The sequence below is a fragment of the Chionomys nivalis genome, chromosome 7 (genome assembly GCF_950005125.1).
Source record: "Chionomys nivalis chromosome 7, mChiNiv1.1, whole genome shotgun sequence".
Taxonomy (NCBI): domain Eukaryota; kingdom Metazoa; phylum Chordata; class Mammalia; order Rodentia; family Cricetidae; genus Chionomys; species Chionomys nivalis.
The window spans coordinates 84,330,009-84,402,097 of NC_080092.1; the positions used below are offsets into that span (position 1 = coordinate 84,330,009).

At 41.8% G+C, this 72,089-nt stretch overlaps 1 protein-coding gene and 1 pseudogene across 2 annotated transcripts; one reads left to right on the forward strand and one right to left on the reverse strand.

Annotated features, from left to right (window-relative positions):
• Positions 1-4,504: 4,504 nt before the first annotated feature.
• Positions 4,505-41,767, forward strand: LOC130876802 (leucine-rich repeat-containing protein 37A2-like). 2 transcript variants are annotated; one of them, XM_057773420.1, is made up of 14 exons: positions 4,505-5,212; positions 6,646-6,717; positions 7,961-8,032; positions 10,592-10,663; positions 11,710-11,790; positions 25,293-25,364; positions 27,994-28,068; positions 30,794-30,912; positions 33,180-34,912; positions 35,908-36,012; positions 40,455-40,504; positions 41,302-41,335; positions 41,411-41,556; positions 41,639-41,767. In XM_057773420.1, exons 1-14 carry the CDS (start codon positions 4,521-4,523, stop codon positions 41,733-41,735), a joined length of 3,420 nt encoding a protein of 1,139 aa, XP_057629403.1. In that variant the 5' UTR covers positions 4,505-4,520; the 3' UTR covers positions 41,736-41,767. The 2 variants fall into 2 exon arrangements, with proteins under 2 accessions (XP_057629403.1, XP_057629404.1); XM_057773421.1 differs by lacking the exon at positions 25,293-25,364.
• Positions 41,768-69,243: 27,476 nt separating this feature from the next.
• LOC130876804 (reprimo-like protein) lies at positions 69,244-69,967 on the reverse strand (annotated as a pseudogene).
• Between the last annotated feature and the right edge of the window lie 2,122 nt (positions 69,968-72,089).

Here is a 72,089-nt window from a genome sequence, read left to right on the forward strand (position 1 = left end):
CTCAGACTCCAGGTCCTCTTGTGCAAGCTGCACATTATCCTAGCCTGGAACAGCATCCAGATGAACTTTCTGAATCTCCTGCAGAGATTGAATCATCTGAAAGTGGCCTGGAATCCCAAATTCAGCTTCCAGAGGAAGCTGAGGAAGAGGAGGAGGAAGCTTCTCTAATTCAGCAGGATGTCCCATCACAGCATCCAGGCCCTCTTCTGGAGGATGAGTCTTCTCCTATAGAACTAGAGCAGCCAGCTCAACCTTCTGAGCCTCTTGAGGAGGTAGGATCAGGTCCTGGAAGCCAGCCAGAAGTCTTAATTACACCTACAGAACTCCCTGAAGAAGCCATGCCTCCAACTGAGCAAGCACCTCCCCTTCAAGTTGTTGAGAACGTCGTTGAAACTCCATCAATTCACCAAGTGACATTCCAGCCAACTCAGAGTGAAGAGCACCATTATCACTTGCCACATGTTGTATTTAGGCCTGTGGATGTGGCACTTACCATAACTTCAGAACCTACCAAGGAGATGGAATCTTCTCTGACACAGCAGGAGTCCCCAGTGCATCCTCTAGAGTACCCTGGAGAGGAGGAACCTTTTTTCAGTGAGCAGGAACAGCCAGCTGAACCTTCTGAACTGGAAATTCCAACTCATTCCTCAGAACATGCTCTAACCCAACAAGAACAAGCAACTCTGTCTTCAGAATATCATGAAGTGACTGTTTCACCCTCAACTCACCATCAGACTCACCATTCAAGTTTATCCTCTCTAAGTGTTCAACCTCCGGATATGCAGTTAACCATAACACAAGAACCCACAACAGAGGTGGGACCTCCTCCAGTGCATCATGAGGCTATAGTTAAACCAAATACAGTCCCAGAAAAGGATGTAGGCACTTCTACAACCCAGTATACCAATCCAGCTGTAACTCCAGAGCCTTCTGAAGGGATCGAACCCTTATCAAATCAACAGGAGTCTCCAGTTCAATCTCCAGAACCTGTTCAGTATGAAAACCCTTCTCTAAACCAGCACGGTGGCACAGATGAGAATCCAGAGCTCCCAGAGGAGCTTGAACCTTCTTCAGCCCAGCAGGAGACCCCAGTGCAGACTCAAGAGCTCCCTCATGAAACAGTAGTTCAACCTCCAGCACACCAGGAGGCAGCAGGTTCTGACCTGGTTCCTAGTCAAGTTCATCTTCCAGCACCACACAGTGTCCCAGCTAAGCCTCCAGAGTTGATTAATGGGGTTGGAACTTCAAGCCAACAAGGGTCTGAACCTTCGAAAGACCAGCAAGAAGTTATAACTCAGCCTCCAACCCTCCTTGAAAACCAACAGCATTCTTCAGTTCATCCAGATGTCCCCACCCAGCCTGAAGAGCTTCCTGGGGAAGTTTCTTCAGGGCAGCAGGAGAACATATCTCCACCCATAAAGCACCCTTTGGGTACAGAATTGTCACCATATCAGCAAGAACTCCCAAATAAACCTCAAGAACCACCTAAAGATTTTTTTCTTCCTCCACTGGGAGATACCCTGTACTTTTCACCTGAAGATCTAGAAGCAATATTCAGATATGAGCATTCAATATTGCATAAAACCACAGTTAAACATCCAAACCAAGCACGAACCAGAGCTCCAGAGTCCTCTTTGAAAGTTTACTCCCTTCAGGAGCAGGAGGAGGACCTACTTCAGCCTATAGGTCCCACTGAACAAGTTGAATTTTTACAAGTCCAAACTGAATCCCCTTCCCATATACCAGAATATCCTGAAACTGAATTTTCTCGGCAAGGGGCCATAGCTCCGAAAGCAGACCGCCACAAAGGGGTATATTCTTTTCCAACTCAGCAGGAAGGCCCATATCTACCTCCAGATTCTACTATGGGTGCAGAACCTTCTCCAGCTCAGCATATGACCCGCTCTCAACCTGCAGACCTCTCTGAGAATGTGGAACCATCTCCAGTGCTACAGCCCACCAATACACAGGTTTCAGAACCCCCTAAGGAGACAGAGCTTTCTGCAGCCCAGCAAGTAGTCCCACACCAGCTTCCAGAGTTAATGAACAATATTGTAACGTACCCTCCAGCATATCAGATGACAGTCTCAGCACCAGGTCAGATTCAAGCTGAATATTCAGCATCACCCGTTATCTCATTTCGGCCTTTGGACCTGGAACTCACCATAACTTCACAATATACTCCAGAAGCAGATCACACTACAGTACCAAAGAAGAGTACACCTCCACCAACACATCCTCAGGTGACATTTCCACATCAGACTCAGCAACCTTTGGATATGGAACTTACCATAACTCATCAATCGACTCCTGAGGAACTTCCTCAAATTCTGCCAGACACCACAATTCAGATTTCACAACCACCTAGAGTGATTATAGTTCCCGTCCCAATATATCAGGTGGTGACAGTTTCAACACCACATCAGGATCACATTGAGTATCCAACAGCACCTGTTGTCTCCTTTCAGCCTTTGGACCTAGAACTCACCATAAATTCAGAGCCTACTAGAGAGACTCAGCCTCCTACAACCACAAAGATGAATACAGTTCCTCCTCCCAAGCCACCCCACGTTCAACCTTTGGATCTGGATCTTACCATAACTCATCAATCTACTGCTCAAGTAGAACTTCTTCAAACTATATCAGAGAGCACAATTCATCTTACAGAACCAACTACAGAAGTTGTAACTTCAGCCCTAGTATATCAGGAGGTGACAGTTCCAACACCACGTCAGGATCAAACTGAGTATCCAACAGCACCTGTTGTCTCCTTTCAGCCTTTGGACCTGGAACTCACTATAAGTTCAGAGCATACTAGAGAGAGTCCGCCATCTACCACCACAAAGATGAGTACAATTCCTCCTCCTAAGCCCCCAACAGTTCAACCTTTGGATCTGGAACTTACCATAACTTCACAGTTTACTACTGAGGGAGAACATTCTCAAATTGTGTCAGAGATTACAACCCAGATTACAGAACCACCTAAAAAGGTTGTAGTTCCAGTACCAATATATCAACAGATGGCAATTCCAACCCCAAGTCAGGATCAAGATGAGTATTCAATAATGCCTGTTATCTCCTTTCAGCCTTTGGATCTGGAACTTACCGTAACTCCACAACCTACTCCTGAGGGAGAACTTCCTCAAGCTATGCCAGAGACCACAACTCATCTTACAGAACCACCTAGAGAGGTTGTAGTTCCAGTCCCAATATATCAGGAGGTAACATTTCCAACGCTACATCAGGGTCAACCTGAATATCCAACAATGCCTGTTGTCTCCTTTCAGCCTTTGGACTTGGAACTCACTATAAGTTCAGAGCCTACAAGAGAGAGTCTGCCACCTACAGCCACAAAGATGAGTATAGTTCCTCCTCCTAAGCCCCCAACAGTTCAACCTTTGAATCTGGAATTTACCATAACTCCACAACCTACTCCTGAGGGAGAACTTCCTCAAATTTTGCCAGACACCACAATTCAGATTTCACAACCACCTAGAGTGATTATAGTTCCCGTCCCAATATATCAGGAGGTGACACTTCCAACACCACGTCAGGATCACATTGAGTATCCAACAGCACCTGTTGTTTCCTTTCAGCCTTTGGACCTAGAACTCACCATAACTCATCAACCTACTGCTCAAGTAGAGCTTCCTCAAATTATGCAAGAGACCATAACTCAACCCTCTGATCCACCTAAAGAGATACGGGCTCAAGCCTCTGTATTTCAAGAACTGACATTTCCAACACCTTCTCAGCTTCACCCTCAGCATCTGCACCCAACTGAAGTTACAGTTCAAACTTTGGATCAGGAACTCGCCATAACTTCACACTCTACTACTGAGGGAGAACTTACTCAAACTACACAGGAGACCACAACTCAGCCCCCAGATACAGCTACAAAGGTTGTCCCTACAGCACCACCAAGTCCGGAAACAACTGAGCATCCACCAACACCTGCTGCCTCATCTCAGCCTTTAGACCTAGAACCCACTGTGAATTCAGAACCTACTAAAGTGACTGAATATTTTACAACCACACAGGAAACTACAGTTTCTCCTCCACAGTACCATAAAATGACACTTCCAGAACAAGATACTTCCAAAGCTGTGGTTACAGTTAAGTCTTTGGATCTGGAACTTACAACTCCAACTTCCCATCTGGATGTTGAACCTTCTTCAAGCACACAGGAAATCCTTCCTGAGCATGAGCAGCCACATGAAGAAGTTGCAGCTCAAGCACCAGTGTTTTATGAAATCCCAGCAATTCAGGATCACACTCAGCAGCCGACTCTTTCTGATGTCACTGCTCAACATACAGAAGTAGACCATACCCTGTCTGCAATATCCACTGTAGAGACTGGACTTATTGTAGCCCCATATAATATTACAGCTTCTCCTCCAAAACACCAAGAGATCACCCTTGTACCTGAAGACCAGGTTCAGGATCAGCATGTAAACCCAACTCAAGCCACAGTTCATCCTTCACACCCAGAGTTTTCCATAACTCCACAACCTGCTACAATGGTTAAACGTTCGGCACCAGTTCAGCCTACAGAGTCATCTAAGGAAATGGTAGCTCAATCTTCAGTGCATTTTGAAGTGACAGCTCTAGTTCATGATCAATCTCAGTATCCAAGCTCAGAGGCTCCCCAAAAGGCTACAGGTTCTACAGTCCCAACAACTACATCCTCTCCTGCAGCACACAGTGACGTCACGCTTTCACCTCCAAACCAGGTTCAGACTCAGCAGCCAAATCCTACTCAGGTCACAACCCAGTCTTCACACACAGAATCTTCCACAGCTCCACAACCTGCTACAGTGGTGAGCCATTCTCCACCTGTTACTGAGATCCCATCTCAGCATCCAAATGCAGACACCATAGAGCCTGAAGTCCCAACAGCTACAGCTTCTTCATCATATCCTAAGATGATACTTCCATCTCCAGAACAGTTTCAGACTCAGCAAATCCCAAGTGAAGTCACACTCCAACCCATGGATGTGGAGTATACCATAACTCCATATGCTGCAATTTTTAACACAGAAAGAAAGCTAATTATTAAAATGAAACAAAATGCCTCCATAAGCACCAACCTATGTGACTTCTGCCTGTGTGAAAATGGCACACTATTGTGTGTTCATCTCAGCCCAATGCGGAGACTCCACCAAGTGCCTGTGCCAAGGCCCAGCACCTACAGAGGCACTTTAACTATTTTGTAAGAATAACCTTTTCTTATTTCTGTTTTACATTTTACTTAACATGCAGTCTTTTCTTCAAAGCCTTGCTGGACCTTCCTTGTCACCCCAACCAACACTGGCTGACTTTCTGCTTTTACTTTTGCTTATGAATTCTTCTTCGTCCTCATCCTCCGTCTTTCTAAGATGCTCCCTTCTCCAGTTAGCCCCTTTGTATCATTGCTCAACTTTGGCTCTTCCATTTTCACACCAGCCTCTCTATAATTCATCTCCTTAGTAAGCATGCAATGAAGAGATCAAAGGAGATTCAGACTCCTGGGGCTTGACCGCAGGTCTTTCACATGGTAGTTCTGCAACTCTAGGAAGAGTGCTTAGCTGTGACGTAATTCCCTCCCCTGTGAAATGTGGAGTATGAGGCTACTATTTCATAGGATTGTTGTGACGGTTAGTTGATTACCTGGAATACTTATCTTAGTCTTAACATACATGAATGTTGGCTATTAATACTATGCAATCTCTGTTCTGTTCAGAGCTCATCTTTGTTCTAGGACGTATAACCTTTTGTGCACAACTTGAGGTTAAGAACTGTGAGAGCCACATATGTATGGTGTTATCTCTAGAACATAAAAAATGATACATCAGGAAAAGGGGAGCATTAAACCTTCACCTGTGGCTCAAAGTATGCTTATTATTGAATAGAGAAAAACCAGAGAGTACAACCTAGGCAAAGGCATGGCTATGAGAATAATGGGGATTTAGTCAGATTAAAAATAGGTAAACATACTATCAACTATAAGATTTAGAAAGTAACACAGGGAGACATAGAAAGCCGGGCGGTGGTGGCGTACGCCTTTAATCCCAGCACTCGGGAGGCAGAGGCAGGGGGATCTCTGTGAGTTTGAGACCAGCCTGGTCTACAAGAGCTAGTTCCAGGACAGACTCCAAAACCACAGAGAAACCCTGTCTCGAAAAAGCCAAATAATAATAATAATAATAATAATAATAATAATAATAATACAGGATAATTTTTTTTATAAAGACAAACTAGTAGTATAATCTGACCTGGAGTTTCCTAGGTTTATGGGCATTTTCCACCATTCTCATATCTTAGATCATTTTAGAATATATATATATATATGCCTCCAAGCCCTCCACCATGGTGGCCTATGAGGAAGAGAAGACAGGATTTAGTGACGAGTTAAATTTAGAGCTGGGCTGTATGATATACAACAGAGAAGGAAGTGGAAAGCACACCCACAGATTAGAAGTTCGAGTTCCGAGGAGACATCTCACTGCTTGCACCAGGAGCCCTCGGGAACTGACAGATCTGGGAATTAGATGATTGGTGGTTTTCTTCGTTCTGCATTGAACACCTCCCTGAGGGTGCGATGATTTTACTGCTTCTGTTTAGTCTTTTCCTATTTACTCAAGTATATGAACTGTTTCTTCACAGGAATTTCCAAGGAAATTCTATTTCTTACATTGACAAAAATGTATGGAAGGCATACCGTTGGACTGAGAAACTGTGAGTATATTTTCTACAAATATGAATACAAAAATAACAGCAGCAACAAAACACTACACTGTAAGATCCTCCTTGGTCCAGATTTTGAGGTAAAAACCTCTGAGAAAAGGTATTTCCTCTTCACAACCAAAATCAACCTATACCGACTGAATTTCTCAGGTAAATTTTGTGGGGACTAAGGTGTAGTTCAGGGGGAGAATAGTTGCCTAGCATGCATGAGACCATAGGTTGAAACACTATCAATTCAGTCAAAACTTATTTTACGTTTCATTTGGTGTTTCCATGAGCACACAAAGCCAGGGCATGCACGTGGAAGTCAGAGGACAGCTTATAAAACTTGATCTTCTTCTGCCTAGAGATTGGATCAAGTTTCAGTCTTGGCAACAAGTCCCCTTCCCCTTGGGATTATTTTGCTGCCCAGATTTTAAAAGTAAATTTTCTGAACTTTGTTTGAAAAGAGTGACAATTAAGTTTGTCTCCCATATAGAAATCATCTACGATAACATGTTTTGGTTGTGTTTTTTTAGACAGTCTAGGGAAGTAACCTCAACTGACCTGAAACTCACTAAGTAGATCAGGCTGGCCTTACGCTCAAAGAAATCTGTCTGCTTTTCCTTCTTAAGTGCTGGATTAAAGATGTGCAACCACACCTGGCCTACAATTGCATTCTTAATGGATATAAATTAAATATCAGGTATAGAGAGACCTTCCTTGTGCTCTAATTTTTCACCTCTGAGGTAATGGATTTGTTTTATTTTGCTTGAGGGACAGAGACCATAAGCAAAAGCACCTGGGAGAGGAGAGTTTATGTCCCCTTACAGTTGTAATTCTTCATGAAGGGAAGTCAGGGCAGGGACTTCATGAAGTTTCATACATAGTTACTCTATGTATCTCCAATCATACATAATATGTCATAGTATGTACACATTAGTGAAATTTTAATATTAGCCCATTGATGTTTAGAGAATATCTGGTTTTTCTGATATATGTATGGCTGAAATAAGCATCCTATATACTTCTTTCTGAACATGCATAAGTTTCTGTAAAGTAGATACCTAGAAATTGAACCTCCAGGGTGGAGACCATTGGCTAGGTGAAATTTTAGTTGCCCTAAAAACAAATGGTGCCAACTTATGCTTGGGGCAATAGCATAAGATGGCATTTATTTCTCCATCCCATGTCACCACTGGATGTTCTCCATCTGTTTGACAACTTTTGATCTAGATAACCTTTAATCTTTCAGAATTCTCAGTGAAAACCTCCTGACTGAATTACGCAAGGACTCATTTGAAGGCCTGCTATCACTCCAGGTTTTGTAAGTTAGTTAAACATATCTACTTGTCAGTTATGTGTTATCTATGGATGAACAAGGGATTTGAATTAGATAGATCTTCATCTGTCTAATGGGTTTGATAGTGCTTGCCTAAAATTCCAGTACTGTGGAGGTAGAAAGCAGGAGGATTGCTGAAAGTTGAAGATCTGAATGGTCTACATAGTGGGTTTCATACCAATTCCAGGACTGCTTGGCAAGACCCTGGCTCTAAAGACAAAAACTTAATAAAACAAAATCTGCAATTAGTCAGTCTGGGTGGGGGTGTCAGCCCATCTCTAACATGAAAATGCCTTCTTGCATTTTAAATTTCTTATTTATATGAACAAGCTTCAGATAGAAGCACTTCATTTGCAGGGGGGAAACGTTAGTAAGGGCTGAGCAGTTACTGGAACTCCCACAACCCTTGTTTTGTAAGACATATGCTAGTATTTGGATCTAGTCGGCCACACCTCCATCAAGTCTGATCCATGCTCTCGTTTACTGCAGCCCATGAGTTAGGAGTGGTTTGACACCTTTAGAGGACTTGTGCCAGTGCCCTTTTTGTTGAGGGGATGGGGTGCCTGATGAGAACAGCTGAAAGGAGGCAAGATTTATTTGGGCCCTTCCACTCAGAGGTTTTTGGCTCCTGGTGGCTGGTTCCATTGTTTCTGGGCCTGTGGTGAGGTGGAGCATGGTAATGGAAGACTGAGGTAGGGCAAAGCTTCAGACAGGGTGAAAGAAGTTGTTCCCGGTAACAAGACACGCCCCCATCCACCTGCTTCTCCCTTTAGAAATTCCCGGTAAGAAGACACACCCCCATTCATCTGTCTCCTGTTAGAAATTTCCAGTAACAAGACACGTCCCCAGTTACCTGTCTCCCGTTAGGCCCCACCTCCTCGTGGCACATTCAGAAGGAACTCAGCAGTGAGTTAAGCCGTGGACGACCTTAGTGCCTACTGACTAAGAGACCCCTAACTGAGAACCAAACCTTCAGTATATGATCCTTTTCTTATCTTTCAGGTTGGCGGTGGGGGAAAAGGGTACTTCATATCCAAACAACTAACAGGGCTAAAAAAGAAAAAAAAATAAGATAACCAATAAAGAATTACAATAGAGACTATGTGTGGCCTTCAAACTCTAAAATATTTGCTAATATAACCTTCACAACAATGATTACATGGTAGGATAGATGGAATTAATGCTAACTTCAAGCTGTCCCATCAAAGAGAAGAAAGAGCCATTTACATTAACTCGAAGTCATTGACCCAGAGTGCTTTGGGTTTTTTGTTTTGATTTTTGTTAGTTTTTTGTTTGTTTGTTTGGGTTTTTGTTTTTCAAGACAGGGTTTTTCTGTGTAACCCTGGTTGTCCTAGAACTCAATCTGTAGACCAGGCTGGCCTTGAACTCACGGAGATCTACTTGTCTCTGCCTCCCAAGTGCTGAGACTAAAGGCATGGGCCACCACCTCCAGGCAACCCAGAATATTTTAACAGTTTGTGGGTTTTGGGGGTTTGTTTTTATTCTTTTTGAAGCATGGCCTAATATAAGCATAGACTGTCTTCAAATTCTCTAAAAAGTCAAGGTTGACCTTGAACACCTGATTTTTTTGACTCTACCTCACAAGTGCTAGGATTACTGGCATCCACCACCACACAGGTTATGCAGTCTTGGGGCCCAACTGTACTATGTCCCTTATTTTTTTTTGAACCTGGGTCTCCCTGTATAGCCTAGGCTGACCTTGAACTTACCCCAATCTTCCTACTTTAGTCTTACAACCCAAATGCTGGAATTATAGGCATGTGCCTACCATACCCAACATGTTCTTACATTTAATCCAAATTAAATTTAACATTGCCATATTAAGTAATTAGCTAAACACACAAATTACATAAATGATATCATCAACATGATAAACCTATTAGGAGAATAGGTTACTATTAAGACTTTCAATGTAAGCATTTTTATGCCCATGTCAGAAATAGATTATTAGAAATGATGCTTAAAAAGTATTCCTAATTAGTCCCAGGACAACCAGAACTATACAGTGAAACCCACTAACAAAACAATAAAAATTTCAGCAATCTTGTTACCAAGGAAGAAATACTTCACAATAATTCTGCTTCTTTAGGAATAAGAATGTAGGTGGTGGTGCACGCCTTTAATCCCAGCACTCAGGAGGCAGAGGCAGGCAGGTCTCTGTGAGTTCGAGGCCAGCCTGGTCTAGAAGAGCTAGTTCCAGGACAGGAACCAAAAACTACGGAGAAACCCTGTCTCGAAAATTAAAAAAAAAAAAAAAAGCCATATAATCTCTCAAAATGACTAACTCAAAAATATCTATCAGGATCCATAGTTTTATTTTATATATATATGAATATCATAAAGGGTGAGACTCTTAGGAGATGGATAGACAAAGGAAGTGGCTCTAAAATATTCAAATTCAAAAGTTTAGAGTTTAGACAAAAACAATGTATTTTAAACTCTAATCCTACTAGCCATCCTATTATAGTCATATTAGAAACCTAATAGCTAAGCAAAGCATTATTTCCCTTTTATGTTTCCTAGGGATTTATCCTGCAATAAAATACGCTATATTGAAAGAAGGACATTTGAGTCGTTACCTTTTTTGAAGTATATGTAAGTTACAAATTTAACCCTTTCATATTTGAATTTTAATCACCTTTGTGATGTTTTGATATCTGACTTGCAACTTCACTAGTAGGCAATAAGCTAGACTCAAAAAAAGACAAATATTGCATTTTTATTTGTTTATTTGTTTTGGTGATAGGACAAGCCTGTTAAGCAAGTTTCTGCCAATGACCTGCATTCCTAGATTTTGTGTGTGTGTGCTAAAAACAGAAGCAGCACTATGCAGGGTGAGAAGGGAGTCAGAAGGATGAAGAACAAAGAGGATAATGGGATAAAGAAAGCTAAAACATCAAGTTTTTCTCAAAGATGGGCGATCAATCTAAAGTGTGTGTGTGTGTGTGTGTGTGTGTGTGTGAGAGAGAGAGAGAGAGAGAGAGAGAGAGAGAGAGAGAGAGAGAGAGAAGACAGGAAAGTAAGGCTGATGTAGGAGGGAGAGAGGACACCAGCAGAGTGGAGTGGAGAGTAGGGGAACAGAAAAGAGCAAAGTAGAATGAGAGACAGTTATGTACATAAAATTGTCAAGATGAAATCCATTATTTAGTACAATAACTAAAACTTTACTGCAAGTGAAAAGTCATAAAAATTCTATGCCAAATCCTTTTAGTCTGTAATAAGGACGAATATGAGAATTCTGCTGAGTCAGAGTGCATAGTGACAGCGCCAGTTCTCTTTCAGTGCAAAGGTTCAGCCATGGCAATGATGGGTAAGATACTGCCGTCAAGTGCCAGACACCATGGCTGTTCCTCAATATCCCCCAGCATATAGGACAAAACTGCATGTCAGGGGTGCTAAAAACCCTCCCTTAGAGAAGTAGAAATCACTGACAAAAATGCTGAACATTTACTGTACTAACGTATTCCATATGTAATTATGAAAGAATAAATTATAAGCCAGTATCATCCTCAGATTTCTTTAGCAAATGGAGGAAGTATTGAATTTATGTTTAATTACATATAAATTAGAATCACCACAAATGCAAATGTTCTAAAGAGTATTTTTCATTGACTTATGTCTCTTTTTTTGAATTATTTTAGGAACCTTGGGTGCAATTTACTCACTGAACTGAGCTATGGAACATTTCAAGCATGGCATGGAATGCAGTTTTTACAGAAGTTGTAAGTGAAGTAGAATGTAAATACTTATTTGTGTGTTAAAAACCATGCAGATTCCCCAACTGTGAACCCTGTGTGAACTGTGGGTAGTTTGTCCCATTCATTCTTTTCCAATGAGGAAACTGAGGCACAGGAGGGCAGGAGACTTGTGTAAATTACAGGACACGATGAGCTTTCCTCATCCTGACCTTCAGCACGGGCACCACAAGTAACACCACGCGAGTAACACCGATAGGTATCGTCATGGCGCCCTCGTGCTGTGGCTCTGATGTGTGATGTTGTTTTTGGAAACCCTCTTGTGAGTTTCACTCTGATTCCCTCTCCCATGCACAGTTCCCAGCTGCTTGAATGGATGCCACATAGAGGTGCAAAGAGCAAAGATTAACACCAACTCCTCCAGAGAGCAAAAGGTAGAGGTGCTTTCCCAGAAATGGAAAGCTGAAAATTTACCCGAGGACTTCTCCCCTCCTTATCCAGAACATTATTTCTCAGGACGCATATGCCTCTGAAGTCATGCATTATCTGTGGGTAAGAGGCACCTTGGAAGCCTGGATAAGAGGGCATCTGCATCTGCATTAAGCTATATGGTTGAAAATATCCATAAAGAAAATATGCTGCTCTATCCTGGCTCTATAGAATACTTTTCTTCCTCAAGAAGAAAGTGAATTTTATTAGCTTTTATCTAAAAATCCGTGTTTGTCAGGCATTGTGGCATATGCTTAAATACCAGCAGTTGCACTCAGGAAACAGAGGCAGGAGGATCGTAAGTTGGAAGGAGTCTTGGACTAACAGTAGACTCGTGTCAAAAACAAAACAAAGCAAAAAATCCCACTTTGTGTGACGTTCAGTGACCAGGAGGGAATTATAAACTCAAGAGGGATTTTCTGCTCTGGATCTGAGTTTGGGCGGCTGTAACCTGTCTGGTAGGTCAGAAACCCAGATTCACAGTTGGTTCCCATGGGAGGACGGGTTTGTGGTGTGCTGGGGCTGGATGAACTGTTCTGTAGATGTTCCTTGTAGCAGTCTCCCCTCTCCAGAGCAAATTTGCTGACTCCTAACTTGGGGGAAAGGGACCAGATGGTCTGGCGGGTTAGAAAGACTCATTCAGGTGCATGGACTTGTTATCTCTAGTTTGTGTTCATCTTGGCAGAAGGAGTTTGCTTCCTTGTGATGAGATGAGCAGAGCTAACTAGTATTGGACATTGATATTCACATCATGTTATCTGAACGGAACAATGGTACCTCTCAGAATTCAGTCACCATAACAGATTGGCTCAGTGAGGCAAGCATAGTGTGTGCTTGTAAGCCCAGCTACTCAGATGCTGAGGAGGGAGGATGTCTTGAGTCCAGGAGTTCAAGACTGACCTGGGCAGGATAGTGAGAACTCATTAAAAAAAAAAAAAACCTTGACAATTGTTGGCAGAGGCTGCTTATTCATTTCCTGGCTGCCCAGACCCAAAATAACCACTCAGAAACTGTATTAATAAAAACACTGCTTATGCATATTTCTAGCTAGGTCTTATATCTTAAATTAACCCATTTCTATTAATTTGTATCGTCATGTGATTGTGGTCTACCAGTAAGGTTCCATCCACCATCCAGCATCTGTCTCCTGCCATGGCTACATGGTGTTTCTTTGATTCTGCCTACTGTCTCTTTCTCTGCTTGCCCTATTCTGTGCACCAATAGGCCCAAAGCAGCTTCTTTACTAACCAATGGCATTCACAGCATACAGAAGGGAATCCCACATCATACAAGGGGCACAACCCACCAAGTGTGTGCTGGGAATTTGACTCCTTTGTTCGGATCCAACACTCAACTCTTTGTGATAGATAAGGGAGTTTTCTTCAGGAAATATCCCATAGTAAGACACAAGCTTCTTGCATCTTTCCAAAGGCAAGTTGCCAAGGGAGAAACCAGGAATTCTGTGACATATAGCACACAGTTCCTGCGGTGTTTGTTAAGTTGAACTTCTGTCCCCCCTGCATTACAAAAGTCTGTACAAAGATTCCATCCAAAGTAGTTTTGTCTAGGGCTGAATGAAACCTAAGCCCAAGTGCCAAAATCCTAGCAGCTTCTATATTAATAAACTCTGCATGTTATTTTTATTTCCCATTAGATAATGGTCAGACCTCTCAAGATCTATATTCACCCCTGGTTTCAGGTACCTACTTGGATACAGCCTCCATGTTACTGACAAGCCCTGATGAAACATGTTAGCACTACCTTCAGGGTCAGATGCTCTTGAATCTAAAATCCAGATCAAAGACACACCAAAAGCTCACTAGTTAAGTGCCATTGTTCTATTGACAATAGGAATCATGCCTCTTTCATATGAAAAAAGTTACAGAAAACCAATAGTGGTTGACAGTCTATATGGTAAGTACACCCCCTCGCGACTTTAAAGTGCTTCTCCTTCATTTACCTACATAGGTCCAGACCAGTGGCTTGTTTTCAAACATTCTTTTAGTCACTTCATTGATATTAATAATAAACTCCCTGAAGGATTTCACTAGACAGAAGAGCTACACATTATTCAGCCTGAGCATATTCACGTGGTTGTAGGAAGAAGACCATTTATTGGTTCCCAGCTGCTCAGCCCCAAAATAATCACACAGAAACAATATTATTTAAATCATTGCTTGGCCCATTAGCTCTAGCTTCTTATTGGCTAACTCTTACATGTTAATTTAACCCACCTCCATTAATCTGTGTATCGCCATGTGGCAGTGGCTCACCAGCAAAGTTCTGGCATTTCTGACTCTGGCAGTGGCTCTCTATGTCTTCTCCTAGACTCTGCCTCCTTTCTCCCATTATTCAGTTTAGTTTTCCCTACCTAGCTCTGTTCCCCTGTAGCTCTACTATAGGCCCAAAGAAGTTCCTTTATTAACCAATGACATTCACAGCATACAGAGGGAAATCCCACATCACTGGGTAGTTTGTCTGCAGCCCATCAATGCTGTTCCAATAGCTTAACCCTGAAAGGAAAATTCAAGTTTTATCCCTACTGAAGTGTCTACCCACTCTTAAAAATATCCATGGAGTAAATGGCCATAAATTGGACCCAGTAATACTCTAGTGCTTCTTTCTAGCCCTCTAGTATTGATTTCCTATGGGAAACTATTCATGTCCAAAAGTTTGCTTCTGGGGCTGGAGAGATGGCTTGGTGGTTTAAAACACATGTTGCTCTTGCAGAGGACCTGGGTTTGATTCCCAGTACCCACATCCTAGCTCACAACTGTCTGTAAACTCCAGTTCCAGGGGACCCAATGCACTCTTCTGACTTCTGCCCTACATACATGCAGACATAATACTCATACACATAAACTAGTAAGTCTAGAAAATTGAATATGTTTTTTAAAAAAGTTGCTCCTTTCAGGACACAATCCTCCCTTTGGTTTTCACAGTATCCTGGCAGCTGCTTCTCACATCAAAATACAAAAACATTAAAGATGAAAAGAGCAACTCAAGCCCATCCTTTGGGATGATTTAGGCGAGTTGTTTAATTTGTAACCATGCAGTAGTTTTGAAAGGGTCACATCAAACATTGTGATAGCTTTCCTCGCTCCGTGGCATCCTATTCTTCCCACTGGTGTGGGAAGGCACCCTCTCTTGCAATCCTAGTAATTCTCCCTCTGCCTATAACAAATTTTTGATGCCTACATTCATGAGATCTTTGTTTTGTTCTAGGCACTATATAAAAAACTGAAACAAATGAAGTAGTGCCAAAAGAATTGGGCATGTGATACATATTCAAGCTTGTTACTTTATTTTCACTCTTCCCAAAACTCTTGCAGTGAAACCATTAACAAGCAGGAGGACCACTAAGAGACTGTGTCTTCTGGGCAGCTTCACTCAGCTTGTTGTGCATTGTTTTTTTTTTCTTTTTTTTTTCTTTTTTTTTTTTTTTGTTTTTTCGAGACAGGGTTTCTCTGTGTTTTTGGAGCCTGTCCTGGAACTAGCTCTTGTAGACCAGGCTGGTCTCGAACTCACAGAGATCCGCCTGCCTCTGCCTCCCAAGTGCTGGGATTAAAGGCGTGCGCCACCACCGCCCGGCTGTGCATTGTTTTCTTATCATGAAGTTGACTTCTACTTTTAATCGGATCTGTGGTGGTTTGAAGAAAATGCCCACCAAAGGGAGTGGCACTATTAGGAGGGGTGGCTTTGTTGGAGCAGGTGTGGTCGTGTTAGAGAAAGTGTGTCACTGTGGAGGCGGGCTTTGAGGTCTCATGTCTGCTCAAGCCATGCCCAATGAGATAGTTCACTTCCTGTTGCCTGTAGATCAAGATTTAGAGCCCTCAGCTCCTTCTCCAGCACCATGTCTGCCTGCACGCCACCAACTCCCACCATGATGATCTTGGACTAAACTGAAAAATTGTAAACCACCCAATTAGTTTTCCTTTGTTAGAGCTGTCATGGTCCTGGTGTCTCTTCATAGTGACAGAAACCCTAACTAAGACTGGACCTATGAAGCAGAGAGCTGTGTTTCTTTCTAAGAAATTTGTGGGGGTTGGAGAGATGGCTCAGAGGTTAAGAGCATTGTCACAGTTTGATAATTCATTGTTTTATGGAGGGATGAACTCTGATGTCCTTACTCAACTGTTTTCATTAAGGTCAACATGTTGTCATAGTTTTTAATCTCTAAAGTCTCAGTGACAATGGCTAATTAAATGTTAATCTTGGGACATGATTAGGGAAAAGGAAAACAAGGAAACTATAACTCTTCTAGAAGCATTCACAAATGAGCACAAGGTTTACACAGTTAACTTCTAAGCCAGCCATGGTAATGCTTACATTACTAATCCCAGCACATGGTAGGTAAGGTCAGGAGATCAGAGTTAAAAGGACATCCTGAGCTGTATAATGAGTCCAATATTTAGTACTGTTTAGTCATTCTTATAATTTATATTTCAACTGTTTAACCTTTGCTTGCTTATTTGCATATGCCATGGTGTAAGTGGAATACAACTAGATTCAGTGACTGAAATATGGTTGTCAAGTTGGCAGTAAGTCCCCTACCTGCTAACTGCCATTTGCACCAACTGGCCAGTCCAGAAAATTATGTTTTTAAAAGTTCTCCAGAAAGAACGTAATCAAATGGCATGTGGTGGTGGTGGGGCACACTTTTAATTCCAGTACTTTGGAGGCAGAGAAAGGCAGATCTCTGTAAATTCGAGGTCAGCCTAGTCTACAGTGGGAGTTCCAGGCAGCCAGATCTACACAGAGAAACCCTGCCTTGAAAAACAAAACAAAAAAATATGGTCAAAATATGTTGTATGAGCTAGAGTAGTGGCCATAGCTCACGAATAACACACACCACCTGTTCATGAAGTCCTGGGTTCAATCACCACCACTGTCAAAAATAAATAAAGGGGGAAGGCTATGGTTAGGTGTGGAGATGGCTCAGCAGGTAAAAACTCTTGCTTCACAAGCTGGACGACTTAAGTTTGGATCCTGGAACCCAGCAGAAGGAGAAAACAGACTGACACATGCATAGGCTTGCTCAGTCTGTGCTGATCAAGAGCACAAGTCACAGCATGTGATGGGGGCTGGCTGTGACAGCAGCCTGGCTGCGGCTCCTCCAGCAGTCTTCTGTTTCTCCTCCAAGTCCAGGGAAATTTTCCTATTATTTTTCTTAGTGAACTAACTACAAAGCATTTTATATTTCTAAAATTGACAAATACCTTGAATTATGGGTGACATTAAAAATAGCCTTTCCTTATAGCATGAATAATAAAAACACAGAGAGATATTGGGGTTCAACCTGAAGATTAGAAAAGCAAATCAGCTAGCCACTGGCTCTTAGCTCGACATCAGCATGAAATGGTGGTCCTGCCTCCGGTGTTGTAATAAGAGCAGCGGGGCTGCGTCCCCGGCACCTGGCCGCCCGCATGGCTTATGCCCCAAAATAATTACACAGAAACTGTATTCTTTTAATCACTGCCTTGCCCATTAGTTCCAGTCTCTTATTGGCTAGCTCTTACATATTGATCTAACCCATTTTTAATATTCTGTGTAGCACCATGAGCTGGCTTACCAGGGAAGATCTTAACCTGCGTCTGTCTGGAGTGGGAGAATCATGGCGACTCACTTACTCGGCTTCTTTCTCCCAGCATTCTGTCTGTTTACTCCACCCACCTAAGGGCTGGCCTATAAATGGGTCAAGGCAGTTTCTTTATTAAATGAAAGTAACTCCTCCATCACTCCGGGAATCCTCAGAATGAGCCTGAGCCTGAGACCTGTCTCCTCCCATCTTATATTCCTCTCTAGGGCTGGGATTAAAGGTGTGCACTACTACTGCCCGGCTTCTATGGCTAACTAGTGTAGCTATGGGGATTAAAGGTGTGTGTCACCACTGCCTGGTCTGTAAGGCTGATCAGTGTGGCTGTTTTACTCTTTGATCTTCAGGCAAGCTTTATTTATTAAAATACAAAGGAAATATCACTATGTTACCCCTTTTTGTCTAAAATACAAAGGCTATAATTAATATAAGAAAAACTATATACAGTAAGTACAATGATTGTATGCAATATGTACAGGCAATAAATACATCAACTGTAACAACAGGCGCCTTGTTGGTTCCTGGCCACTTAGCCCCAAAATAATCACACAGAAACTGTATTAATTAAATAATTGCTTGGCCTATTAGCTCTAGCTTCTTATTGGCTAACTCTTACATATTAATTTTTACCCATTTCTATTAATCTGTGTATCACCATATGGCAGTGGCTTTCTGGGTAAAGTTTTGGCATCTGTCTCTGGCAAGGTTCCATGGCTTCTCTCTGACTCCGCCTCCTTTCTTTCAGCATTCAGTTTAGTTTTCCCCACCTAATTAAGTTCTGTCCCATATCAGGTGGCTCTTCTGACATGAAACAGAGATTTTGAATTTCACTTTAAAAAGCATGCTTGGGTTTAGGGAAGGAGAGCCACAGTCCAACTCCAAAGCCAACTTTAATCTTTAATTAGTCTGAGGTAATCAAAAGACTATTTTCATTATATTTCTATAGAGAATAACAGAAATAAATATTTGGGAAGATTCATAAAATTTTATCATGTTGGAAATGTGATATACCAATAGGTCAATTTACTCTTTTTTGAGACATTTTTTTTTCTGGATGATTTGTCTTTGTTTCTTCAGATGTCTCATTTGTCCAGTGGTCTTCAGATTTCTTACTTGGATACCTTTATTTTACTGAAAAGACAGGAACAAAACCCTTCTGCAACTCTAATTTTAGAGAGATTCCCTTTTGGCAAATTCAAGCTGAATAAATGGAAAGCATTTGACAGTTTTATAGGTTGGTTCTGATTAAATGGCCATGCTGTTTGATGAATTATCATCTCTTCTAATTAAGAGATGTCTCTTGTTCAAAGTGAATCTTTATCAATTTTGATCATATCTTTTCTTCTCCTGTTGAAAAAAAGCAAAACTCCTTCCCCAGTGTAACACATGTCCTGGTTTCCATCTTGATGTCAACATCTTTAAAGTATATCAGCTGATTTAATTCTGTAGTTTTTTTCCAGTGTCTCTCTGCAGCTGCTATTCCTTTCTCATTAACATTTGGAAGATTCAAAGTTAATAAAGCATCATTCCATCTATTTCTGGGGTTATTTATCATCCCTTTCTGTTTATTTAACATATCCTTTAGAGTTAGATTTGACCTTTCTATAACTACCATGAGAATAGCATATAGTTTTGATTTTTGGATCAAATCATAAGGGCTTTGGTCCAATTTACTTAAATTTTCTGATTTGCAACCTGCCTTTCCTGATTTATTTGCATCAGCATAGAATGTAGGGGCTCCAGTTATTGGTGTGCCCCATACAGTGTGAGAAAGGATCCAGCTAGTTCTCTTGAAAAGTTGAATTCTCTTACTTTCATGATAGTTGTTGCTAATCTCTCCAAAAAATACTACAAGTTCTTTGCCAGGGTTCACTTTCTTCAAATAATTTGTCAATTTTATTAGTATTAAAAGGTACTATAGTTTTTGCTGGGTCTATTCCTGTTAATGGACGAAGTGTTGTCATGAGGTCTATGTCCTGCCCAGTTCCTGCAATTATTAAGTCCCAAAGAAACATCCAGAGGTCTATATTGATTGTCCCATTAGCTCAGGCTTCTTATTAACTTTTAATAACTTATATTAGCGTATTGTTCTTGTCTGTGTTAGCCACGTGGCTCAGTACCTTATTTGGCAGTCACATCTTGCTTGCTCTGTGGCTGGGTCACAACTACAGAATGCACTTCACTCTCCCCAGAATTCTCATTGCCCCAGTTCTACTTCCAGCCTGGTTGTCCTGCCTATACTTCCTGTCTAACTACTGGCCAATCAGCATTAACTTAAAATATAATTGACAGAATACAGACCATTGTCCCAAAGCACTCCCCTACCCATCTTTTTTTAAAGGAACCAAGAACTCTGAATCTAATACCCTTTGCTTAGCTTTTCTCCTGACCATTAGCCATAACAACTTGTAACCAACATTGTAAACAAATGAAAATATCCATAGTCCATTTTGGGGGGAATGGCTGTAGTTTCCAGGCTACTTCCTGCTGTTTGGGGACACTGATAATCTTATGGGGACCTAAAGAAAATTTAGAATTATCACCAAGTCATGACTGGAGTATCCTGTGAGGCTTGATCATCTCAGGCAGCAGTCTAGAATTTGTTTTTAATGAGAACTCAGACATCTGGGCCATCTGTTCCTACCAGATATTTCTCAGGTGGTCTTCCTTGATCAAACCTGATTTTTCTTAACTCAGAATAAATTCATAGCCTCTCATTTTCTATGGAAACAAAAGCAAAACCTCTTCTCCAAAGTAACATACCTTTTGACTTGAATTTTGAAGTAAAGGTATTTTCAAAATATTTATGTTTTATTAATCCAGCAGCATTTATAAACAAATACCTTCTAGCAGCTATTGCTCCTTCCTCAGCAGTCAAACAATTCAAAGAGAACATAATAATATACAGTATCCAGACTCTCTGTGTATATTTCATCTTTATGTGGCTTTATTTTAACCTCTATTTTTTTATTTTTACTTTTAATTTTTGGCTTTTTGAGACAGGTTCTCTATGTATCTTTCGCTGTTATGGAACTCCCTCTATAGACCAGGCTGTCATTAAACTCACAGAAATCTGCCTTCCTCTGCCTCCCAAGTACTGGGATTAAAGGTGTGTGCCACCACACCTTGAGTTCACAGAGATCTGTCTGACTCTGTCTTCAAAGCATTGAGATTAAAGGTGTGTGTCACCACACCTTGAACTCACAGAGATCTGTCTGACTGTCTCCCAAACATTGAGATTAAAGGTGTGTGTCACCACACCTTGAACTCACAGAGATCTGTCTGACTGTCTCCCAAGCATTGAGATTAAAGGTGTGTGCCACCATGCCTTGAACTCACAGAGGTCTGCCTGCCTCTGTCTTCCAAGTGTTGGGATTAAAGGTATGTGCCACCATTCCAGCTACTCTCTCTTTTTTTTTTATTTTAAGGACTTTAACCTTTTTATTTTCTCTCCCAAGCCTGCATATATTTTTAACACACGTAAAACACTTAGAGGTTCTCTTCATCTTTAAATCTCTTTTTATTGTATATCTCTCTTTTTCTGACCATGTGAGTATTTAACTTGTTAAACAATATGGAAAGGATTAAAGCCGTGGCTTTGATGGCTGGATCCAGCCCATTCCTTAGATTTCTCAGATTCTAGCCTCATGGTGGAGGTACCAGCTGTAGTCATGTTTATTGGCACAACTCTATGACATTTTAAGGTCCCTGCCAGCAAGCAAGCTGCAGCACCCCAACAACAAATGGCACCCACATGGACAACTGAATCCACATAAAGCCTGAGAGAGCTTGGGAAGTAATTCTAGACAGAAAAGAATAGAGTAAAGCATGGCTTATTGATAGCAGCACTTTCTCAGGTGGGCTCTGCTCGCTAGAGGCAAATGTGTCTCATTTAAGAGAAGCTTCCTGACTCAGCTTTAGCTGCAAAACCTTGCAGCTCTTTTAAGAGATCCTGCCACGAAACACTTAAATGGTGTTGATGAAAAGCTGACTGCATGCTCTTTGGTTTTCAGTCTTAGCAGGAAAAAAGCACTGCCATTTTAAAATGTCAGCTTTCTAGGCCATCCTGCCAGTGCAAACTCTGACTCTTTCAGGCAGAAGCTCCAACTACAGAGTATTTGAGTGTGGTTTGTAAGCACACTGTTGCAGCTTGCTTGCTGGCAGGGGCCTTGAAATGCCATAGAGTTGTGGCAATAAACATGGCTCCAGCTGGTACCTCCACCATGAGCCTGGAATCTCAGAAATAAGAAATGGGCTGGATCCAGCCTTCAAAGCCACAGCTTTAATCCTCTCCATATTGCTTAGCAAATTACAGACTCATGTGATCAGAAAAAGAGAGATATATACTGTGAAGATAGATTCAAAAACAAAAAAACCTCTAAATGGTTTACTGTGTTTAAAAATATATGTAGGCTTGAGAGAAAAAAAAGAAAAAAAGTTAGTAGTTGGGTGTGGTGGCATACACCTTTAATCCCAACACTTGGGAGGCAGAGGTAGACAGATCTCTGTGAGTTCAAGGTGTGGTGGCACTTGGGAGACAGAGGCAGGTGTATCTCTGTAAGTTCAGGGACAGCCTGATCTACAGAAGGAGTTCCAGGACCTCCAAAGATACACAGAGAACCTGTCTCAAAAAGCCAAAAATTAAAAATAAAAGAGGTTAAAATAAAGCCACATAAAGATGAAAAATATACAGAAAATCGGGATACTATATATTATTATGTTGTCTTTGAATTGCTTGACAGCTGAGGAAGGAGCAACAGCTACTAGAAGGTATTTGTTTATAAATGCTGCTGGATTAATAAAACATAAATATTTTGAAAATACCTTTACTTCAAAATTCAAGTCAAAAGGTATGTTACTTTGAGGAAGAGGTTTTGCTTTTGTTTCCACAGGAAATGAGAGGCTGTGGATTTATTCTGAGCTGAGAAAAATTAGGTTTGATCAAGGAAGACCACCTGAGAAATATCTGGTAGGAACAGATGGCCCAGATGTCTGAGTTATCATCAAAAACAAATTCAAGACTGCTGCCTGAGATGATCAAGCCTCACAGGATACTCCAGTCATGACTTGGTGATAATTCTAAATTTTCTTTAGGTCCCCATAAGATTATCAGTGCCCCCAAACAGCAGGAAGTAACCTGGAAAACTACATCCACATTCCCAACAAATGGACTATGGAAATTTTCATTTGTTTACAATGTTGGTTACAAGTTGTTATGGCTAATGGTCAAGAAAAAAGCTAAACAAAGGGTATTAGATTCAGAATTCTTGTTCCTTTAAAAAAAAGATGGGGAGGAGTGTTGTGGGACAATGGTTTATATCCTGTCCATTGTAGTTTAATAAAATACTGATTGGCCACTAGCCAGGCAGGAAGTATAGGCAGGACAACCAGACAGGAAGTAGAGGCAGGTCAATGAGAACAGGAGAATTCTGGGAAGAAGGAAGTCCTAGTCTGCAGTTGTGACCCAGCCACAGAAGTAATAAGATGTAACTGCCTCATTGAATAAGGTACTGAGCCATGTGGCTAACATGGACAAGAATAATGGGCTGATATAAGTATGAGTTAATAAGAAGTCTGGGATACTAGGCCAATTGGTTCATAACTAATGTAGACCTTTGTGTGATTTTTTTTGGGGGGAGTTAATGACTGCAGGAACTGGGCAGGACAGAAAACTCATTCAACAACAAAGTCTCAATTTTTCTTTTAGAATTAACTCAGAGACCTTTTCCAAATAAGTTTTTAATTTTTCACTCAGCTTATGTAGTAAAAAAGGTCCATTCTAAAATAATGTCTTCCCTTTGCATTAAAATTCCTGTAGGGGAATGTGTGGAGGGTAGTATGACCAGAATGCATTAAGATTCAGATCCGTGCGAATCTTCTGAATTTCCTTCTGTAATTTCTCTTCACTAAAAGTCAATTCTCTCAGCTTCAGCTGATAATTCCCTGAGACTATTTAAGTCCTTGTCACTATCTAAGGTTTTGTCTAAATTAACATCAGGACCTATTCCAATAGTAGGCCAGAGATTGGAAATGTCTTCTAGCCATCTTTGGAATTCATTAAGAGTCTGCAATCAATCTCTCCTAGTTTGCACCTTTTGAGGTCTCAGTTTTTGTAAACCTATTTTGTAGCCTAAATAATTAATAGAGTCTCCTCTTTGGATTTTTTTAGGATCAATCTGTAATCCCTAAAAGAGCAAAATTTTATTTACTTCTTTAAAAATTCTTTCTAAAGTATCCAATTTGAATCAGACAGTAAAATGTTGTCCATATAATAATAAACTATAGATTCAGGAAATTGACTTACAAAACATTGGCACGGGGGGGGGGGGCTATTTAACATTCTCTGTGGGAGAATCTTCCATTGATATCATTTAGCAGGTTGAGAATTATTATAAGTTGACAATGCGTAGGCAAATTTTTCTCTGTTTTGTGAAGTATACCTTCTTTAAAGGCATTGTGAAGAAACAATCTTTTAAATCAATAGCTGTAAGAGGCCATCCTTTAGGAGATAGAGAAGGCAAAGGAATGCCAGACTATAGAGAGCCCATTGGTTGGATCACCTTATTAACAGCTCTTAGATCTGTTACCATTCTCCATTTTCCAGATTTCTTTTTAACAACAAATACAGGAGAATTCCAAGGGCTGGTTGATTCTTCAATATGCTGAGTATCTAGTTGCTCCTGCACCAGCTGTTCTAAAGCCTGACCACAAGTTTAACATTTGCTTCACAAAAGGTGAATGCATGCCATATGAGACTATTTGCTTCCTTGAATATCCTTAAATTTAACATTGGCACAGGAGTCCAATTAGCTGTAATAGAGCCTGTAAGGTTATTGGATATATTAAGGTTGGTTGTCTGAAAACCTTAGGGTGTTCCTTTCAATTCTTATAATGCAATGCTCACTTTCCTTGCTGCATAGTGGTGGCACACACCTTTAATCCCAGCACTCAGGAGGCAGAGACAGAGGCAGGCAGATCTCTGTGAGTTCAAGGCCAGCCTGGTCTACAGAGCAAGTTCCAGGACAGCCAGGACTGTTGCACAGAGAAACCCTGTCTTGAAAAAAAAAAAACCCAAAACAAAACAAAAGCAAAAAGCTTTTCCTATAGGTTAAGGGCTTTATTACCCTTTTACTTGTTTGTTGGATTTTTTTAACCTAAAAGCTCTTCGGCATCTTTTCCTTTATATCCCTTCTTTCCTCCATTTTACTTTATTTTTTCCTATACTCGTGGATGGTTTCCAAGGGAAGGAAATTCATGGATTCTAAGTATATTATACAATAATAAATATATATAGTAATATATACCTATAAAGGATGTTATAGGTAAAAAAACATCATGATTTTTTAAAAATATAGATGTCTATGCCAAAGAAATTAATACAAACTTTTGAGGTAGTTTCAAGATGATGCATTGTTTGTAACATAAATTCTATCACATTTTTCAGAATCCTCAGCCAGAACCCTCTGACAGTTGTTGAAGATCCCTACCTTTATAAGTTGCCAGCATTAAAATATTTGTGAGTATTGTAGCTGTCTCATGGTTCCTTAGATGAGTTCTAAGGAACTCATCTTTATTTCCATCAGGAGAGCATTTTGTCTTAAAATTTTTTTTAAAATCCCAATTTTAGTTTTAACTGAATGTTTAAAAAAAAACCATTGACTGCCCAGGGAAGGCAGTGACTGCTTTTAATTCCAACACTTGGAAGGCAGACACAGGCAGATCTCTGAGAGTTACAGATCACCCACGTGTGTACATTGGGAGACACTGTGTCTTAAAAGAAAATGAAATAAAAGAAATAAGAGTAGGGCCTGACAAATAGAGGGTTTCCAGCAAGTCTGAGGACCTGAGTTCAAGGACTAGCTCGTGTTATTTGTTCTCTGACCTCCACAAATACATTGTTGATGGAGGAGGGTTATCTGTCTATGTGTTACTTTCATTGGCTAATAAATAAAGAAAACTGCCTGGCCCATTACCTCTAATCTCTTATTGGCTAGCTCTTACTTATTGATTCAACCTATTTCTATTAATGTGTATTGCCATTTGACTGTGGCTTACCGGGACGAGTCTAACCGGCATCCATCTCGGAGAGGAGAGCTATGGTGTCTGACTCACTGCCTTCTTCCCCCAGCATTCTGTTCTGTCTTCCCCGCCTACCTATCTTCTGACCTATCAGGCCAAGCAGTTTTCTTTATTTATTAACCAATGAAAGTAACACATAGACAGATAACCCTCCTCCATCACATTGTGGCACATGTACACACACACACACACACACACACAAATGAAAAAGGTAAAGAAAGGATACAATGGGCAAGACATTCAGCTGAGGAGGAAAGTGTGTTGAAGAACATAGAGATGTATATGTAAACAATGAAGGAATATCTTCTCAGAAAGCACAGTCATAAGTGTATACTATTTTTCTTTCTTTTTATTCTTCTCTTATATATTTCATCCCAACCCCAGCTCTCTTCCCCAGTCTTTCCTCCCCACTTCCTTTCTTCCCCCAGATCCACCCTACCTTTTAAATTAAAAAATATTTCAACTGTGGCTCTTTTCCTTGTGAATGTCTAGGCAACCTGTATATGCAGTGCCCACATGTGCCAGCAGAGGGCGCCAGATGACTGGAGTTACAGACGATTGTGAGCCACATGTGGATGTGGAAATGGAACCCCGATCCTCCTGAAGAGCAAAATTCTTAATGGCTTAAGAGCCCCAGTGTATACTACTTTTACAAAGAGGAGCTATGTTTGATTTCCAGCAACCACACTGGGATGTTCACAATTGCCTGTAACTCCAGCTCCAGGGAATCTGACACCTCTGACGTCTGTGCACATGCACACACACTTTAAAAAAAATCAGTTTTTTTTTTTTTTAGAAGGAAAGGGGTTTGGAGAGATGGCCAAGTGGTTAAGAGGACTTACTACTCTTACAGAAGACCCAGGCTCAGCTCTCAGCACACACCAGGTGGCTCACAACCACCTGGAACTCGGTCCTTCTGGCCTCAACAGGCACCTGAACACATACACATAAATAATAAGTAAATATTTTGTTTTAAAAAATAAAGAAGTGAGAAGGGAGCTCTGTATGGTGGTGTGCCTTTAGATCCAACTCGGGAGGCAGAAGCTGGCAGGTTGCTCAGAATTTGAGGCCAGCCTGGTCTACATAGTGAGTTCAGGCCAGGCAGGGCTAACAAAGAAACCCTGTCTCAAAAATTAAAATAGCCAGCTTCCTGTGTTTTTAATATAGATGTATATACTGACTGACAGGACTTTAAATAAATGGGAATTGGGTGTTTAGAAATTGAGTGAAAAGAAACTTGAGTGACAGCTGCGGTAGCGTGTGTGCAAGATGAAAATGAGAGTCAGACAGTGATGGAGACGGACTCTGTTCTATGGAGTCAGACAGTGATGGAGACGGACTCTGTTCTATGGAGTCAGACAGTGATGGAGACGGACTCTGTTCTATGGAGTCAGACAGTGATGGAGACGGACTCTGTTCTATGGAGTCAGACAGTGATGGAGACGGACTCTGTTCTATGGAGTCAGACAGTGATGGAGACGGACTCTGTTCTATGGAGTCAGACAGTGATGGAGACGGACTCTGTTCTATGGAGTCAGACAGTGATGGAGACGGACTCTGTTCTATGGAGTCAGACAGTGATGGAGACGGACTCTGTTCTATGGAGTCAGACAGTGATGGAGACGGACTCTGTTCTATGGAGTCAGACAGTGATGGAGACAGACTCTGTTCTATGCCAAGATTATTGATTTAAGCAAATATTAAACCTGCTCTTTTTTTCGAAAAGAGCTCTATGAAATAATCTTCTACAGCAATAGATTTTACATTTTGTTATGTTTAACTGTATGTGTGTGTGTGTGTGTGCTAATATGACCACATGTGTGGGAGAGGCCAAAAGAGGGTGGCAGCGGCTCTGGAAATGGAGTTCCATGTGACTCTGAGCTGCCCAACGTGGGTGCTGGAGAATGAATTCAGATCCTCTGCATGAACAGTGCATGCTCTTAACCTCTGAACCATCTCTCCAAGCCCAACAATAAATTCCTAAACCAGATACTTTTATAGGAAAGCCAGAGCATAAGTGACCGCTTGTGATGAAAATGGCTCCTCATGAAATCTCTCTCCTTCAGAGACCTGGGGAAAACACATGTGCCGCTAGCAGCGCTTGAGAACATCCTCATGATGAGCCTGGAGCTGGAGCATCTGTAAGGTTTACTTTCTTAGGATGAGTTTACTTAGGTTTAAAAATGTTAATGTGTATGTGTGTGAACGCATGTGTGTGCAGACATGTGTGTGTGCAGATATACGTGTGTGTGTGCATGCATGTGTGTATGTGTGTGCAGACATATGCGTGTGCAGATGTGTTTGTGCATGAGTGAGTACGTGCGTGTGTGTGTGCAGGCATGAGTGTGAGTATGGAAGTCAGAGGACAGCTTTCTGAGATGGCTCTCTTCTTCTTCTTCTTTTTTTTTTTTTTTTGGTTTTTCGAGACAGGGTTTCTCTGTGGTTTTGGAGCCTGTCCTGGAACTAGCTCTTGTGGACCAGGCTGGTCTCGAACTCACAGAGATCCGCCTGCCTCTGCCTCCCGAGTGCTGGGATTAAAGGCGTGCACCACCACCGCCCGGCTGAGATGACTCTCTTCTTACACTGTGGGTTCCAGGGATCAAAGTTGTTTGCATGACAGGGGACTTTCTGCTGAGCCTTCTTGTCAGCCCTAGCTTTCTTTATAATTTTTTGTATTTGAAATTCTTTTGAGATTTGCCTTATTCTTGAGTCTGAGGTATTGAGATATAATGTTCATGCAATTAATTCAAATGCACAGTTTAGTGAAGCTTTCATAGTTAGTTCCCTAACCACTATTACAGAACTGACACAGACCATTTGTCCCCTCCTAAGGATCCCTCCTGAATGTTTGTACCCTTCCCACTGCCAGCCCCTGTGATGCGCCAATCTTATTTCTAGCCCTATAGCTTTTCTTTCCCCAGAACATCTCATAAATGACATCCCACAGTGGCCTTTTGGCCATCTTCTCTCACTGAGCATGATCTTTAGCGTATCTCACCAGCAGAGGACGAGAGGTACTTATAAGGTAAATAATCTATGGGAATTTGGGGAAGCCCCACTACAGATACCACATGTTACCAGGGAAATTAGGGTTAGGAATGGACTCAAAAGGACCTCAAAGCCAGTTAGAGTAAACAAACAGACAAAGCAAGCTGTGGGCTCAGCTGCTGCCTGGAAGTATCAGACAAACAGGAGGAAAGGGGAGACCACGCCACTCCAACAGCTACGTAGTAAAGGGGAGCAGAGAGCATCATGGAGGGGGAGAAACAGGACCAAAGGACTAGAAAAAGCGCATCAGGCTGTGGCCAGCATCTAGAACGGGATCGAAGAGAAGGAAAGTGAAAATAGGAGCTCTCAGAGTAAGGACTCAGGAGGGCGTGGCGACTCCACAGCAACCGCAGGGAGGCCAGGAATTCTGGGAAGGAGAACAGATTGTCTCATCTAAGAGAAAACCGTTCTCACCTCATTAGCATGGCTTAAGTTGGGTCTCCCTTCTTGTGGAGTGTTCCCTTCAAGGGGTGGCTGACTTGCCCAACTGGAATGATGTCACTAATGTCCCAGATCTGAGCCCCATCCGCTTGACCAGAAGGAAAGGTTTTCCTCAATGGGCCTTCCCTGTACCACGCGTCCCCCTCAATGGGCCTTCACTGCACCATGCATCCCCCTCAATGGGCCTTCACTGCACCATGCGTTCCCCTCAATGGGCCTTCACTGCTGCTGTACCATGCGTCCTCCCCAATGGGCCTTCCCTGTACCACGCGTCCCCCTCAACGGGCCTTCACTGCTGCTGTACCACACGTCCTCCCCAATGGGCCTTCCCTGTACCACGCTTCCTCCTCAATGGGCCTTCACTGCACCACGCGTCTCCCTTGGGCCTTCACTGCACCACGCGTCCCCCTCAAAGGGCCTTCACTGCACCACGCTTCCTCCTCAATGGGCCTTCACTGCTGCCATACCACGTGTCCTCCCAAGCATCTTTCATGTGGATGTGCCTAATGATAAACTTGTCTGAAGCAATTGTTACTTGGTGATCTAAACTGACACATTTATTAACTGGTGTTCTTTTGGAGAATTACCCAGCTTTTGTTTTTGAGTACTGTTATCAATTCATGGATTCTCTTTACAATTACATTTTACTTACTGTGGTCTATGTGTGTGTGTGTGTGTATGTGTATTGTGTGTTGTATACGTGTGTGTGTGCATGTGTCGTATGTGTGTATGTGTGCATATGGTATGTGTGTATGTGGTATGTGTGTATAGTTGTGTGGTATGTTTGTGAGGCGAGTGTGTGTGAGTGTGTGTGTGTGTGTGTGTGTGTGTAATTCTAAGATCAAGCCCAGGACCTTGCACTGATACAGGAGTACCATACCAAAGAGCTGCATTCCCAGCCTTTATTCTTTCAACTGCACATTATGAGGCTTGGTCAATTGTGATCCTTGATGCCATTGAACTACATGGCATAACTTAAAGGAGGAGGTTTTAGGTTTAAGGTGACTTCTAGTATCTTCCACTTAAACAGAAATAAATTATCCCTAGGTTGGAGGCTTGCCCAGGCCATTCTTCCTGAGCGTGACCAACCCAGAGTGAGACTTGAGCTGAGGAGAGAGACGTCTACCATCAGTGTCACACACACACACACACACACGACACACACACACACGACACTTGCTCTTCTGTTGAACACCTCTGTCCTCCTCCATGATTACTTTCAGTATCAGAGAACAACAATTTGCCATTGAGTCCCCACCCAACTGTACATGCCTCAAAAACTCTGTCCTCTGTGACCCTGTGGTGGCCTTGGCCTGCCTTTTCTGTACCTCAGTAAGGCTTTTCCAGTAAACCAATTCTCTGTTTTTCTATTTACAGAATCTTACCTAGACATATGGCCTGCTGCCTCTGCAAATATAAAACTGATATTGAGGTTGTCTGCAAGACAGTCAAACTGCATTGCCATACTGGATGTCTGACAAACACCACACATTGTCGTGAGTCTCTTGCCTGATGTTTAATTTTGACATATAATTTTTAACTGGTAAAGATAATTTCTTTTTAAATTACTTTTTATTTTAATTAAAATTAATTATATCACTTCCCTTCGTGCCTTCCTTTCCCTCCTTCCAACCTCTCCCATACTCCTCCCTCTCAAATTGACTTTTTCTTGATTATTATTGCTATATATACAGATATATAAACACCTAAATCTATAATAGAACTTGCTGAGTTTTTTATGTTGCTTGTGTGTATATGATTCATGGCTGACCACTTTTATTGGATAGCCAGTTAGGAAGCTCATCCCTGGGAGGGATAGACTCTGCCTCGCTCAGCGGCCCTCAGTTGTCTGCAACTCTTTGTCGAGGAGTGGGACCTTGTGACCTTTAACATGGATACCAGTGTTGTGCTTTTTCTGGGTGTGTGTAGGCAACCGTATTTTGAGGTATCATAAACATAACTTTCTTGTCACTCCTAGACAACAGAATCTCACATCTGACTTCCTGGTCCTCTGGCTCTTACAAGCTTTCTACCACCATGCCCCCTTCTGTGATGTTCCTAAAATTTAAACTAACAATTGTTTATTTCTATTCCTTCATTTGTAACAAAACTCCCTAGCTTCTAAATTTCTCCCTTGTGAAAATTGAGCTCTCAAATATTAATGCATTATTTAAAAATATGACTGTTCAGTGGGCAAACGAGATAACTCAGGGTCAAGATGCTTGCCACACACATCTAGTGATCACAATCAATCCCTGGAACCCCATAAAGGTAGAAGAAAAGAAAAAACTCCACATGGCTGCCCTCTGATCTCCACACTCAAACCATCACACATATACATCATGCACATACAGACACAACGTACATATGTATGTATGTATGTATGTATGTATGTATGAATGAGCATACATACACAAACACAAAACTAGAGAGATAGTTTAGTGGTTTAAAGTACTTGCTGCTCTTGCAGAAAACCAAGGTTCAGTTCCCAGCATCCACACTGTGGCTCACAATCATCCATAACTCCAGTTTCAGGGGATCCTATGCCTGGCCTGACCTCTGCAGGCCAGGCACACATGAAGTACACACACGCAAATGCAGGCAAAACAGTCATATACGTAAAATGAATCCTTTAAAAGTACATACCTATTAGCCAGGTGGTGGTGGCTGCTGCAAGGGTGCACGTCTTTAATCCAAGCACTTGGGAGGCAGAGGCAGGTGGATCTCTGTGTGTTCAAGGCCAACCTGGTCTACAGAATGAGTTCCAGAACAGTCAGGACCACACAGTAAAACCCTGTCTCAAAAAAGCAAAAGAAGCATATACATATAAAACAATGTTCCATACGTGAAAAGAGCAGAGAGGGACTGGAATGGGAGGGGTAATATGTGAACTGTATGTGCACTGTGCTTGGCACCTTGGTCTCTTATATACTGCACTGCGGTCTAAAGCTGGCTTTGTGTACATGGTCTCAAGCACCCCTGACCTATAGGGCAGGTGTAGATGGTTTTGTTTGGTTTTCTTTTGCAGTTTTTTTATTAAAACTATGATGCACTTTTATTTTGAATCCAAGAACTTCTCGTTCTAGAAACAGTAAATGCTGCCAGCCTCTCCTAATGGAACATGCCTGGATTGGCCAGCTCTGTATTTGTGCTCAGCCTCAAGTTTTTTTCTATCCACAGATCAGTTGTGTGATTTTAATTAACTGTTTGCTTGTTTCTTGAGGCAGGATTTTATTATATAGGCTTGACTGGCCTGAGATTCCCTGGATACTCCAGGCTGGCCTTGAACTCATACAGATATGCCTGTCTCTGACTCTGGAAGTTTTTTTGCCACGATCACAGGTGTATGCCACCATGTCTGGTAGCAAATGATTTTCAAAGTGTTTTTCTAAACTGAGTGTGGTGGTACATGGTGTTAATGCCACCTACTTAGGAGGCTGAGGCAAAAGGAGCCATCCAAGGCCATATAGGCAATTTTGTGAGACCCTGGATTCCAACCACGCCCTTTTGCTGAGGCAGGAACGTGCACAACTCTCCATCGGCGCCCTGTGTGCACGCTTGTGTGTTCTAAGCAGCTAGTTTGGTAGTTCTGTCCTCTCTGGTTGTCATTGCCAATTCATAGGTTTAAATTTGAATTGATTTTTCTCTTCACTTCCTCCGGTATTTGCTGGCCCCTAATTTACTTGGTTGGTTTGAATGACTGTGGACTGAAAAAGGGCTGCCAGCATTTTCTGACCCAAAGCAATCTCTCCATCTCTGACAGTTGGAGCATCTATAGGGAACCCCGAAGGAGCATTCATGAAGGTGTTGCAGGCCCGGAAGGAGAACACCAGCACTGAGGTCACTATTGAACCAGAGACGGGCTATCCAGAAAAAGATGATCTTAGCTCTTCAGGCTTCATGGACGAGCAGCTCGACTTTAACGATGAAAGTGATGTGATTAGTGCCCTGAATTACATACTGCCATATTTCTCAGAGGGAAATCTGGAAGATGTAGTGTCGACATTGCTACCATTTATAAAACTGCTGTTTTCTAATGTACAAAATGCAGATGGTTCACTGGAATCCTACAAAAATGATTCAAGGAGGCTTGCTCTTAACCCTGTACCAAAAACAAGTAAGATGGCTTACAAAAATAAACTGAATAAACTTTATTTTCTAGAGAATTTGTTAGATACAGAGATTGGTGAGGTTAGAAAGAAAGAGAAAACTGCCATGCTTATGCAGCAGTCTGGCCACTTGAGTCCCAAATTTAAACGACTAATATTTGGAAAGAGATGGGCACCTGCCCAGGCAGAGGAAAACAGTCTCGCAGAGATTGAGAAGGCAGAGAAAAGACTCCATAGCCTGAACAGAGTGCTCAAGAGGACAGGAAGCAGACAGAAAAGGCGCTTCAGGGAAGTGAGTGACAAGAGCCTGTGGAATAAGCAGAGTGTCCAGACACCTGTGGAGAGCATCACCAAAGACGGGCAGCTCGGGAGCCCACCCACAGCGGAGTTGCAGCAGCTCGGTCTGGTTCAGAAGCCCAGGACGTTAGTGAGAAATTCCTTCCACCCAGAGCCCTTGCTCCCAAAGGAGCATGGGGAGGCAGTGTCTTCTTCCCCAGAACAGTTGCTGGTGGACAAGACTCCCACTACAAAATCGCTGCCTGAGTTCATAGACAGACGAAAAGACTTGTCTTACACCATTTTCATTTTAGAAAGTGCAAACGCCAATGTGAAAAGAACAGAGGGGTCTAGCCCTAGTTTACTGTCTGAAAAGAGACACAGAAACCTTAGGAAGAAAAACTATCATTTCCGGTTGATTGCAAAGAGTCCAGCATCCTCTGCAGTGAGGAGCCTGGTAAATTCCCCTGCAGGAGGGGTCTTTTCATCTTTAGGAGACCTGAGTTATGCAGAAAAGCCTTTTGCACAATTAGATGCTCCCTTAGAACCTCCTACAGAAAAACTTCTTGAAGAAAATCAGGCAGCAATAGATGATACTGAAGAAAACATCCTCAAACCAGCCCTCACTGGGCCTAAAGAAGCTGCATTAGAAAATATTCCCCCTGAGAATCCTACTGTAGAGTCTAATGGGCCTACATCTGATTTAATTACAACTGCTCAGCAAACAAGCGAGCCACGGTTAGACTTCAACTTGGGGTCTGACTCCCATGACCATTTCAAAGAATTTGCTTACCCATTACTGATGTCACCAGGTGAACGCTTTGAATCTCAGCTAAACCAGCAGTTGCGGCCCCTCATCCCCAACAACAACGTGAGAAAGCTTATTTCTCACGTTATTAGGACTTTGAAGATGGATTGCTCTGATCCCCGTGTACAACTGTTCTGTGCCAAGCTCATCTCCAGAACCGGCCTCCTGATGAAGCGTCTCAGTGAGCAACAAGAATTCAAGTTGTCCAGGGCCGACTGGGATACAGACCAGTGGAAAACTGACAACTACATCAATGAGAGCACAGAAACCCAAGGCGAACAGAAGGGTCTGGAACAAAGTCAGGTGAGGATGGTGCTGGAACATGTGTCCCGCGTACCCTTTCAGTTACTTAAGCAGAAAGACCAGGGCCTCCTACTTCAGATCTTGTATTGTCCGCATAACTCTAGCCCAGCCAAGACAATGATTCCCACTGTATTTTTATATGTTTTGTTTTGTTTTGTTTTGCTTTGTTTTTGAGACAGGGTCTCACTGTGTAGCTGGATTCCCAGAATTCTCATGCAAACCAAATTGGCCCGGAACTCACAGAGATCCACCTGCCTCTGCCTCCCAGTGCTGTGTTTAAATGTGTTTGCTACCACACCTAACTTCGACTGCGTTTCTAAATTTAAGACACAGAAGCAGACTTAAAACACAGAATATAATAAAATGTACTACTATAAAGCATGTAACATATTGAATTCAGTATGATCTTTTATAAATGAGAAAGCTACTCACCTGGAAGAATGTTTTTAGGTTTTTTTTTAAAAAAAAGAAATATTGTTTTGTTGTTCCATGTAGATCGAACCCAGCACCTAGTACAAGCTAAACAAAGGGTTCAACCACAGAAGTACATCCTGAGACCTTGGTTCTTTGAGTCAGAATATCACTGTATAGCCCAAAATAGCCTGCTCACTTTGTGGCCGAATCTGATACCCAGCTCATGCAGTCCTCCTATCTTAACCTTCCAATTGCCAGATTATATACATGAGTTACCAAGCACAGCTCAAGAATGAATTTTGGCCGGGCGGTGGTGGCGCACGCCTTTAATCCCAACACTTGGGAGGCAGAGGCAGGCGGATCTCTGTGAGTTCGAGGCCAGCCTGGTCTACAAGAGCTAGTTTCAGGACAGGCTCCAAAGCTACAGAGAAACCCTGTCTCGAAAAACCAAAAAAAAAAAAAAAAAAAAAAAAAAAGAATGAATGAATTTTGAACAATTAGCCTTTACTTTTTTAAATTCTTTTTACTTTATTATTTGGCAACAGAAATGCCTATTTATTCATTTATCTTGTACTTTTTAGCACACAAAAGAAGTTCCGGGATACGGCTACAACAACAAAGTCATCTTGGCAATATCTGTAACTGTAGTAGTGACAGTGTTGATTATCATTTTCTGTCTCGTTGAGGTAAGGACAACAATACATTCATGTGTCCAGAATGTGCCCGGTCTGTGTCATAGGTTTAGAGGCCACGAACTAAAAACCTGAGCCACTTACCCTCTCTGTCTACAAATAATGCCCCTGAGTGTTCACAGGTCCTCTGTGAAGTCGGGCTCCTCAATGTCAGGTCATTATGTAACGTTCTGATTTGGTGTCAGACTGGTGGTGTTGCTGTGAGAGGCTGTGGGAGCAGTGGAGAGTTCTCAGTCAGTGAGGATGGTGGAATTTTGAGGCTAGAAGGCAGAAATCAGCATGGGGTCAGTTCATGACCTCCGGGAGGATGTCCTCTGGCCCCTGTACAGACAACACCTCCACACCTAGTGTGGTTGTGACCTCCAGGGAAATCTCTGTAAAGTCCTATATTGTTCTTTAGTGGTGTGTACTGTTCACCACTGTGCTGGAATTTATTTGTACTTAAAAATAAATTATGGGTATAGGTGTTTTGCCTGCATGCATGCCTGTGTGCCACTGTTGTGTGGTAGATATTTTTCTGGGGAGACCACACACACATTACTTACCGAGAAAGTCCATGACAAACCAAAGTAAACATTGCACCATTTTGGTGAAGCAGTGAGTCTCTTTATTAGGGTTACTAATTTACAAGGAGCAAGTGTGACTCTAAAAGAGCCACATCACCAGAAATCCTCTCCCAACATGAGCAGCAGCTCCCCAAATCCCAAAATTCTGGGGCTCTCTCTGCCTGCAGAGCACCAGCACCTGCCACAGTCAGTTGTCTCGATCTGCAGTTACCGCTCAGAGTCTCCAGTCCCAGCAACTTCATCCCCTTGCTTCTGTTGGGCAGGGCCCTCAAGAATCTCGCATGATTTTGTTTTTCTAGACTTGTGACCTTTCGTTTACCTCCCATTTACTGCTTGAGTCTAGTGAGCCTTCCCTTTCCCTCCTAGAAGAAATGTTTCATCCCAAAGGAGCATGCCCTGGAAAAACCACTCTGTGCCTGATGCCCTCAAAGGCAAGAAGAGGTGGTGGGATCCCCTGGACCAAGTTACAGGTGGTTGTGAGCCACCATGTGGGTGCTGGAATTCCAGTCTTAGGTCCTCTGGAGGAGCAGTGTGTGCTAGAGCGGCCGTGCTTTTAACCACGAAGCATCTCTCCAGCCCTTCATGCGCATTTTCATTCTCTTGTGCCCATTTGGATGATATCTGTGAGGACAGGACGCACACAGTATTTTCCTGTAGTAGATAGTCAAGGTGTTTGTAAAGCTTTTTTGGCCCAACAAACCTCTCTGCGGACGGATGGAATAAGCCAAATCGGACCAAATCAAACCTAATTAGAAAAAGCCCAGGTTTAGTGGATACCAGCGCTCCTGGGTGGTCCTCTGGCAGAACATGGAGAGGAAGAAGGAAAACTGGGGAGACCATGTGTTTGTTCTCTGGGGGGCAGTTTAAATAGCCTATAAGAGTGGTCTTGACCTTCTCTGTGGAGGGGTCACCGTTTGGCCGGCTTTCTCAGAGATGGACTCTGGACTGCAGCAACTCCCAGGAGAGGGGGCTTGAAATAGAACTTTCTACCCAACATCCCAAAATGGATGCCAGGGATTGGGGTGAGACCCTACCCAGACAGTGTTGACTAGAAAACTGACATTAAGTTAACTACCAAACAAAGAAAAATAAAAATCCAATGCATATCTAAAGTAGCACACAGAACCAGGCTTGGCGGCACACTCCCATAATTCCAGCAACTTAGAGGCGGAGGCAAGAAAATTGGGAGTTCTAGCCACCCTCAACTACATGGTGAATTGAAGCCAACCTGTGCTACATTAAACACTGTCTAAAAAGTCTAAAGATATTTTTTTTAAGTATCATATAGAGAAAAGCAATGGACAGACCAGTTATTCTTAACCATTTGCATGTATAGGCAGGGTGTTGGGGATTAATTTTAGGTCTTGTGCAAGCTAAGTATGTTCTCTACCACTGTGCTACCTGCCCAGACACTAAGACTTCTGAAATATCACTCTAACAATTGGTCATTTGGGGGATTAGAGGGAAGCTACTAAAAGATACTTTTCACCTTAAAGAAACATATTTTAATAAATATGAGGAAAAAATGAGTGAGAGAAAATAGCAGTGGTTTTAAAAATTAATGTGTGTGGGAGAACTGTCTGTTTCCACTCCATAGGCAAAGGCCTTTGCTGGGTCTGGACGCACGCTGTCTTCCACATCCTTCAGGATAGAAGGCTTGTGCCTGCTGAGCACAGCACAGAGTTCTCCATTCTTTGATCTAATCTCAGACTCCTCTGGGAAGAGCTTATCAGCCTCTCCTAGGGTGAAGAGCACCTAGGCCCAGTGGCCAAACCAAGAGTAAATCTCCCATTCATTCCCCTGATCCCTAAGCCTGCCCCCGGACCCTTCACTGGTCAGTTTCGCCCCCCAGAGACAAACAGGAAGTACTGGGAGTGTGAGAGTACTAGGGAACCATTGCAAACCACCCAGAGCGTTAATATATTTTGTGGTGAAACAACCCAGCGGAAAAGGAAAGTGTCTGTAGCCGAGGCCACTCATCTGCCGGCCTGTGCCTCCTCCTGTGTGTACAATGACGTGTACTTACACAGTGCGTAGGAATATTGCACAGTCTTCTGGAAGTGCTCTTAACTGCGGAGCCATCGCTCCAGCCTCTTATTTATAGATTCTTTTAATCTGCCTAGAATTTATTTCATTTTTGGCGGGTATGGTTGAGTCGGGGATCAACCTCCCTCACAAGAATATCTAGATGTGAAATAATTTATATTGGCTAATTGACTCTTTATTGACTGGTCTAAGATACATCTCCACCTGAATGCTTACCTGATCCTGATGTTCTTCTTGCACCAGTCAACAATCACAGCATTAATCAGAGTTGCTTTGTACATTAACTGAGCCCCACATTGCTGGATAACTCCTGCTGGTTACATTAATTGAGCCCCACATTGCTGGATAACTCCTGCTGGTTACATTAACTGAGCCCCACATTGCTGGATAACTCCTGCTGGTTACATTAACTGAGCCCCACATTGCAGGATAACTCCTGTTGATTTGACAGAGCAAGCTCCTGTTCTCTGTTCTGTTTTCCATACATTGTGTAATCATTCTTAACATTTCCCTACCAAATGTCAGCTGATCTTATTTGTTTAAAAAGAAAGGAAAAGAAAAAGGGGGGAGGGAGGGAGGGAGGGAGGGAAGAAAAAGAGAAAAAAAAAGGAAGAAAAAAGAAAATAAATGTTTGTACTGGGGACATGGCTCAATGGTTGAAGCACTTTCCACACAAACGTGAAGATTAGACTTTAGATTTAAAATTCTCAGGACCTGGGGAATTCCAGTCAGACATGGCGGCATGCCAGTCACCTGTAATTCCCATCCCAAAGGAGACGTAGGATTGCCCAAGAACGAGCTGCATAATGAGGCTAGTCATATCAGTGAGCTCTGGATTTGATTAAATCTGAGTCAGGGAATGAGATGGAAGAGCTATCTAGATATCCAACATCAACCTCAAGCCTCCGTAATCATCCACACACGCACATGTACCCACACATGTACTCACACATTCACCACACATGTGGGCACATACATGTAAGTGGGGAAAAGGCCAGATTGCATAAGACAGCATGGCATTTACAGTTCTACTTTGACAGTTGATACCTTTACTGCTGCCTCTGCTGCTGCCACCTCCTTCTCCCTCTCCTCCTCTTTGAGATTAAGCCAGGCCTTGCACTCTACACCAAGATAGATCCACAAGCTTTTGCTGTTTTAGATTGACTTTTGTTTTTAGACAGAAACTCTCTCTGTGGCTTGTCATTTCTCTTAGTGTTCTTTTAAAAGAATTAGCATTTTCATCAGAGAATTTACTCATCCTAAGTTACATTTGTTCTGAAACACTGCCCATCTCCATTGCTATCATAAATGGGAACTTGCTTAGTTTTTATGGGAGATACATGCAAAATCTATTGGGCTCTGTATCCTGCTCTCTTTTATTTTGTGACTAGCCAACAGTATTGAATCCTCTTATTCTAATGAAATATTAGTCAATTGTCTTGGACTTTTTGGTTGTTCATTGTTTCAGATAATAGCAATAATAGTTCCCTCCTCAATACCATGTTTATTTTCCATATTACATCTCAGAAGCTCACCAGAGACAAAGGCTTCGTGGCTGTGGTCGGAGGCATTCTGCTCTTGCTCTTCTCGTATATACGTTGATGAAGTTAAAGATATTCTTTGACTTTTAAGAATTTTTATTAGGACTTGTTTAATTTTATGTAAAAGAGTCAATACACCATATTAAGTGCCAGCTACATGGGACCCCCCAAACTAGGTGCTACAGAAGAGAAGAGTAGCGGGTAGATGTCAGCTAAGGAAAAGGATAGAGATTGGAGACCTCAATCGCTGTTATAATCACGATCATGTTTTCTTCCAAAACAGGTTTATTTTCACAGAGCAGCAAGAGATGGAGATGAAGAAAAGTCCACAGGGTAAATACAAGATTAGCAAGTGTTCAAAGAGAACCTGAGAGCTAGCAGAGAGCTTGGGCCTAATTGGGGAAACTCAGGAAGAATGTTATTTCCCCAAATGTCTTGCCTGGCTCCCCAAAATGGCAAATGTACCCAAGACTAACAGAGACATCTCCAAGTGTCACCGTTTCTTTAAGGAAAGGAGGTTAGGCTGTGCCTGTTCTGCTGTTGGCAGCATACAGAACTCACTATGTAGCCGAGACGGCCTGAGAATCTTGTTTCAGGCTCCCAAGGATTGGGATCACAGGCATGATCCACCATGCGCAGCGACCTGTGCCCTTTAAACTGCTCTTACAACTCCTCAGCAGAGGCAGGCTGCAGGGTGAAACCCCGTGAGTCTGTGAGCTGTGCTGTGGACTTGGGCTTTGTACTTGGAGGAGGAAGCAGCTAGGCAAGCAGGAGCAGCCCCTCCCTCACCTCAGCAAGTCTGCCTGTGAGAGCTGATCTGCAGGAGAGCAAAGGGCTCCTGCCCAGGGTGGCTTCTTCAGAGGGAGAAGTTGGTTCAGTGGAATAAGTGGGGCTACTGTGTCATGCTGGTGCCTCTGCTCCAGGAAAATTCACAGGCAGAGATCTCCCCAGGGGCATTGTGGGGCCTTACAACAGACTTGGAAAGTTCCTAAAAGCCAGATATGCATGGGATTGTTGTTAAGTCCCAGTGCTGGGGTGATCTTTGTTATGGGGAGAGCCGAGATGTCCCCAGACAACACCGCACACACGGCACAATCACTAACTGTCTTCTACATGTGTTTTCTTCCAAGGAGTAAGAAATGCTACAAGGACAGTGAGAGTCAGGTAAGCCCGAGACTCGGTGCTGTGGCTGGAGAAGGTGGGGCTAACAGAACTAATGTCTCCCCTTCTGTTTCCTAGGAAGGATTTTTCTGGCTAAGGTGGCCACTATGGCTTAGGGATATGTATAGACCTCTTCACGACACACGCAAGAAAAACATGGCTCAGGATCTACAGGACAAGGAGTCCTCTGGAGAGGAGGAGATTTTCAAAAAGGATGTACCAAGGTAAATGTCTAGCTCAAATGAGGAGCTAAGGGCAAGATGCTTGTTTCAAAGTTTGAAAGCCTTGACACTGCTCTTCTTCCAGGGAGGTCAAGGGGAAAGTGATGCCGCTGGCCCTGAAACTGTCAGTCGCTGAAGCAGAAGAGAGTGAAGCAGCAGATGACATTGAAGGCACAGAATGATCTGATATCGTTTATTAATAAATTATTTTTGGTAGATTCGTGAGTGTCAAAGGCCTTTGTACACAAGGAAATGAAAATGGATGTAGAGCGGTTTAGAGCGGGGCCAGCAGGATGACATCACGTGAAAGCAGTGGCCATGCAAGCCAAGTTTGATCCAGAATCCAAGTTTAAAAAAAAAAATGCTGCATAGGTAGCAAGCATCTGTAATGGAAGCACTCATGGGCAACATAGGAGGTGAAAACAGAATCACTTAAAGTCATCTAGCCTGGAGTACAGAGCAAAAAAACAGATAAGGGACCCTGCCTCAACAAGGTGGTTGGCCAAAACCAACTCCCAAATATTGTCCTATGACTTCCACGTGATTGCCATAGCATGCATGAACCTAGACACTCCTCTCCTTCCCCCGTATACGCGCGTGCGCACACACACACACACACACACGATCTCAAAATGGGGAATGTGCTTACCGAACAAAAAAGAATTACTGACTATTCAGTGATACAAAGACTGGCGCTGGTCATGGATGCTTAGCATTCTTGGTCCCCAGAGGAGCAGTGTGGCTGGGGAACCACCAGCCTGCGTGGTTGGCTATGGGTCCAAGCAGAGCGAGTGGCCCTCTAGTCCTCACCTGCTGGTCAGTGAGCTAGTTGCGAAGGAGGTGTCGTTAGCGAGGCAACTTAAAGGACAAGAATAAGGAGTATCTTGAAGACAGGGGAGGCAGTGGAAGCTGCACCCACCGCTGCCCCCTAGGAATGGTGTGTGTACTCGGTGTCAAGCCCTGGGCTGGACTTTTATGTCTTATGCCATTTGATCCAACAAACTACCGTAGCAGCATTGTTCCAAACTGTCTTCGAGTAGCTGGGGTTGGGCAGGCCTGTAATCTCAGGACTTGGGAAGTCCAGGAAAGAGAATTCCTACAACTTCAAGGTTAGTCTGGGCCACCTCGAGGTTACCAGTGAGGTCCAGGCCACAGGACTTGGAATGTAAGCAGAATGCAGCCTGCTCAAGTACCCTAGACCACACATCATCATAAGCCATTAGACCTTTACAGACCGAACCTTACCCTGCCGTGCTGCAAAGACAGGGATTTGGAAAAACACAAACCTTGCTGTGGACAAAAGTCAGCATCCATATGGAAGGTGATACCACTCTTCCTGAGGACCAAGGATGGACCAGGCTCAGAGCTGGGCACTTTAGTTACAATGTTGACACAGGGACAGAAACTCTCAAGCCAACTCCAATGCTACACTTGAGTGGAAGGGCTATTACCTTGGTAACAGTGTTAGAAACAAGAGAAGCTGACAAAGCAAGAATAGAGGAGCCTCTGTTGCTGGGCTTCCCAAAGCCTGGGTCAGGTCTTTCCACACAGCTGCTTACATTGTTCATTTCTCAAAACAAGTTTTGAGAAACGTTATTCTTCACCCCAGAACTGGCAACACAAGCACTTTCCACATCCATTTATTTAATATTACTATTTATTATTATTAGCATTATTTATTTTGGTTTTTAGAGACAGGGTCTCCATGTGTAGCCCTTAATGTCCTGGGACTCACTTTGTAGACCAGGGTGGCCTCAAGCTCACAGAGATCCACCTGCCTCTACTTTTCGAGTACCGGGATGAAAGGCGTGCACAACTGTGCCAGGCTTCATATCCTTTAGACATGAGGGAAATAGTGTTAGAAGTCAGAGGCTATAGTCTCCTGCTTGGATCATCTATCCCTATTTCTGAGGTGTCCATATCCCTCTTATCATCCCTTCCTCCCTCCTCTGGCCTTCGCCACCGTCAGAAATCATCTTGATTCTCCTGGTAAGGACCTGTAGCTGTACCTGACCCTCATGGTCATGAGAAGCATCATGAGGCCCCCAAGTGAAGGGGGAAGAAGGACATTCAGTGAGAACAGAGCAGCCCCCAGACAAGAGGAGCCCTGACCTTCTGTGTGTGTGTGTTTAAGAATTTAGAGTAATGGTTGTCTAGAAACTGCTATCATTCTGGATAAAGAGGGTAACTAGAGTTGTTAGGGTCCAAGCCTATGTCCCAGCCCTCAAAACAAACTAGGCTCAAAAGGCTGATAGAGGAAACAGTCATGAAAAGTAGAGGAAGATTTATCCAGTGTGGCCATATCGGGAAGTGGAGCACCAGGTTCTCCTCGAGTCCATCTTCTTGGTCCTGACATAAAGTTTAGATTCAAATAGAGGGCAAGAAGTATACATTACTAAGTAACCCTGTTCATGACATAGCTCTGTTCCCGTCTCTCTGGCACATTGTTGAGAATCTCTGACTGACACCAGGCTTTGGCTTTTTCCTTTTCCCATCACTAGATTGTGGGGAAATTTCAATTTTCTTGGAAATCACTATTTTAATAATGTCCTAGTTCGTGTTACTATTGCTGTGATAAAACACCGTGACCAAAAGTATGTTGTGGAAAGGGCTTGACTGTGCTTCCAGATCAGTGTTCATCACAGAAGGAAATCAGGACAGGAACTCAAACAGGAAAGGAACCTGGAGGCAGGAGCTGATGCAGAGGCCACGGAGGAGTACTGCTTATTGGCTTACTCCCTATGGCTTGCTTATCCTGTTTTCTTATAGAACCCAGGACTACCAGCCGAGGGACGGCACCACCCACGACAGGCAGGTCCTTTCCTGTCAATTACTAAGAAAATGGGCTATACCCCAATTTTATGGGGACATTTTCTCAGTTGAGGTTCCCTCTGCTCTGATGACTCCAGCCAACACAACTAGTCTAGTAGCCAAAGTGAGGCGGACAATATCTTCATCTCTGTGAGGATGATTACAAAATCAGGAAAATTTGAAATGACTCAGTCTACAACCCAAATCTTTGCCCAAATCTCAGGAAAACAAACAATACCACCAAAAATTGTTTCTATTTCTTTTATTTCTGTTAAGTATACTCCATTCTAGGGACTAGGATTCCTGGAAGCAGAACCCAAAAGAAACTCTCTGGGTAAGTGGAGAAGGATATGTGCAGATAAGGACAGGGGACATCAGCTCTCTGCCTTGCTCCTCTCAGGGTTTGCTGATTCAGACAAGGTAGGAGAGTGAATGAGTCCTCTTCTACTCATTTAAATTAATGTCCCCAAACTCATCTGGATGCACCTCCTTCCCTAGCCCTTAGGAATGAGAAGGGACACAGGCAGGCATCCAGGCCGAGTCAGCAACTCCCCACCCACCTCCTGCTGCTCCCATGGCCTATGCTCCCACACAGAATAAGTACATAGAAGGAGCCATAAGCAAGGTCTGTAACATGGCAGCAGGCATAGGTATGACCTGGGCTGATATTTACAGAGAGAGAGAGAGAGAGAGAGAGAGAGAGAGAGAGAGAGAGAGAGAGGATGCTGTCTTTTTTTCTACTGCCATCTTCCTATCTAGTAAAAGAGGAAGGGCAGACTACCCAGCATGCACTTCCACCATGCCCACTATTATCCACTGAAGAGGTTCAAAAGTCACAGGTGGAGACTACATAACTGCAGGCCTCTCCTACTCCTTCAGGGACTCGCTGTCCTTCAGGAACCATGCTGCCCCTCCCCAGGCATGGCTTCTCTCCCCTCTGTCACTCTCACAGTGACAGAGTGTCCCCACCTCCACCTGCAGAGACGACAGAAACACTGGTCCTGGCTGCAGTCCCAGTCTTTCCAGGGACAAAGGGGAAATGCCTAGTTACACCCAGACTTTGAGCTGAATCAGGTCAGACCACCCCCATGAGGAATTTTCCTCATCTAGGGAGAAGGACCTGCTAGACCCAACTATTCCTAGAATTAAGACAAGAACAGGACAGAGATAAAATGCCAAAATTTCGTCAGACTTTTTCATTATCTTGCAAATGGAAATGAGAAGTTGATTCTTTTTCACAAAAGCAGTTTCCAAGCACAGTACTAGTCAGGTTTCTCTGGGGGAAAAGAACTGATAGACTTGGTAGAAATTAAAAGGAGCTTGTATTGGTTACACGATACAGTCTGGGTAGTTCAACAGTGTGGAAAAGTGAAGCCCTGGCTTTCATCTCCCTCTGCTCCCTGAGTGTGGATGCAGTGTGAACAGCTGGCTCCTGCTCCTCCCACCAAAGTTGTGTGAGTTTTGTTTGTGTTATGACAAATAAAGCTTGCTTGAAGTCAGAGGATAGAGCTAGCCACTAGTTAACCATAGAGGTCTGGAGGTCTGTACAGAAAGGAGACAAGATCTTAGCCTTTTTAGATGGAGGATGAAGGAGGTAGGAAGGGACTATGGCTCTCTCTCTCTCTGCTTCTCTAATCTTTCAGGCTTTTACCCCCAATTCTAACTTCTGGTTTTTATTGATAAGATTAATTAGATTTATGCTTCAACTAGTGCCCAACTTTTGGGGCACAAATTTATGAAATAGCTCCTTGCCAGTTGCTTGCAGGCATTGGCCAGAGCTGCACACGGAAACTGCATCCACCAGGGTCACCTCACCGTCAGCTTGGTTTTCCTTGTTTTTGCTTTTCTTCCCCAAGCCCTCTGAGTGAGTCTGGGGTTTTTCTGTTGCAGCCTCTCTGCAGTAATCTCCACAGGCACTTGGACTCAAATGCCGCCAGAGTTACCCCTCACCACTGGCCTGAATTCCTGCAGTGCGTGCTTCTCCCACTTGATTCCCTGTGTGCTTTTCAGACAGCCAGCCTACTCTTCCTCTGGACCCCCTCCTCAGGCTACTGCCACACTAGGTTGCTGCCTTGACACCTGCTTGGGCTTCTACTGTTGTGACTTCCACGTGCTCTCAGCTCACAGCTGCATGCTAGCAGCTGCAGCTGTCCTTGGCCAGGCTGTGCACCACCTGTATTCTCTGCTCAGATGGTCTCTGAAGTGGCAGCTAGCCTCACACTTCACTATCATCGTCATCAAATTTGGTGGGACAGTTGGGAATTCTTAAAGGGAAGGATTAGTTTTTTTAAAAAAAAGTTTTTTCCTGTAACGGCATAAATGAATGCAGATTGTAAAAATATATACACCTTTAATGGGGAAATAGACTTACAGAACCACAGGTTCCCACGGAGAACAGGAAAGCAGAAGGGGCAGCTGGGAGCATGCTCGGCAGATTTATATGTAAACATTAGCCAGAGGCGAACACGCCCCCTAATGGGCGGGGCTTATCCCTACATCTCCCCCTTTTGTCTCAATAAGACAGAACTAAACCAAATACAACTATATAGAATAATAACAAATAATATAACAAACAATATTGAGAACAAAAGTTTTGCTAAACATTCTATCTCAAGGAGTCTAAATAATGTAGAGAGTAACTACAATTATATAATCTTCAACTCCATCAAAGATCTGAGAAGGGAATAAATATTACTTAACAAACAAGAGATATCCAAAATGTACAACAATTGACAGAGACAACTGACTACCTGGGCAATCACCCAAAGTCTCGCTTGCAATGTTGAGTCAACCAACTTTGGCTAAGGCCTAACATAACTGACATACCATTATAAAAGGCAAGGAACTTTCTTAGAACTATCCTACCCTGTCTTGGCAGGATAAGACAATCCTGTTTCATCCACTTAGGGATATTCTGTATTTTTGTCAGAAGTTGAGGTGTGGGCTTTTCTTAAGCCAAAGGCCAGTTCTGCCAAGAAGACAAGCTCCTAGTGGAGTGTCTTTGCTGCTCAACGTTCTCTTGGGAGTAGAGTGGCATTGTCAGGAGTAATTGTGTCTCGTTGGCACAGAATTTTAGGTTAGATTAAAGGCCATTTTCTACAGCTCTTCGAAGAGGCTGAAGATTATACTATCTAAATATTATACTAAATATAATCTCTATGTATCTAAAAGACCTGATTAACCTAAAAATAAATATGACAAACATATAATTCTCATACATATCTAACTTGAAGACTAAAAGAATAAACAACTGTGCAATATATGAAGACAATGATCTTCAACTGTAAACAATGTCATTATATAAATAGTATCAGAGGTAGAAATGTCATTGTAATATGGTAGATGTATCAATACAATATAGACAAAGTTATAAGCATACTCTTATACAAAAAATAGAGGTAGAAACACTCACATTCAATATTCAATATATCAATATACAAGAAACAGTACCAATACAATTTTCTAAAAACAGAAATTCACAAATACCAATCATCCCATAAAACCAGTTAATCCCCCCCCCCTTTTTTTTGAAAATACCCCTAATTCCATAAGATATCACCCCATCCCCTCAACCCTAAACCAACCACTAAAAGATGTCTCTAACCCTGAGGGCAAACTCTGTTGGGAGAGAGGATGTCGTCCTCTAAGATTGCTTCTAGATGACATGGGGGCGATGTTCTTCTTAGGGGGTCCTGTGAAAGCAAATGATGGTAAAATTCCCAATTTAACCTTTGACCTAAGAAAATTGTAACTAGTCTCTGAGCGTTTTGAGAAGGTGCGGACAGAGTGTTGTCAAAAATGTGCACCATTCGAAATTGTCTCTTGTAGTTGGTAACAAAAACACCAGGTCTAATATTAGCGCTTTAAAAAAAAAATCCACGATGTCATAAAAACCAGATTGAGTTGATGTCGTGGGGCCCCATCTTCATCCTGGAAACTTTAAAGATTACTGTAGGAAAATTTGTTGCTTGTTATGGGAAATTTCAACATTAACAACAAGGACATATACTGACACAAAAAAGACACAGATATGAGGAAAGGCAAAGACAGTTTAAGATATATATATATATATATATATATATATATATATATATTCAGGGTCCTTTAAATTCTTTGAAGATGGTTATTTTCTTGTGGCGATAAGAAAAGAACCCTGCCCCCAACCTAACTGTATTACTTACCATCAGTATGATCGCCATCCTTGTGATTGAATTGTTATTTGTCTTTTCCAAGTGGCTTCTCTTCATCAAAATGAACCTTTATTAATTTTGACAGTATCCACAATTTTTCCTCACCTGTGGAGACAAGAGCAAATCCCCTTCCCCAACGCAGCACATCTCCTGGCTTCCATTGTGAGGTCAGCACATCCTTGAAATAAACTGGTTGATTTAGTTCAGTAGACTTTTCCATTATCCAATGTCTTTCTGCAGCCATTGTTCCCTTCTCATTGCGTTGAGAAAATTCAAGGTTAACAAAGCATTATGTAACCTATTTCTGGGGGTGTTTTCCACCCCTTTCTGTTTGTTCAACATATCCTTTATAGTTCGATTTGATCTTTCTATGACTGCTTGACCCGTAGGATTGTATGGTATACCTGTAACATGCTTGATATTGTAATAGTCAAAAAACCGTTTCATTTTCCTAGAGACATAAGCAGGACCATTATCTGTCTTTATTTGTGTAGGTATACCCATGATAGCCATGACTTCTAATAAATGAGTGATTACTGAATCAGCTTTTTCTGAAATTAAAGCCATTGCCCACTGAAAGCCTGAATACATGTCAAGTGGTGTGATGAACATATTATAATTCTGCAAAGTGGAACACATCCATCTGCCAGATTTCATTCCTTTGGGTGCCCTTTGGATTAGCCCTTGCAGGCAGTGGCGTTTGGTTATAGAAAGAGCAAGTAGGGCATTTCTTTACAATCTCCTTAGCTTGTTGCGATGTAATAGAAAACTCTTTCTTCAAACCTTTGCTATTAACATGATGTTTTTTTTTATGAAATTCAGAGGCTTGTAGCACACTACCAATCAATAATTGATCAATTTCTGCATTACCTTGTGCTAGAGGACCTGGCAGACCCGTATGGGATCAGATGTGTGTTATATACATAGGGCAAAGCCTGTTCCTGATCAAATCTTGTACCTGGATAAACAATGATAGTTCTGTATCATCAGGTATAAATTCAGCAGTTTCAATATGTAAAATAACTCTGTGTATTGTGAATCAGTAACTATATTAATAGGTTCTTTAAAATCCCTTAGCACCATAAGAATGGCATATAATTCTGCTTTCTGGACAGAATCATAAGGACTTTGTTCCACCTTACCCAAGTCTTCTTCTGATTTGTAACCTGCCTTCCCTGATTTATTGGCATCAGTATAGAATGTATGGGCTTCAGTTATTGGAGCATCACGGACAATTCGAGGAAGGATCCAAGAAGTTCTCTTTATGAAGTTAAGCCTCTTGCTTTTTGGATAGTTGTTATTAATGTCTCCCAAAAAATTAGCACAAGCCCTTTGCCATGGTTCATTATCTTCCCATAATTTCTTTAGTTCATCAGCAGTGAAAGGCACTATAATTTCTGCTGGGTTTATGCCTGCTAGTTGACGAAGTCTCAACTTGCCTTTTATAATTAACTCAGAGACTTTTTCCACATAAGTTTTCAGTTTCTTACTTGGTTTATGTGGTAAGAAGATTCATTCCAAGATAATATCATCTCTCTGCATTAAAATTCCTGTAGGAGAAATTTTTGATGGTAGTATGACGAGAATACAACCGAGCTCTGGATTTACCCTGTCCACATGTGCCTGTTGTAATTTTTCCTCAATCATTGTCAGTTCCTTTTCTGCTTCAGCTGTTAATTCTCTGGGACTGTTTAAATCTTTGTCACCATCCAAGGTTTTGTTCAAATGAATTATTAGATCAGGTGTTATCCCAATAGCTGGTCGTAGACTGGAAATGTCTCCTAACAGTCTTTGAAAGTCATTAAGAGTCCGTAGGCGATCTCTCCTAATTTGTGCCTTTTGTGTCTTAATTTTTTTGCAAACCTATTTTATAACCTAAATAATTAACAGAATCTCCCTTCTGAATCTTTTCAGGAGCAATTTGCAATCCCTATTTACGTAAAAGTATCTTTATTTCTTCAAACAGTCTGTTCAAGGTATCCATGTTTGAATCGGATAACAAAATGTCGTCCATGTAATGATGAAGGAGCTGCGGGCTGTGTTCCTGCCGCCCCAGCTCCTGGATGCCTGGCTAGCTTCTGCCCCGAAATAACAACACACAAACTGTATTCTTTTAAACACTGCTTGGCCCATTATATCTAGCCTCTTCTTGGCTAATTCTCACGTATTAATTTAGCCCATTTCTAATAATCTGTGTAGCACCCCAAGAAGAGCTTACCAGGAGGATTCTAGCCTACGTCCATCCTGGGTTGGAGCTTCATCGCGTCTGCCCCAGAGAGGAGAGCTATCGAGTCTGAGCTCACTTCCTCTTCCTCCCAGCATTCTGTTCTGATTACTCCACCCATCTATGTTCTAACCTATGAGGGCCAAGCAGTTTCTTTATTTTTTAACAAATGACCTTCCTCCATCAATGTAATGATATACTATCGATTTGGGAAATTTCTTGCGTATTATTTGCAATGGTTGATTCACAAAATATTGGCACAGGGAGGGGCTATTTAACATACCCTGGGGGAGGACGGCCCAGTGGTACCTCCTTGAAGGTTGAGAATTATTATAAATAGGCACTGTGAAGGCAAATTTTTCTCTATCTTCTTTTTGTAAAGGTATAGTGAAAAAACAATCCTTTAAATCAATAACTATGAGAGGCCATCCTTTTGGCAATAAAGAGGACAAAGGAATTCCAGATTGCAGAGGGTCCATAGGTTGAATAACCTTGTTGATAGCCCTGAGATCTGTCACCATTCTCCATTTACCTGATTTTTTCTTAACCACAAATACAGGAGAATTCCAAGGGCTGGTAGATTCTTCTATATGTCCAGCATCTAATTGCTCTTGTCCCAGCTGTTCTAAAGCCTGTAACTTTTCCTCAGCTAAAGGCCATTGCTTTGTCCTTATTGGTTTCTCAGTCAACCATTTTAGAGGCAAGGCTGTTGGTATCTCTGAAGGGACATCAATTGCTTGTTCTTTTACAGCCCGAATGGCCGGTTTTCTCCGTTTGTAATATCTTTTAATACTATTCTCAGAAATACAGGCTCTAGAAGTAGCAGGAATGTTAATTTGGGTATTTCATTGTTGTAATAGGTCACGACCCCATAAATTCATTGCAATATTGGCTACATATGGCCTTAATTTTTCTATTTGTCCCTCTAGCACTATAATTCAACCCATCTCATGCTCTGCCTTACTCGAGATAGGTTTCCAATTCCCAGGAGCTGAACATTTACATTCTGAAGAGGCCAATACTGATGCCAAGATTCTGGGGTAATGATACTTACATCCACACCTGTGTCCAGCAGACCAGTAATAAAACTGCCATTTACACACAGTCTTAGCTTTGGTCTTTGATCATTTATAGAAGTTTGCCAAAACGCACGGAACTCATCTTTCTGATCATTATTGCTTGTATCAGTAGGCATGGGGCTTCCTAATTGTCCTGACAAAGCATGTCCTCTGCAGTAACTGGAAATGACTGAACCATGTTTGGCCATGGGGGCCTGTGAGGCCCCCCTCTCACATTTCCCGTCTGTATCAGGTTGCCTAGTCTATCTCTTGTAGACCTGCATTCATTCGTCCAATGTCTGCCTTTTCCACATCTTCTACATAAACCTGAAGGCTGAGTCCTCCTATTTCTGTTATTTCTAGAAGATGCATTATTATTATTTCTGAAAATCCATTGTCTACAATTCCTTTTCATATGACCCATTTTGCCACAATTAAAACATTTGGTATTCTGATGTCTCTCCTTTTACCATTGGAAATTGCTTCTTCTACCCATGCTTCAGTGCCATAGTCAAATGTATCAACATTCAGTTTATGCAAGACCCATTATTCCAAGGGTGCTGATCTGAGCTTTAAAGGTCCCAAAATCCTTTTGCATTCCACATTTGCATCTTCATAAGCCAAAGACTCAATCATTATACGTCTTGCTTCTGGGTCAGATATCCCTATTTGTACAGCTTTAGTTAGTCTTTGCAAAAAGTCACTAAAGGGTTCTCTCTGACCCTGTTTAACTCTGACAAATGATTCCATTCTCTGTCCTGGGTCTTGCACCCTGTCCCAAGCCCTTAAGGCTGCTATAATACACATGGAGAGTGTGTTTTCATCCAAATTAGCTCGTTCCTGAGGGTCGGAAAAGAGCCCCTCTCCTAGAATTTGATCTAGGGAAATCTCAATTCCCTTCGCTCTTTCCTGCTGTTCTAAAAATCTAGCCTCTTGCCTGAATAAGCATTTCCATTTCAATTGCGGTCCACTCTCAAGGACTGCAGAACTCAATTGTAGCCAGTCAGAGGGCCTTGCTCTGCTTGTCGTGGCCCAAGATTTTAGCATCTCTTTAACAAAGGAGTCATGCATCCGAAAAGTCACTACAGCCTGTTTAATTTCTTTGAGATCATTCATACGGACAGGCTCCCATGTATCTTCCTTGATGACCCTAGGGTTTCTGGAACCAACCACTTTCTCTGTTGTTACTACTGGAAAGGCAGGTAGAACTGTGGTAGAGCTTTGTGGGAATTGTCCTGGAGAGATTTACCCACAGATATAGTTAAAATTTGCCTTTCTACCCCTTGCTCTTCTTCCTCAGAATTTAGAAATTCCTCAATCTTTTCAATTCTATTCACCATTGCCTTCTGCAATGTCTGAATCTCCTGTCCAGAATTATGTTCCAAAGCCTTCATTGAGGATTCTAAAGTATGAAGTTTGTCCATTAGAGATAACATCTCATCTTTGGACATAATTTTTATAGCATAAACCATGCCTTCTTGTATTGACAATCTTTCAGCCAATCTGTCATAAGCTTTAGACAAAATCCGATTGTCACATTCAGCAGTTTTGATTCTCTCAGTTAATGTTTCAGTTCCTACTGAAAGGGACTGAAGCTCACGATCCAAATCAGCTGTTCCCTCTTCCATAGTAATGAATTTCTCCTTAATATCAGCCGTTAAGGTTTCAGTTCTTACAGAAAGGGACTGAATCTTACGATCCAAATCAGCTTTTCCCTCTTTCATAGTAATGAATTTCTCCTTAACATCAGCCTGTACCTCTTCTAAATTTTGCTCAGTTTGTCGAGTTGTGTTAAACAAAGATCTATTCTCTGCCTGGAGAACTTCAAACTGATTCTTGAGAAGATTGTTGTCATTCTCAATTGTTTTTAAGCATTCAACCTCTGCCTTAAGAATCTTGGATTCATCTCGTAAAGACTTTATCGTATTTCTATTATCAAACCATATAGTACCAAGGAAAACTACTAATCCCAGAAAGATCCATAGCTGTGGATTGACAGACACCTCTTGTAAAATCTCCCACATGGTACAATCAAAAAGGCTGTTAAAGTCTTGAATGGTAATGTTTTCAGACATTTTTCTTATTTATAAAAGAAAATTATTTACCTGTAATGATGTTTTACTGCCAGTGGTGGCAAAAGAAATGCACCTGAGTCCACGTGGTCTAAGCCAGAGCCGGTCTGAAACAATTAACTCAAAACTGAAAATTATTGTACTGCCTGAGAAGTTAGATTGGTTGCAGAAGGAGTCACTTTGTATCAGACCAATTCTGCTGCTGTGGCAACTTTTGCTTCAAAACCGCAGGTGCTTCCGCTAATTCAGGCAGCGGATCGCTGCAAACTTAGCCAAGGCAGGCAGGGAGCAGTTAATGTGCTCTGGCCAGAGTAAGTCTGAAGGACAGGGTGGGGCCTGCAGGCTAGGCTTATGGGGCCGAGAGGTGGTGGCCACTCTGTGACTGTATTGTGGCCTGGAGTAGGGGAAGGGAAAGCGAGCCGGGAGCACGCTGTGAAAGCTAGCGGGCTATTCCTGAGCTCCAGTAGCTAACTTGCTTGCAAAGGCTGGGAAAGATCGAACTTGAGCCCCCTGTTCCGGGGTGGGGACAAAATAGCCCGACGTTGGATGCCAAAATGTAACGGCGTAAATGAATGCAGACAGACTGTAAAAATATATACAGCTTTAATGGGGAAATAACTTACAGAACCACAGGTTCCCGCGGAGAACAGGAAAGCAGAAGAAGGGGCGGCTAGGAGCACGCCCGGCAGACTTATATGTAAACATTAGCCCGAGGCGAACACGCCCCCTAATGGGCGGGGCTTATCCCTACATTTTCCCCACATTAAAAATTAGGAAACAATTACGATGGAGTTATGTCTTTGTATGATTACACAATGAATGGTTTAAAAATGGAACAATTAAGTGAGGGGATAATTAACTGTGTTTTACATAATGTTAATTATCATCATCAGTTTGGTAATTCTTGTTTTATCCCTAAAAATGTTGGTTGATATGAGTGACAAAATACAGGCCTTAGAATGTTACAAGAGAAATATTGCTGTTTTGGCTGATAAGTAGTTACAAACCTTAGAAAAACTTACTAAAACAAATAATAAAGATATTCAAACCAAGACAGAAGAATATAAAGGAGAACCAACCTCACCATTAAATCATAAAATTAGAGAGGAACAGTCCAAGGTCTTCAATCAAGTTGCCTTCCAGGAGCACCTACCAAGTGACAGGAATCTCCAAGGCTATGTAAGAGTTGACTGGATTTCCCTATGGAAATGTTAGATTTGAGGAGATTTAAGGAAGTGATAGTCTTATATGGTATGTGCTCACCTTTTGTGAAGCAGGTGTTAAATTCATAGTCAACTAGTAACAGAATTGTCCCACAAGACTGCAAAGATTTGGTTACAGCAGTATTGAAACCTGATCCTCAATTGTAGTGGGGTATCTGGTGGATAAATGAAGCAAGGACCACTGAACAATGAAGTCAGGCTAGAGGTATTGAAATTTCCCAAGACCAACTTCTTGGAGAAGGGGATTATGCTGATGTACATACAGTGTCTATATGACGACTATACCTTGACTCTATGCTGTGCAGCAACTTGAATGTTTGGATCAGAACTGAAGAAGTTGGAAAGAGAACTGAGTCATATAACTAAAGTTATATAGGGCCCAAAAGAAATCTTCACTAATTTTTTTACAAAGATTGACTTTAACTATAAATAGAATGATACCAAATTCAAAAGCTAGACAAATAATAATTGTATCTTTGGTTTTTTGAAAATGCTAATTCACAATGCAAAGAAGTAATTGGGCCTTTAAAGGCAAGATCAGCACCCATAGAGGTAGAGATCTGAGATACAGTTAATGTTGAATCTCATAACCATGATGATGATTGGATAGGAGAGGTGATTTCCAGAGGCTTGAAGAAAAATGAAAATTTTGGGTGTTTTAATTGTGGCAAACAAAGTCAACTACAAAGGGACTGAAGGCAGGGAATTCCTAGAAACAATGTTTTCTAGGAATAATCCAAACAGAAGGCCCTTGCCTTCTAGACTATGCAGCTGTGGCAAAGGACAACATTGGACCAATGAAAATAAATGCAGATGAGCAAGGGACAGACAAGGTGACCCTTTGTCATCAGGCTCCCTGGGAGAGCACATCACAGGTCCCTATGTCAAGTTTAGTTCAATCATTCCCTATCTCCATGGGGTAAACTCCCCAGAGCAATTAAAGAACCTAATGTCTATAAAACATACTACGTTGGACTATAGAACAGCTTTAGGAGATAAAACAAATTTCAGGAGAAACTATAAAGCAAATATTTTGGCAAGCCTCTATAAATGAACAAACCAAAGATAAAAATATGAATAGACAACATTGTAATTGAAGGTTTGTAGACACAGGGGACGATGTAACAATAATTGCACCAGAATCTTGGCATCCAAATTGGCCTCTTCATGAGGTAAATGTTCAGCTTTTAGGGACGAGAACTTTATCTCAGTTAAAAAAAAAAAAAAAAAAGAACAAGATGGGTCAAATGTATAAGGCCAGAAGGCCAGAAACAAAAATTAAAAATATATGTGGCTAATATAGTGATGAATTTATGGGTACATGATTTGTTACAGCAATGAAATACTTGGATTAACATTCCTTCAATCTCAGGAACAAACCATAATCTGACGTAGGTTTCTGGAAAAAGTATTAAAAGACATATATAAAGAAGAGTCACCAATTATTCAGGTTATACAAAAAACAGGGCACAATAGCTGCTGATCTTTCAAAGGTAAAGCCCTACCTTTAAAATGGTTAACTGAAAAGCTTGTCTGGATGGATCAATGGCCTTTAAACTACAGGCCTTAGGATGGATGATACAGGAGCAGCTAAATATTCAACATATTAAAGAATGAACCAACCCTTGGAATGCTCCTGTATTTGTTATTAAAATGAAATCTGGAAAATGGAGAGTGTTAACAGATTTGAGGTCCGTAAATAAAGTAATTCAGCTGATGGACTTCCTACAGCCTGGAATTCCTTCACCTTATCTGTTACCTAAAGGATGGTCTTTTACAGTTATTGACTTAAAAGACTGTTTCTTCACTATACCTTTACAAGAAAAGGATAAGGACGGTACCTACTTATAAGAATTCTCAGTCTGTTAAGAGATATCAGTGGAAGACTCTCCAACAAGGGATGTTAAACAACCCAACCCTGTGCCAATATTTTGTACAACAGATGTAGGAAATGATTCATGTATAGTACCCTCAATCTATAATTTACCATTATATGGATGAGATCTTACTAGTTGATTCCAATATAGATTCTTTATCGGAAATGTTTGGAAAAGTAAAGAAAATTTTGCTTTGTTGGGGATTACAATTGCTCCTGAAAAACTACAAAGAGGAGATTCTATTTATTATCTAGGATACACAATAGGTTTACAAAAAAATTCAACCCCAAAAGGTACAAATTAGGAGAGATCAATTGTGGACTCAATGACTTTCAAAAATTTCTGGGAGACATTAACTGGCTATGGCCCACAATTGGATTGACCATTTAAGAACTAAGCAACTTATTCCAAACATTACAAGGTGATAAGAACTTATTAAGTAGTGTAAAAAAATTATCAGCTGAAGTTAAAAGATAATTGGCCTTTTTAGGAAAAAAAAGTGCGTTTTGCAGAATGCATGTGTGGATTATTAGAATCCAGAACTGAATTGTATTCTGCATGTTTTACCTTCTATACCTTCACCTACAGGAATTTTAATGAAGAGAGAAGATAATACCTTAGAATAATATTTTTAGCATACAAACAGAATAGAAATTAAAGACCTATGTAGAAAATGTTTCTGAGTGGATTCTAAAAGGGAAATGAGACTTCATCCATTAGCAAGAACAGACCCAGCAGAAATTGTAGTACCTTTACCAATGCTAAAATTTCCTCTTTATGGACAGAAAGTGAACCCTGGCAAAGAGCCTGTAGTAATTAATTTGGGAGGGGGGGAGAGAGATTAACAACAAATAGCCCAAAAGCAAAAGAATTCAGTTCATAGAGAACTGACAGGATCCTTCCTCACTCTATGTGGGGAACACCCATTTCTGGAGCTCCTACATTCTATACTGATGTGAACAAATCAGGAAGATCATTTTTAGAACAGGAAATTTGAATAAAGTGGCTCAAAGCCCTTATGATTCTGTTCAAATTCAGAATTATATACTATTCTCAGGGTATTATTAGATTTGCTGTAACCTCTTAATATAGTTTCTGACTCTTTTTCAGGGTTTCTCTGTGGCTTTGAGCCTGTCCTGGAGCTATCTCTGGTAGGACAGACTGGCCTTGAACTCACAGAGATCCGCCTGCCTCTACCTCCTAAGTGCTAGGATTAAAGGCGTGCACAGTCACTGCCCAGCAATTACTGACTCTTAATATGCAGAATATGTTTTACATATTGAAACTGCTGAATTTATTCCAAATGATTGACTTTATTATTTATTCAGTTAAAGAAATAATCAAAAACAAAAAACACATCATTCCTTATATATAACACATATTAGATCCTATATGCACCTACCAGACTCTCTGGCACAATGTAATTATGAAATTGATCAACTATTGATAAGAAATGTCCTCGAAGCCTCAGAATTTCTTGAAAAGCATGCCAATAGCAAGGATTTGAAAAAAATATTTTTCCTTCACTAGGCAATAAAGACAATTATAAGAAAATGCCATATTTGTTTTTTGTAGAACCAAACTTCACTACCTGAAGGAAGTAACCCAAAGGGTACTCAAAGAAATGAAATTTAACAAATGCACATGTTCCATTTTGCAGAGTTTGGAAAACTAAAATATGTATGCCATACCATAGATAGATATGCAGGATTTCAATGAGCAACTGCTTTGAGTTCTGAAAAGCCTGATTCTGCAATCACACATTTGTTAGATGTTATGGCCATCAAGGGGATACCTATACAAATTAAGACTGACAATTCTCCAGCATGTCTCACTAAAATGAGACAGTTTTTTGCACATTACAACATAAAGCTTATTACAGGTATACCACATAATCCTACAGGGTAAGCAGTTGTAGAAAGATCTAATTGAACTCTAAAATAGATATGCTTAATAAACAGAAAGGGGTAATAAAGGCCCCAAGAGATAGATTGCACAGTGCTTTATAAACTTTAAAATTTTTAAATTCTAATGAGAAAGGAACAACAGCTGCAGACATTGGATAATAAAAAAAAAAACAGCTGAATTTAAACTAACCTGTATTCTTTAAAGATTAAGGCTTAAATATTTTCTCAAAGTTTAAAAAATTAATATACATATATATTAAACTTTTGTCCAGTATTAATGGTCATATAGAGCCCTAACTAATCCTAGAAAAAGGCTTCCTCTAGCTTCTTGTAAATGATTTCAGGTTTGTTTCTCTATCAGGTAACTAGGAATTAAGTTTTTGTATTTTGGATGTGCTTAATAAATCATAGCTCTTTAGTTTATTTGAGATATGCTGGATATGATATTTAAAATTAAGTTAGGCCAGGTGTGGTGGTGCACACCTGTAAACCCAGCACTCAGAAGGCAGGGGCAGGTAGACTCTGAGTTCAAGGGCAGCCTGTTCTACAGAGTAAGTTCCAAGACAGCCAGGGATACACAGAGAAATCCTGTATTGAAAAACCAAATATATATTTACATTTTCTGCAGTGAACCATGGTCATTCCTAACAGTGAACTTTGGAGTCTCCAAGAGGAAGATGGAGCCCCACAACGACAATTCCACCGGGACTAGGGCAACACCCCTAGGTTGACAAACGCCACCCAAAGATCGGTTTTGGACTACAAACTGCTCAGGACAGTTTCAAGGTGGCTAGCTAAGATGGCCCAGCTTCACAGACTACTCTAGCCAGGTTTTGACATAAGCCCTGTACTTTCCCGTCAGACAGACTGGACAGCAAGTGACACAACTGGATGTCCCAGGACTTTACAATTGTCTTCCAAATTTTTTCTTTCCAGGTTCCGCCAAAGATGTCATTGCCCCCAGACCACAGGAAGTAATTTTTAAGAACATGATGCCCACATTCTCAAGAGGTCCTGTGGGCAGTTTTTGGTCATTCAGTAGATTATGAATATTGGCCATTGTTTGGGGGGTGGTTACAAGTTGTTATTGGTTAATGGTGAGGGGAAAAAGCTGGAAAAAAAGAGATCAGATTCAGGAATCTTGTTCTGAAAAGAAAAAGGGGAATATAGAGAATGAGAGGATAATAGGGTAGATTATTGGATCTACCTTTAAACCAAAAAAGCCACTACTATTCTTATTTGTGTATTTTGAGACAGGGATTCCCTGTGTAGCTTTGGAGCCTATCCTGGAACTCACTCTGTAGACCAGGCTGACCTCAAACTCACAGAGTTCCACCTGCCTCTGCCTCCATAGTTTTAAATATTTTATATGGTATGAATTTTTGTATATTGATACAAATTTGAGGTTATTTTTTATCATACTGCATATGTTTCTACTCAAGATATTTTTGTATATTGATACAAATTTAAGGATTCTTTTGTTAAAACATACTGTACATATGTTTCTGCTCTTGTTTAAGTTATTGTTCCTATTCAATTCATTTAACAATGTACTGTAAATTTCTAGTCTTTGAAAGTTATTATTACAAACTATTTAGAAAAATAAAATGCAGGTTAGTAGTTAGTCACCTATCACAATCAAACGTGTTATGTTGGTATGATTTTAAGGTCAAAAAATGATATTTTTAGATAGACAGGGGGTCTTCAGATACTTCAGGGATCTACAGAATGTGGCATTTAAGATATTTTAACAACATAAGGTTCTTTTTTTATGACAATAAGACATGTCTGTTCTTGACATGATCAATACTTCAGAGAAAATGATGGACATCAAAGAAATTCCATATGGAGTTTACTTTCTTTGTGACAAAAATTAGTCACTGGGCAAGAAACTGCCCTTGTTTCAATTGCTGGCAGTTAATGCCCAAATGGACAAGCAGGACACAAAAGAAAGTGACTGCTGAAGTTTGCCAAGACAAGGCAGGATGCTCCTTCAAAAATCCTGCTTCATAGAAACATCTATCAGATATTCTAGGCCTATAGGCCAAAGATAGATGCACAGGTGGAAACAAAGACTCTGAAGATAAAGACTGACCTAATGTTGCAGGATATTTGATCACACTGTGAACCCTGAGATTGTGCTATTTACTGGAAAGCCATGAGTTGTGCTGTGGCTCAGCCCTGGCACACACCTTATATCCAGGTTTTCTTTCTGAATATTCTAATAATGATTAAATAAAACCAATCACAGGTCAAGGGGCAGAACAAGCAACCAGTTGACAGGAAAAAGTCATAGAGAATAAGAGGAAGTCCGTGGAGGGAGAGACACACAGGAAACAGAAAGGAGGGACATTCAGTTGAAAGAATTTCCTTTGAGATGGCATAGGAGAATACACTCTTGCTGGGATGTCAGCTGAGGAGGGTCACGCAGGTGCTCTCTCTCTCTCTCTCTCTCTCTCTCTCTCTCTCTCTCTCTCTCTCTCTCTCTCTCTCAGTTTGCAGGTGTTCACTTCAGCATCTGGCTCTCCAGTCTTTATTGTTAAATTGAATAATTGAGATTTAGTCAAAAAGCAATATTTGGTGCTCCAATGTGTGACAGAGAAATCATGCCTAGGAAAGACATGAGGTTTGTTAAGACACCTAGAATGTCCTCAAAGAGTTAAATCATATTAAAAGGGGAACATTTCTCAGGTTAAGGATGAGAAATATCATAATTCAGGAATTAGAATCCTGTAGAGTGATACAGAAAGACTGAAATTAGAAGCAGGAAATGAAAAAATAAATGACTTATCTGAGATTGGCATAATATCAATTGTTATAATTACTATCAGTTCGGTAAATCATATTTTATCTTTAATAGTCGCAGTGTTTTTCCTGTGCCAAATATGAAAAGTGGATTGATAAGCTGCAATCCTTAGAAAGACATATAAATGAAAATAAGAAAACTACAAACAGAGGAATTTTGACAAGAACCTATTACATCACTGCACGATGAAATTGAAGAGGAGCAGCCCAAGGTTGTTAGGATGCAACCTTAGTTTATCCAGTTTGTATACAAGAACTATAATGAGACTATAGACATCCTCAAAGTTTTCAAGAAGTTAATAGAACTCTATAGAAATAGTAGATTGGAAGAGATTTAAGGAAATGGTTGTTTCATATGGTAAGCATCCATCCTACATGAAGTAGATATTAACATCATATTAAACTCAGAACAGAACTATCTCCCAGGACTAGAAAGACTGGGCAACAGCAATATGGGAAACTGGTCCTCAGTTACAATGACAAACATGGTGGAGAAAGGAAGTGAGGAGCACAGAACAAATGAAATAGGGTTAGAGGCATTAATATTTCCAAAGATTGATTTCTGGGTGAAGGTCAATATGCTGAATCACAAAGGCAGCTTAAATTTGATGATCATACCTTGGTGCTATGTCGTTTAGCAACTTTAAATGCTTGGGACAAGGTTGAAGAATCAGGAAAGAAGTCTGAGTCCTTTACTAAAATTATACAAGGCCCCAAAGAAGCCTACACTAATATTTGCAAAGATTAACAGATATAAATAGAATAGTATATGTCTCGAAAAGCCAAAAAAAAAAAAATACAACAGTGTATCCAGAAGTCAGACAAAATTAGTGGAATCTATGGCTTTTGAAAATACTAACTCAGAATGCAATAGGGTGATTACGCCTTTAAAGGCAAGATCAGCACCAACAGATGAATGAATTACAGATTGCTATTGGATCTCATGTTTATGATGCTACTCAATAGTAAAAGATATTTCTAAAATTTTAAGAAAAATAAAAATATAAGTTGTTCTAATTATGGAAAGCAAGGTCATTTGAAAAGGGAATGTAGGCAAGGCATTCCTAGAAACTATTATTTTTTAGAGTTAATCTTTAAAGAAGGCCCCACGAGTATGCAGAGGTGTAGCAAAGACCAGCATTGTACTAAGGAATGCAAATCAACAAGGGACAGACAAGGTAACATTGCCATCAGGAAATGACCTAAGGGACTTCCTACAAGAACCTGATATCAAATTTGATATAATCATTACCTGTTATCATTGGAGAAACCCATTCATAGAGCAATTAAAAGATTTAATGCCTATTGTTAAAACAACACTGTTCTGAACTTAAGCAAGGACAGAACAGCTTCGGGAAATAAAGCAAGAGACTCAAAAGAGACCAGAAAACAAGTATTTTGGCAAATATACTTGCTATAAATGATCAAGAGACCAAAGCTAGAACTACAAATAAATGACATTGAAATTGAAGCATTATTAGACACAGAAACAGTTGTAACAATAATTTCACCAAAATCTTGGCATCCAAATTAGCCTTTTCAGGAGGTAAATATTCACTTTCTAGGGACTGGAACTTACCTAAGGTAAAATAAAGTACAAAATAGGTCGGTCAAGTGTATAGGGCCAGAAGCAGAAAATTAAAGCCATATGTGACAAATATAGCCATGGATTGAGGGACATCATTTGCTGCAGCAATAGAAAACACAGATTAACATTCTTCATATCTCAGAAACAAACCATAAAGAATGTTTTTGAGAAAAACAGTAACAGATATTATCAAGAACAGTCACAGACTGTTCAGGTTGTACACAAGCAAGACACAACAGCTGATGGTCTTCTAAAGGTACCAGCTCCCCTACCACCAAAGTAGTTAACTGACAAACCTGTGTGGGTGGAACAATGGCCTCTGACATCAGAAAAATTATGGGAACTACAACAGCTAGTACAGAAGCAGCTAAGAGCTCAACATACTGAAGAAAGAACTGACCAGTCCTCGGGATTCTCCTATATTTGTTATTTTAAAAAATCTGGAAAATGGATAATACAACAGATCTGAGAGCTATAAATGGGTGACTCAGCCAGTGGGATCTTTACAGCCTGGAATTCCCTTGCCTCCTTTATTACCTAAAGAATACTCTATTAGAGCAATTCATTTAAATGTCTGCTTTTTTACTATATCTTTACAATAACAAAATTTATTATTAGCAAAAATTTGCCTTCACAGTGCTTACTTATAATACTTAACCTGTTAAAAGCAAGAGACTTCAATTTATGAAAAGAACTAATTAGATTTTCTCTCATATAGTAAAAGGGACACCAACTTCTGGAGTCCCTTTATTCTAGACTGATGCAAATAAATCAGAAAAGGTCCTTTATAATCATGAGAAAGAAATAAAGTGGTTCAAAGCCCTTATGATTCAGCAAAAAAAAAAAAAAGAATAGAGCTGTATGCCATTCTTACAGTGTTATTAGATTTTCCTGAACCTCTTAATATAGTTACTGACTCCCAGTATGCCAAAAGAGTTGTTTTACATATTGAAACTGATGAACTAATTCTGGATGATTCAGAATTAAATTTGCTGTTTCTTTAATTACGTGTAATCAGAAATAGAAATAGAAATCATCCATTATATAAAACCTCTAGGACAAGGTGAAGGTGAAATTGATCAGCTAGTAGGAATGTGATAGAAACCACAGAATTTCATAAGAAACACTACGTTAGCAACAAAGGTTTAAAGAAAGATATTTCTATCACTTGGCTAAGAAAATTATGGAAAACATCTACTTGTTCTTTGTATAAATGAACTCCATTATTTGCAAGAAGTAACCCAAAAGACATCCAAAGAAATAAAATTTGGCAAACAGATGTGTTTAATTTTTCAGAGTTTGGAAAACTGAAGTATGTGTACAATATCATAGATATATACTCAGAATTTCAGTAAGCAACTACTTTAAGTTCTGGAAAGGCTAATTATGTAACTACACATTTATTAGAAGTTATGGCTATTATAGGAATACTTGTTCAAATGAAGACTGACAATGATCTATCATGTGTTTCTAATAAAATGAAACAGATTCTTGTATGCATATTACAACATATAGCATATTATAGGTACATAACAATCCCACGGGATAAGCATTTACAGAACAATCTAATCTCACTTTAGATCATGTTTAATAAACAGAAAGGGGGAGTAAAGACCTCAGAGATAGCAGTGCTTTATTAACGTTAAATTGTTTAAATGCTAATGAGAAAAAGAACAACCTCTGCAGAGAGATATTGAATAGAAAAGCTACTGAATTAAATCAGCCTGTATATTTTAAAGACCTCATTGAGGTCCTTCCTTTGTTTAGTTTTTTTCTTATTCAATTACAATAATTTTTTTAAAATATTACATTGACTTCAGAATGGAAACTGGGATACATGTTATGTTGGGGAAGACGTTTTGCCTTTGTTTCCACTGGAGAAGAAAAGGTGCAGATACCATCAAGAAAGATTAGATTCAAACAGGAGAGGCTTCCTCAATGAGGAGAGACTATAGTTCAGAAAGTTCAGTCTTCAGATCAAACTAACTCATAAGACTAACAAATGCCTTTGATTAGGCATGAAAAAAATCAAAAATAATATTTTGAAATGATAATTTATCAAAGACACACTTGCCTTACTGGCATGAAACGAAAATGGACTTTCTTAAATAAACCACCTGTCTTAACTCCATATTAGAATTTGGACTGTAGATTGTCATGTGGCCCACGCCATCCTGGACATCAGCTTTTCAGTTTTCTCTTAAATAAAAATTTTTGTTGTTTGGTATTAAAAACATAATTAAAAGATTTTAAATGTTTTAGATAAATCCAAAGGGTTACTATAGCTCAAACTTGTTTTCTAAATCTCTAAGAGTTGGAGTGATTTGAAGCTAAAAGGTTTAAGTAGGGCAGTGGTAGCCCATGACTTTAATCACGACAGAGATAGGTGGATCTCTGTAAATTCTTGTCTAAATTCTAGAGTAATGGGGAACAAGATGGTGGTGACATGCACCCTTTAATCTCACCACCCAGGGACAAAACTCAAATAAAGTTCCTAATTGGTAGGTTTGCATACTAGAGAAATCACAAACTATATAACAGGTTATTATAAAAACCTTCTACAGGCTTACTTAGAAGGGAACTAATTTCCAATGTGGGCAAGAACAAAGAGCAGCATTTGCGACTGCCAGCAAGCTCTTGTCTGTGCATGCAATCCTGGCCAATATTGAGCCAGATACCCTAATTATGGATATCATGTTTATTGGTGACTTGGCAACCGGGAACTCTTCATGAAGCAAAAAGGAGTCTACCAACATTTGCCTGTTGGCTTCTTTTGCAAATGCTTTCCACTTACATAGAATAAATATTCCTTCTTTGAGAAACAAATCTGGACATCCTACAAGGCATGGAATACCTTCTATTCAGTCACCGCCAGCCACCCTAGGATCAGTCCTAAGAGTGCCCCATACAATGGTGGACTGGCTCTGTTTGAAGACAGAGTCCTTTGCAGGCTTAGCCCTGGAAACCAAAGTGTAACAATGGAACTGGTACCTGTCTGATTCTTTGTGACCAGGATGTGGTAGCAAAGGGGTCTTGCCTTCTTGCACTGAGGAAATAGCTCATTTACCCATAATTCCCATCCCTAAGCTTGTTCACCCCTCCCCTCAAAGAGGCACCCATTGGACTCTGGGGACTGACCGAGTGACACAACATTTGGTTAAAGCACAGTTTCCTGTTAGGGGGATGGAATGGCCGAAGGCGAGGGAAGAAGCACAAAGTCAGCACCAAGCTGTTATGCTATGAAAGCCAGCTCGTGGTGTGTGTGCCATGGGATAGCTCTGTGGTCAACAAAATGGAAAACAACTAACTGGCAGATAAATGGCAGTCTGGTCAGGGGAGGCATGAATGGAAATGGCAAACCTAACAAAGCCTAGCAAAGGCATCAGATTTTATGTAGCTCATACAGGCAAAACAGACAATATCTGAACAAGATGAAATAGTGGACAAATTGAAATCATGCCTAATTAAGACCAGAAAATTAAAATTTGCCAGAGAGCAAATTCAAAATAAGTCAGCAAGAATGATAGATTGCTCATTTGAAAACCTTGAAAGTTTACCCATAACATGAAAAAATAAGGGGAAATGGAAAACCAAATTAAACCAGGACAACCCTATGAGAACAACTATTAGAAGGAATTCATAGCCAGGTGGTGGTTCACACCTTTAATCCCAGCACTCAGGAGGCAGAGGCAGGCAAAACTTACAGTGATTTAAATTTATAAGCCTCTTCCAAAAGACAGACTAAAATGCAAAGTGAATGTCCCTTGTGATCTAAGAATAAATATACTTAAACCTTCCATTTATAAAGAGAAACATAGGTATCTCTATCCATATATACTAATGTATATTTAGTTTCAAGTTTTCACAAGAATTTTTTATGGAAATATAATACTTTCTGATGCCAAAAACCATTTTGGCCTCGGAGAATTCTAGCCTGTCAGAATGGAACCTCCCCTTTCTTCCTTGAGTCCGGCCTTCGCACGCATCTGCACGCGTGAACAAGCACCCATGCAATTTGCCTGTGAATGCATGCATGAACATTGTGGAATGGGCAGCCAGACATCCATGGTAAGCCTGGAAGGTTGTTGCATGCATGTAAAATTGGCACACAGGAAATTGAGACAGGAGCATCTTGAGTTCAAGGCCAACCTGGGTTACAGAGGGATACTTCTCAAACAGGTCTTTGCAGTGAGAGAGCCTCTGCAAGGCTTCTCCGCTAAGGCTTTCCTTTATTGGTGACTTTAAGCACTGAACTCTTGAACCAGCTCCCTCTCGTCACATTAGTACCAGGAAATTCTTGTTGTTCACTGGAACCTGGCCAGGTAGACATCTGAAGCCCTTATTCTTGCCCAATCCCCCATCTCCTTCTTTAGGGGGAGTTAAAGAGACTCCTTGCTGTGGTCTGAGTGGCATTATCCTGGCCACTAGGTGCCCCAGACTCTAGGTACCTGTGCTAACCCATACCAAGAATCCAGAATCACAGTGTTCAAGTTTTCCCCATCTTCTAAGCCTCTCCCCATCCAGTCCGATAGGCTACCAGAGACAATGCTAATCATCAGCATGCCAATATTCATTTCATGCTGTGAGGGGGGTTGTCTCAGATATTTGACAAGGGGCTCTGTGGTACCTGGCCTCACTGGCCTGTCCATCCTACAGATGAATCCCCAGGTATGTGACTGAATGGCAGGATGGAGGAAGGGACACAGCTCCATATCTGTGACTCCACAGAACTGTGTGGGAGACAGGAAGAGTCTGCATCCTTCAAACTCAATTGCCACTTTTGTTTTTGTTAAGAATCTCCCTGCCACCTCCTCCTTGCCCCAACTGTTGTCAAAGGGAGGCGGTCCCTCCTGCTTCCCATTCTAAAGCCAGGGAAGGCTTCAGCCATCTTCTCTCCCTTTCTCCTTCATTTCCACCCAGGTGGAGAGGAGAGAGCAGGGCATGCTCTCCTTTCCCTAGAAACATTTCTAAGTACTCTATGCCTGAGACTGGCCAAGAGGGTACATGTAGGTCAAAAAACCAGAGGGAAAGTGGCCTGGGCACAGTTGTCCTTCAGAGCTAAGACTTGCTGCAAATGCCCCCCTTCACTTCCTTCTGGCTAGTAAGCACCAAGTCCCCACCAAAACTGGGTTTCAGGTCAACAGAGAGTGGAGGGTGCATTTCTTAATGGGAGGGTCTAGTGCACAGAAGAAATAGTGTTCGCAGGCCATTTAAGGGGCTCATTCCGAGGCCACCTATCTATTACCTGAAAGGGTGGGCCTAAACAAGCCCTTGGATGGGACTTCTAGGCTCAGCCTGGAATTTTTACGAGATCCAGCCCCTACCTACCCAAATTAACTTATCTGATATATTTATTTTATTCGCAGCCATCCGCCATTTGGATTCCGTTCCCTTTCTTTTTCCATGTCCACTTTATGGAGAAGAATAAAATTTCCAATGATTTAATTAATCTCACCAGCTGTCTGGCTGCCCCAAAGGACCTGCCTCTTCTACCACAGGAGTAGAAGAAAAACAGTTCTTTGTAGGAAGGAAAAGAAAAAAAAACCAAACCAACAAAAACCAATTCCTTTTTCTCTCTCGCTTTGTCTGAGAACCCAAGGAGTTCCAGGGCTGTCTGCCCCCTAAACTAGGGACACCATTCGCTCCCTCCCTTCCCCTCAGCACGCGAGCGCGCGGACACACACACACACACACACACACACACACTACAAATAAGATGTATCAGGAAACCCGACGGCTATGGTTTTATTACAAAATTTATTTTCAGATGCAATGCGAGATCAGCTGCTAAATCTGAGACTCTTCTGCCTCTTCCAGCACCCTCCTCGGAATCAGCCCCCACCAACCCGCCCGAAATCCCTATGCAAGAGACCTCAACCCCGCATTGCACACCCCCCCCCCCCCCCCCCCGCTTCACTCCCACCCTGCCCGGAACTTCTCTGCTGCTGCTGAGTCCCGAGATGTTCAGGCTGGGGCGGTTCGAGCCACGTCGCTGACCATGGCCGGGGGCTAAAGCCTTCAGGCAGATGTTCTGCGGTCCCTTGCTCGCGGTGCTGCGACGTTGGCGAAGGCGGCCAGAGCTCAGTACAGTCCCAGGATGGCGGCGCCCACGTCCTTGGAGGGCCTGCGCTCCTGCATCAGAAAGTTGATCATGCTCTCAGACTTGATGATAAGCAGGTTGCAGCCCAGGGAGAAAACGCCGAAGACCACGGTAAGCGACAGCACGCAGAGTACGGCGATCTGCGCCACGCGCGACACCCACAGGCTGCGTTCGTCGGGCGCCAGCCCCGCGGGGACCCCGTCGCTGGCGGTCAGCGATGCGCCCCCGGAGCAGCAGTCTAGTTACGTGCCCAGCCCGTGGCTATGGTTCCCCAGAGAGGCCCGGGCGTCACCACCTGCCTCTTCCAGGCCGCTGTGATTCAGGAAGCTCGCGTTCATCGCGGCGCAGCGCCCGGAGTCTGGGCGCGCGGTCCAGGGCGCGCCGGGAGCTGGCAGCGTCCGCGCTGTCGGGGACGCCCGGGGGGGCCCCTTGATCACCCTTGAGCGGGGAGGAGAGGAAGGCGGGAGGCAACCCACGCGCTCGTACTCTCGGTCTGCCTACCTTCCCGGCGGGAAACCCGTGGCCGAGAATAGAGAGCAATAGGCGGTGCGCGAGCTGGAGGGAGCCAACAAACAATGCGTGGCAGTCGCCCACGGAGATCCACGCCAGTCGTGCCGCCCCGCCCCTGGCAACCGCCGAGCTCCGCCCCGCCCTACCCCGCCCTGCTCCAGCCCACTCGCGGCGCCCAAACTGTGGGGACAGGAATCCCTCCCAGCGTGCAGCCTGTGCAAAACTGGCTTGAAAGGGTCAGAACCTCTGGGCAGCTCCCGCCCTCGGGTCAAGTAACCTTGACTCAATCTGGGCAGCTGCCATTTTGTTCTGCTTAGAAAGAAAGCCGCCCCAAGGACCCGGTTCCCGGAACTGTGGCTCCAGAGGCGATCTGGAACCCTTCTCCACTTCATTTAAGGAGCGCGCGGGGTGGGGGTGGGGGCCGTGGTAGCTATGGCCCCCAGCGTTGCCCACTTCACCGGGCTTGGTTCTGGGTGGCCAGGCTGTGCCATACTGTCCCTGCTGGAGCCTCTCAGCTTTTCCCTGGCTGAAGGGTGTCACAGCCATGAGAGCTCTTTGTCTCCTACCCTACGTCAGGCCCCACACACCAACCCTACTTAATACATTCATTAAAATTAAGTCATTTGGGGGAATTTTTGTTTGCTTGTTTAATAGAAACAGCACCAGCGTGCTTGCAGACCCAGGCGGTGGAGGCACCGGCGTGCAAGCCAAGCGGTGGAGACACCAGCAAGCAGACTCAGCGGATGCGGGATAGTACAAGCATGAAACAGTGAAGCCCACACTGAGAGCAGACCACCACGTTACAATGAATTCAAACTCATTAGATAGCATCGATAAGAGGAGATGGGCAGACGCCAAAGCAAGAATTCACCCAACAATCTGAAAAACAACATGAAAACACCAGAATCCAATGATCTTACAACACAAGGACTTGAACACCCTAACACAGAAGAAGAGGAAAAAACTGATTTTATGAAAGCAATAGAGTCCCTTAAACAACATGTAAAAATCACCCTCATAGAAATGGATGAGAAGTATAACAAAAGGTTTGAAGAAATGAGTAAATACGTAAATGATACCCTGGGAAACCAAGAAAAAACGATCAAACAGGTAATGGAAACAGTCCAAGAATTGAAAACTGAAATGGAAGCAAGGAAGAAAACACAAACTGAGGACTGGATACGGAAAATCTAGGTCAACGAGCAGAGACTACAGAAACAAGCATAATCAATAGAATACAAGAGATAGAAGAAAGAATCTCAGATTCTGAAGACAACATAGAGAAAATAAACACACTGATCAAAGAAAACAGCATATCCAACAAATTCTCATCACAAAACATTCAGGAAATATAGGACACAATAAAAGACCAAACCTAAGAATAATAGGGATAGAAGAAGGAGAAGAGGCACAGCTCAAAGGTCCAGAAAATATTTTTAACAAAATTATGGAAGAAAACTTTCCCAACATAAAGAAAGATATTCCTTTGAATATTCAAGAAGCACACAGAACACCAAACAGACTGGATCAAAAAAAAAAAAGTCCCCTCGCCATATAATAATCAAAACACAAAATATACAGATTAAAGAAAGAATATTAAGAGCTGCAAAGGAAAAAGGCCAAGTAACTTATAAAGGTAAACCGATCAGACTTACACCTGACTTCTCTATGGAAACCATGAAAGCCAGAAGGTCCTGGATAGAGGTACTACAGAAACTAAGAGACCATGGATGCAAACCCAAACTACTATGTAGTAGGAGCTGCGGGCCTGCTTTTCGTCCTGCCCGGCTCCCGCACGGCTAGCTTTACACCAGAAATAACAACACACGCATTGTATTCTTTTAAACACTGCTTGGCCCATTTCTATTCATGTGTATAGCACCCCAAGGTGCGCTTACCGGAAAGATTTTAGCCTACGTCCATCCTGGGCCAGAGCTTCATCGTGTCTACTCTGGAGAGGAGAGCATGGCGTCTGCTCCAGAGTGCAGAGCTGTCGAGTCTGAGCTCACTTCCTCTTCCTCCCAGCATTCTGTTCTGTTTACTCCACCCACCTATGTTTTAACCTATGAGGGCCAAGCAGTTTCTTTATTACTTAACCAATGAAATCAACAGATTGATATATGACACTCCCACATCACTACTATACCCAGCCAAACTATCGTGCACTATCA

Coding starts and splice junctions, on each gene's coding strand:
- LOC130876802 (XM_057773420.1), top strand. CDS start 4,521: ATGGTTAAACGTTCGGCACCAGTTCAGCCTACAGAGTCATCTAAGGAA. Junction 36,013..40,454: donor TCATTTTCTGTCTCGTTGAG/GTAAGGACAACA, acceptor CTTCCAAAACAG/GTTTATTTTCACAGAGCAGC. Junction 41,557..41,638: donor TTCAAAAAGGATGTACCAAG/GTAAATGTCTAG, acceptor CTCTTCTTCCAG/GGAGGTCAAGGGGAAAGTGA.